The following is a 72,089-nucleotide window of genomic DNA, read 5'->3' as shown; positions in this document are numbered from 1 at the left end:
ATATAGGAGCATTTATATTTTAGAAACATATTCTAGTGAGAACATTTTGGGAATTAATTGTTTAACTGTGGAAAATATGCACTATATGTATGTATATGTATATAGTTTTACTTTAAGTTTAAGACAGCATTTCATGATGCAGATCAACCTGGCTTTGACCTTGTGATCATCCTACTTCTGTCTCCCAAACACTAAGATTACAGATTGGACCACCATAATTTAGTCATTCTTCATCCTTTTCCGTGACATTGATACTCCCAATATATGATACAAGCACTTCAGAAACTCTTCACCTCTGGAGGATGTGATAGTTAATATTGGCAACTTGATAGGATCTGAAATTAACTAAGAGGCACACCTCTGAGCAGATTTGTCAGAGTGGTTTATAGAAGGATACACTGAAAGGGGAAGACCTTTGCTTGGAGTACCTTCAGGCTGTGGCCTAGATAAGGGAGGTCTGAGGGAGAAGTAGGGTTGCTTTGACTGCTTGCCTTTGCCCCTTGATGGCGAATGGATCTACTCTGTTGCTGCTTCCATTCTCTACAAACATTGGAAATCAGTTCTTTGGCCTTCCAGTGTAGGTCAGAGACCAGTGACTCTCCAGGAGTCCAGGCCTTTGGCAACATACTCTGCCTACTAAGGCATTCAGCTTCATGAACCTGACAACTTCCTGGTTTTCAGCTCTCCTGTGTGCTCACAACCATTTTTGGGGTACACAAACGGTGTCAATTAAGTCAAACTAGTAATTCCTCCTTTTAGTATCTATTCTTTCTATTGGTTCTAATTCTTCACAGAACTCTGACAAATACAAATAACTAATCACCTTATCATGTCCTCTTGCTTCTGGTTTTCAGTGAAAGAGGGAGACTATAACCTGAGTGTGGCAGGACACGGCAAAGCTTAGGAGTCAGCCTCAATGCAGGGAGAAAAGAGAACATAAGGAAATGCATAATGACTCTGAAGGGGTACCTTTTGATCAGATTAATCAATTACTTGGAAAGTACCTTTATGTTTTATGCCTGAAGGACAGAGTTAATGTATATTGTCCTCCATGGAACACAGTTCTTTTGGGTTCCATGACAATATGCCCAGTAACTCCACTTCTTTCTGTTTAGTCTGTCAAGAAAAGCACAGATAGCCCAAGATCTAAATTCTCAGAAAGGCAAGAGGCACATGACTCATCTTCTATTAGAATCTACAGTTCCTTGGAGACACAGGATAGGAAGCTACTGATTCAAGGAAGACCAAAAGATAAAGCACATGACTCATTCACTTTTCCTGTATGGATTCTCTCCAATATGATAATATAGAACGTTACAGATTCTAGGAGGTCCAAATGATATACATCTGGAGATCTGGGGTCATAACTATAGAACCTATCCCTGATCATGACAAATTTAGGTGACTTGTCAACATTTAAAATAAGGACCCCAAAATGTCTAAATCTTGTCAGCTAGAATCTTTAAAAAATTTTAAGGTGAAGCCAAAAGTTGGTTATTTGAAAATATTAACTAGCTAAGAAAGAAGACCCAAATTAATAAAATCATAGATGAATAGATACTGAGGAAACTCAGAGAATCATATGGACATATATTTACTTTTAAATCTATACTCCACTGAACTGGAAAACCTAAAACAACCTCCAAAATGAAACAGCCTAGGTCCAGATGAAGGCATCAAAAGATTCTACTAGACCTTCAAAGAATTAACAGCAAAACTCTTCAAATCATACTATCAAATAGGAAAGTAAGGAACAATTCCAAGCTATTTTTATGAAGCTGGGATTACCATCACAAATGTCCAACAAAATGAAAGATCCAGCAGAAATGAAAATTAGTGGTCTATCATAGATACAAAAATTCTTAATAAAATACTTGCAAATGGAACTCAAGAACCCATAAAAAGGATTATTTACCATGATCAATTTGGCTTAACCCCAGAGATATAGCAATGGTTTAATATATATAAATCAGTTAACATAATCTACCACATAAACAGATTCAAGGTCAGAAACTACATGATCATCTCATTGAATGAAGAAAGGCTGTTAGACAAAATCCAATATCCGTTTATGACAAAAATATACAACAAGTGGCCTTATTAGAGGAAGTGTGTCATTGTGGGTGTGGACTTTGAGGTCTCATATATGCTCAAGCTACACCCAGTGTCTTAGTTCACTTTCTATTGCTTTTGGATCAGGATGTAGAATACTCAGCTCCTTCTCCAGTACCCTGTCTGCCTGCATGCCACCATACTCTTAGCTGCCATGTTCCCCACCATGATAATAATGGACTAATCCTCTGAAATGGTAAACTGCCACCTCAATTAAATATTTTCCTTTATAAGAATTTCCATGGTCATGGTGTCTCTTCACAGCAGTAGAAACTCCAACTAAAATAGAAATCAAGAACCAAGAAAGGATGCCCACTCTTATTTACCATTTCTGTTCAATATAGTGCTTGAAGTCTTAGCTGGAGCAACAAGAAAAGTGAAAGAAATAAAGGAAACAGGGAAAGAAGAATCAAATTACCTTTATTTGCAAATTATATGATTCTAAGCATAAAAGATTCTAAAGATTCCACAGAAATTCTTACATCCAATAAATAAATCCACCATGTAGCAGGATACAAGATTAACAAACACAGATCAATAGTTTTCCTACATACAAATAACAAACATACCAAAAAAAAAAAAAAAAAAGAAAGAAATCAGGAAAACAATCTCATTCACAGCAGCCTCAAAAGTCTAAATAAGGAAGTGAAAGACATTCATTCATTCATTCTTAGAGATGAAGCAGAGATAGAGTCATGAAGTGCTCCAGTGAAATGGAATCTATGAGAATGAAGGACAAATTTGTAATATTTTAACTGAAAAGTTAGCATCATAATCTATGTTGTTTGTAAAAATTGATTTGGTATTTCAAATTGAAGACATTTTGAGGGAAACACTTCATGGTGTATCCCAAAAATGAAGTATACATTTATCGGCACATAATTTGTTAATCCCATTCATTTAAACAATACATGTGTTGAAGATAGATCATTTGAAAAAAAAATGCTATTGTTTTCTTGGATTCATGGCTGGGGAGGGGAAATTATGATCAGAATATTGTTTGAAATTGTTTTCAATGAAAAAGAATAGTTCATGGTATAATTTGTTACACTTGAAGGAGCCTGTGATATATTTTGAGAACAACATAAATTGTTGATTATATGTAAATACAAAGACACATTATACAGAGGCATATGTGTATCTATGTTGATGCATAATAATTGGCATTAGAATCTTCATATACATGCACATAAGAAACTAAACACATAAATCTAAATTCATATATCCTTATGTAATAGCTATCCATATGACATTTTTATGAATATTTACGCTATTATGGAAAGGGAGGACTTTCTATATATCTTTCTGGCACATAGTAATGAATACTTTTAAAACCAGTAATTATTCAACTATTAATAAAACACTAAACTATTACAAAATCTATTTTTCACTTGTTTATAACATTTGTTTTGGTGGGGAAATGGCAAGAAACTTCTGAAGAAATCCTCAGAAAAATCACACTCAGCATATGATTTTATCATACTTTATCAACCACTTTGAAATCAGCAGCAGAAAGGCTTTTTTTTTTTTAAAGCCCGTGTGACTTTAGATACGTTCTTCTCCATCAAGACATTTCCCATTGGATGAAGCTAGCCTGTCAGCAAAGTCCCCTGAGGACTACTGAGAAGAGACCTGTTCTGTCTGTCTCCATCTGTGGCTTTCAGAAAACTATTTAACACCTCATCTTCTCACTCTGGTACTTCCTATCTTACCAGTGACCTCCAACCAGAAACTCCAAATGGATCCAGTATCCTTTCATGGCATGAGATTTTCCTCATAAAAGAACAAAAAAAGTTGTTCATGGGTATTTATTCTTCTTCAGTTGCAAAATATTTTCCTCTAGCATTTGGAAGCAAGCAATGTTACATTTCTCTTGGAGGCTGAAGAATCTGTGTTCTTGGCCAGGTATTAAATGCTGTTTAGGGGATTTAGGTATGCATTATTTTTCTTTAATGATGCTGTCTTTGGCTGATTGCTATCAGTAAAGTTACAGTTCTTAGGAACTTGTATGAATCTGTTTATGCCAAGTCTATCATCACACGTGAAGGACACCTCTAGTTCTTAAATATATATATAAAGGTCTGTGTGTGCTGGATCTTGTCTAGTTATGTTCTGACAAAAGCTGAGCACACAGGTGGACTATATCTTATTATGGAGTTACATGATGTTGGATTGTTTGGTGTATCTGAATCTCAGTACAAACTGGAATTCTATTAATTGAAGCAATATTCTCCTGTAGAAACAGAACACCTTCCATCTTCTAAAAAGCCCCTTCTCACTCTAACAATGTATTTATTAATGTAAAGTTGTGGTAGTTTGCTGGAAATTTTGTTAAATCATGTGTAACTCTCCCCATCTTTAAGATATGTCTTCTATATTAAATGGATGTGGCAGAGAACTGATCTCACGTGTCAGATGATCTCACTTAATTGGAGCAGTTTATCATCAAATGAATGGTGCTGGATGTCAATGATATGTGTTCCTTCTATAATTTTTACCAAAAAATGTGTGTGTTGTGATGTATTTAATAGCTAATATTATTTTAAGACTTTTAAAATTCAATTTTTTTTGTTTTGTTTTTTGGTTTTTTTTTTGTTTTTGGATTTTCAAGACAAGGTTTCTCCGTCTTACAGTTCTGGCATCCTGGAACTCACTTTGTAGACCAGGCTGGCCTTGAACTCACAGAGATCTGCCTGCCTTTGCTTCCTGAGTGCTGGAATTAAAGGTTTGTGCTACCACCGTCCGGCTTGGTTTTCTTTAAAACATTATGAAATTATAGGTTAAATTAAGCAATGTGGTGAACAATCTAGGAGCTTCTCTGCTCTACTTAGACAAGTTCTTTGTTCCACCCTCACATTGAAGAACTGTTCCTGTTGAAATCGGACAGGAATTTAAGAAGGGAAAGACAAAGTGGTCATGATTCCTCAGCATCACTTCAGTAGCACAGGAAGAAAGACTGCTTTCCACAACACTGAGAGGGCTGGTTGAATTTATTCCCCATGAGCTATAATCCAACACTGTTTCTCTAAGTTCTGGAATACAAATCGAAAGCAATTTGCTGACTCAGTGATCATCTCACACCTCCTAAACCAAGCACAAAATGTTCTCAGAATCAGGTTTCCTGTTGGAATATGAAGCAAATTTCACAGGAAAGGGAACCATGGAATAGTGCAAGTACAAAGCATCTTCTGTAATACATTTATGTATCTAAGTACTCATTTGGCACATTTTACACCATAAGAAGTAACTAAATGTTGGTCTTGAGAACTAGATTGGTTCACAAAGAAAAAAAAATTAGAAAGGAAGGGTTGGGGAAGGTTTTGAGGGAGGAAGAGGAAGGGAGAAATGCAATTATCTAAAAAAATATTTTAAAAGGTTAAAAACTATTTGAGAGTCACAGATAAAACACATTTAAACATAGGCACCCTGATTCTCTGCACAATGAAGTGTTCTTTATTTTCACCCTCACATCACAGTCAAGGACAGGGATGGTTGGGGAACTGGGAGTTGTAAGGACAGAGATGAGTGGGGACCTGGGGGTATAAGGACAGGGACAAATGGGGACTTAGGGGTGTAAGGACAGGGATGATTGGGGACCTGGAGGTTTTTTTGTAACAAAATGGCAGCTTTTGCAGATCCTCTCATTTTGAGCCCAGGATCTTTCCTTATTATCAGAGGGGGGAACACTTACATATTTCTCAATAGTTTTACAAACTGTTGCCAATACTTTGTATGGCATAATATAATCACATATTGTTTTCTTATTTAATTTCAAATTTGCAAAATGTTATATGCCTTGGCTGAAAACCCCTGGTATATAATTAACTGTAAACTTAATGTATAAATAGTGAGTCAACAATAGGATGGGTCTAGTACAAAAACAGAGAAGTAATATTCTTCCTGTACTCAATACTAGAAAAAAAATATAACAAATCTATCAGTAACTCTGACTGCTTCCTTAGATCAATCTAATTTAAGTGAAACATTGAAACTCAGAGTCCAAAGAGAAAAATCCAGGTCAAAGAATTAATTTACATTGTGACCAGGAAAGGAAATCAATTCACCTAATTTCCAATTTTGTCTTACTGTATGTGTACTATGTCACCCCACAGGCACATTTCTGAATGAAAGTACAGAACCATTATAGGTGTTTTCTGACTGTTTTCATGTGTACTAAATCATTACAAAGGGATACAATCTGTGACCAGCAGAATTTAACAAGTACAGTTTGGCTTGTGATCTTTCCTCCTAACAAGTATGCAGATGATAATAAACATGTCTGGACAGTTTATTTAGCCTATTAATTCACAGCAAAGAGCTTCTCTTTGACATAAGCACTCTTTCCTGTGCAGACAGAAGGAGAGGGCTGGCACCTGTGATGAGGAATGGTTTTCAGATTTAGTCTTCACTGTGCTGTGACATGAAGACCAGCTAACTACTGAAAAATGCTGGACAGCAGAAAATTTTAAAGATCTGTTTAGGAGTGAGTTTGAAGGGTAGAGATAAGTGTTTAAATATGAGGAACAACATATGGCTATCCTTATGGGTCAGAAGATCTCATAGACTCAAAGTTATGGAGCATGCAAACAGTTAGAATGTGAATAGTGTAGGCTATTCTATAACTTATCAGCATTTTTCTGTACTTACATATCTTAATGAACTATATTAAATAAATTAGAAAGGTAAAATAAGTAGGACTATCATAAGTAATAATTAAATCTTATATAGTAATAGAGTAAGTTATTAAATCTGGTACCAGACATTTTGAAATCAGAAAAATAAAATAAGTATAGTAACCTTGAATGCTTAAGATGAAGCTCTAACAATTTATAGTATTGCCCCATTGTAAACGATTTTCATCAGTCGAGTTAATGCTTACACATATCTAAAATAAGCAGATCCATATATTTGACACGTATGTGATAGCAAATGCCAAGCTGCTGCTCTGGGAGATGGTGCGAACACAGAACGAACTGAGACTCCTCCTGTTTGGGGGTCCCTCAGACAGGCTGCCAGACAGGCACAGCTTCCAGTCCTGGGGAATGGGTTTCACCAGTCTCACTCTTGATCTAGGAAAGGCAATCGGGACACATAGCACCTGCAACTATGCTCTCCACTATGTCTTCACCATCGTTTTCTTGCAATCACTCAGGTGCTCACAGCTTTAGAGTGTTTGGTGGAGCAACACATTAGAATGAACTCACAGGCAGTTTGGGGAAAGGTCTCCTGTAACCTTATCCATAAAGCACATAAAAGATCATCCTTGACTTTCACATACATTGCAGTGCTGATGTTTTCCCTTGCTCATATCTGAGATTATGTGACACAGTCACTGAGTTTTTTGTTAATTATGAACAGTACAAAAATTCAAATTTCTGTTGGCAGTGGTGGCACAGATCTTTAATTCTAGCACCCAGGAGGCAAAGGCAGGCAGATATCTATGAGTTCAAAGCCAGCCTGGTCTACAGAGATCATTCCAGGACAGCCAGGGTTACACAGAGAAACCCTATCTCAAAAAAAATTCTTTCAAAAAAAAGTGTGTTGTGGCTCAATATCTAATATACACTTTATGTATTTCTTGTGCTCTTAACTCTGAATCCTAATTGCTAATCTCACTCACTAATGCTTATGCTAATCATAATAATAACTCCATTTCCTCATCATTCTAAGATAAAATTTTGTTCTTAAAAGTAAGAATGATTTTCAGACCCTTTGATGTCTGAGTTTGCAAGAGCACTCTGCTTTCCCAGTGCATTTTCCCTTACACACTTCATTGTTACATGTGTGAACAGAAGCAAACATGCTCTCATAATATAATGTAGTGCTAATGTTAGATTACATGCACTCAGGGCTAAATGGTAGAGAAACAATGCACAGCCAGGGTCAGGAATGTTTTGATGATGGCAGTTATGCTGGCCCTTGCTTAGATACCTTTTGTTTTTTCTTAAAAAACAATACCAAGAAAGTTTCACCTAAGGTAAGATGAGTGGTACCCAACTTTACACACACTAGACTATGGTATAATACATATGTTTAGGTAAAATATGAGTGTGACTATGGTACAGTAACATCTACTGACATCTTGCTCAATGTACTTAAGGAATTATTAATTAATAATGATAAATTGTGTTTAAAACTTGTAGATATTAATATTCTTATATGAGTCAGTTATTGTGTATCAATTTAAAAATACCAAGAAAACTAGTTCTGAATGTTTTCTTTTACTGAATCCATAGGTTATAATTTGAATTCTCTGGAAGCATCACCATTTTGTTGGGAAAGGTTTACATCCTATCAGCAACATCATAGGATCAATGGAAGGGTACAACACATCATCTACAGACTTCACTTTCATGGGGCTATTTAACACAGAGGAAACCTCAGGTCTGGTGTTTGCCACCATCTCTGTCGTCTTCCTCACTGCTCTGGTAGCCAATGGGATTATGATCTTTCTGATCCGAACGGACAGTCACCTCCACACCCCTATGTACTTTCTCCTTAGTCACCTGTCCTTCATTGACATGATGTACATCTCAACCATTGTGCCCAAGATGCTAATTGACTATCTGCTAGGGCAAAGGACCATTTCCTTTGTGGGATGCACAGCTCAACACTTTCTCTACCTCACCCTTGTGGGAGCCGAGTTTTTTCTTCTGGGCCTCATGGCCTATGATCGCTATGTGGCCATCTGCAATCCTCTAAGGTATCCTGTCCTCATGAGCCGCCGAATCTGTTGGACTATCATAGCAGGCTCCTGGTTTGGCGGGTCTTTGGATGGCTTCCTTCTCACCCCAATCACCATGAGTTTTCCTTTCTGTAGTTCTCGAGAGATTAATCACTTCTTCTGTGAGGCGCCTGCTGTGCTGAAGTTGGCGTGTGCAGACACAGCCCTCTATGAGACAGTGATGTATGTGTGCTGTGTTCTGATGCTGCTGATTCCGTTCTCTGTAGTTATCTGTTCCTATGCCCGGATTCTGACCACTGTCTACCATATGAGCTCTGTGGAAGGGAGGAAGAAAGCATTTGCTACCTGTTCATCTCACATGACTGTGGTAACCTTGTTCTATGGGGCTGCCATCTACACCTACATGGTGCCACATTCTTACCATTCCCCATCCCAAGACAAGATTTTTTCTGTGTTCTATACCATCCTCACACCCATGCTGAACCCCCTCATCTACAGCCTAAGGAACAAAGATGTGACTGGAGCTCTGAGAAGGGCGCTGGGGAAGCTCAGAAGTTCTCACAGAGTGTCGGGAAACTTCTGACTGTTAATTCATTCTCACATGAATGGGAAATTGTAAGTGCAGCTGGGCCTGAGCTGAAGGATTTCAGTACAAGAAAGGACTGAGCAAGCAGGAGGAAAGCCAGCACAAAATGTGACATCTTTCCTTGTTTCCTCTATTTCCCACCCCCAACACACCTTTTTTTTTTTTCTTCTGAGTTTTGAGACAAAACTTTATCATATAACACTGGCTGAATTTTTTATTTGCTATGTAGCCCAGGCTCTCTTGAACTCATGACAGTCCTGTGGCTTCAGCCTTCTGAGTGCTAGGATTACAGCATGCACTACAGTACCTGATTCCTCTTTCCTTTCTTACATCTTACTGTGTTCATATGACTTCAAATAAGTATACAGTGGCTTCTCAGAATACAAACTGGAGAATTTTCCCTCAGAACTACCTTTTGGAGTTGAATAAGGCTACAAATAGTAAATGGCAAGAGTGACATCAAGGAGAGAAGGAATAAGATGGTGTTAAGTACTTGTTAGGATGCTGTGTAAGTGACAGTTCTCGACAAAGGGTAGAGAAATGTTGCCCTTTCTGAGCTGACAGAAGCTGGTGCAAGCACCACTGTATTCCCATTCTTCAATTAGTAGTAAGATCCACTGAACACCATTTTCTCAAAGAGGAACTGTTTTCACTAAAATCACTAAGTAGTTATTACTTTCAGAAAAAAAAAAATCAGTATCTAACTTTTGCTTGTTTGCAACACATCTACAGAAACTATTTTTGGAGGAAGAACAGCTGATAGATGAGATCAAGGATGGTTGCCAGCAAAGACCACATTAAAATGCATGAAAGGCTCCAAGACACTGAAGAAACATACAGATCGTTGAATATAGTGAAACTGTTTTCAGATGTAGTAAATGGTAACAAAGTAAAGACTAATACAATGATGTAGTGGAGTTAAGCTCACTGTTTAACTCAACACGGTCTGTAACTGAACAAAGAAAAATGTGGCAAAGCATTTTAAGTGTCCACTTCATAATATAAGTAAGTTACTCAGAACAAAGGCTATCTACCACTCAGCTTCTAACTGATCATGTGCAAACTGCATTGTTTTGAGAAGAACAGCAAACAGCAGGAGCCCTAAGGACTACATAACAGTATGCTGTTATTACTAATGTTGCTCTGCTTATTGCCTTGGAGGTCACCATGTCCCTCATAGTCATATACACATACAGAGTTATATGAAAGCTCGAAGGGAGTTTTGAACCTCTCACTGGGCAGTGTTACTGGTACTTATAAGAACAGTGATTGACTTTTTCCAAGCATTGCTGCTAGGGCAGATTAATGATTCAACCACCAACCTTAGAAAGAATTTAGACATGTAGATTGTTAGTAAAGTTAGGGTAAGAGGGTTTTGTCAATGGCTTTGATGTAGAAAATCTTGTGGGGGGGATTTAAAGTTTAGAAAGGCACACTTAATAGTTGAGTGAGGGACATGGAGGTCAGGGAACAGGAAGAATGGAAGCCCTGCTATTGCTAGATGATGGATGTAGCCAGAAGTTTCTCTGGTCCTCATCCCACAGAAGATGTACCTATCTTGCTAGGATTGGTTGGTGATAAAGGGTAATGATTAGTTCCTTGTATCCATTTCTTCCCTCAGCTTCCTGATATGATTTAATAAAAAACTGTTGATGAGTGAGTATACACCCTGAGGATTTTAAAGTAGAGCTGTTTTTCATATATAAAAGTTTAAATTTGTGATTCTTTTAAGATATTTTAAAGATTACATTTTGAGATAAATAATGAAATGATTGTAACTGCACAATACAGACTTCCAGTAAAAGAATTGGCTGAGAAAAACACCTTGCTTGCTTACATTTTGCTAACCCATAACAAGTTGCTTAGACATGAATATATGTGGGTCCTTGGAAATAATTTGTTTTCACCTTTAATATGTAAAATGTTTATCATGTATGGGAAATGGGAAACATGCTGTTTTTTACTTGTATGCATTGTAATCATTCACTTAAAAAATAGAATGTAACCACATTGTAATTTTTATATTGCTTGAAAGATTTTGCTGGTGTATATAAGCTGTAAGGGAAAAAGAATTAAAGAATACAGGAGGTAAACATCAGGAGAGATGTAAAGGGAAAAACCATGTTAAGGGTGTGTGTGTGTGTGTGTGTGAGTGTTTCCATTTTTCACCAGCCCTAGAGAATTAACTTTTGCCCTGCTCACCAGCCCCAGAGAAATTTTACCCATTCAGATAAAAAAGTAATTGTGTGAGTGGTTAGTTCGCCGACTCCTGAACTGCAGCTGGTTTTACTGCAGCAAAACTTAATTGTGGCCACAGTCAATGTCATATTGGCAATTTCTCTAGAAATGTACATGCCTTGTGCTGCCTTGTTTTTAGGACACTTGACACAATCTAGTGTGATTGAGGAAGAGGAAACACCAGTTGAGAAAATGTCCCTACCACATTGGCTTATGGTTTCTTCACTTATGAGTGATGTATGATTGACCATCTCACAATGGGTGGTGCCACCCTGGACTGGTAGTAGTGGATATTATAAGAAAGCAAGTTAAGCAAGCCATGAGAAACAAGCCAGTAAGCAGCACAGTATGTAGTCTTAATATCAAAGATTAATCTTATAAACATTAATAACATGGATTAATCTCCCACGGCTTCTGGTTCAGTGCCTGCCTCCAGGTACCTGCCTTGCTTGAGTTCTTGCTTTGACTCCCCGCCCTACCCCCAGTGGTAACCGTTACCTGATTGTTTCCAATTTCTGGCTACTATGAATAGAGCAGCAATGAGCAAGGTTGAGCAAGTGTCCTTGTGGTAGGATGAAGCGTCCTTTGGATATATCCAAGAGTAGTCTACTTGGATCTTGAGGTAGGCTGATTCCAATGTTTCTGAGAGACCACCATATTGATTTCCATAGTGGCTATACAAGTTTGCCTCACACCAGTAGTGGAGGAGTGTTCACCTTGCTCCACATCTTCACCAGCATGAGCAATCAAATGTGTTTTTGATCTTAGCCATTCTGACAGGAGTGAAGATGGAATCTCAAAGTAGTTTTGATTTGCATGTTTTTGGATGGCTAAAGTTAAACCTTTTTTAAGTGTTTCTCAGCCAGTTGAGTTTCCTATAGAATTCTCCGACTAGATCTGTACCCCATTTTAAACTGGGTTATTTGGGTTTTGGATATCTAGATTCTTGAGTACTTTATATGTTTTTGTATGTTAGTGCTCCATTGGATGTGGAATTAGTGAAAATCTTTCTCATTCTGTAGTGTGCTGTTTGTCCAAATGACAGTATCCTTTGCCTTACAGAAGCTTTTTAGTTTCATGACGTGTCATTTGTTAATTTTTGATCTTAGTGCCTGCACTATCTGTGTTCTGTTCAGAAAGTCTTTTCCTGTAGCTCAAAGGCTATTTCCCACCTTTCTCTTCTATCAGATTCAATGTATCTGGTCTTACGCTGAGTCTTTGATCCACTTGGACTTGAGTTTGGTGCAGGGTGATAAGTATGACTCTATTGCATTCTTCTACATGTAGGCAACTAGTTTGACCATCACCATTTGTTGAAGATGCTGTCTTTTTTTTTCCAGTATAAATTTCTGACTTCTTTATCTAAAATCATGTGCCCATAGCTGTGTCAGTTTATGTCTGGGTCTTCACTTTGATTCCATTGATCAATGTGTCTGTTTATATACTATGCTGTTATTATTACTATAACTTTATATATAACTTGAAATTGGAAATGTTGATACCTATGGAAATTCTTTTATTTTTCAGGATTGTTTCAGCTATCCTGGATTTTTGTATTTCTGTATGAAGTTGAGTATTGTCCTTTCAAAATCTGTGAAGAAGTGTGTTGGAATTTTGATGCATCGAATCTGTAGATTGTTTTTGTTAGGGCAGCCATTTTTACTATGACAGTCCCACCAGTCCTTAAGAATGGGAGATCTTTCCGTCTTCTGATAGCTTCTTCAAATTCTTTCTTCAGAGATTTAACAGTTTTATAATACAAGTCTTTTCACTTGCTTGGCTAAAGTTACCCCAAGATACTTTACATTATTTGAGGCTATTGTGAAAGGTGTTGTTTCCCTAAATTCTTTCTCAGCCAGTTTGTCATTTGAATATAGGAGGGCCACTGATTTTTGTGAGTTAATTTTGTATACAGATACTTTGTTGAAAGTGTTTATCAGCTGTAGGAGTTCCTTGATGGAATTTTTAGGGTCACTTATGTCCTTTACCATATCATTTGCAAATAAAGATACTTTGACACCTTCCTTTCCAATTTGTATCCCTTGATCTTGTTTTTGTTGTCTTTTTGCTCTATATAAGACTTCAAATACTTTACTGAATAGGTTTGGAGAGAGAAGCCAACCTTGTCTCATTCTTGGTTTTAGTGGAATTGCTTTGAGTTCTTTCCATTTAGGTTGATGTTTGGTATGGGCTTGCTGTAAACTACCTTTATATGTTGATGTATGTTCTTTATATTCCTGATCTCTCCAGGACTTTATCATAAAGGGCTGTTGGATTTTGTCAAAGAACTTTTCTGCATCTAATGAGATGATCATGTGTGTTTTTTCTTTCATTTTGTTTATAGGGTGGATTACACTGACAGATTTTCATATATTGAACCATCTCTCTATCTCTAGATTAAAGCTTACTTTATCATGGTGGATGATGTTTTTGATGTGTTCCTGGATTCATTTTGAGAGTATTTTGTTAAATATTTTTGCATCTAAGTCCATAAGGTCAATTGGTCTGTCATTCTTTTTCTTTATTGAATCTTTATGTGATTTAGGTATCAGGGTGACTGTGGCCTCAAAATGAATTGGGCAATGTCCCTCTGTTTCTATTATTTAGAATAATTTATTTTATTTTATTTTTTTATTATAATTGTGTTTTAATTTTACATATCAGCCATGTCCTCCCCCATCATGCCCCCACCCCCACCTTCCCTTCCCTCCATTCCCATCTCCTCCAGGGCCAAGACTCCCTTGGGGATTCACCTCAACCTGGTAGATTCAGTACAGGCAGGTCTAGTCCCCTCCTCCCAGGCTGAGCAAAGTGTCCCTGTGTAAGCCCAAGGTTCCAAACAGCCAGCTCATGCACTAAGGACAGGTCCCGGTCCCACTGCCTGGGTGCCTCCCAAACAGTTCAAGCTATTCAGCTGTCTCACTTATTTAGAGGGCCTGATCCAGTTGGGGGCTCCACAGCTTTTGGTTCATAATTCATGTGTTTCCATTAGTTTGGCTATTTGTCCCTGTGCTTTTCCAATCTTGGTCTCAACAATTCACACTCTTACAGTCCCTCCTCTTTCTCGAAAATTGGACTTCTGGAGATCCACCTGGGGCCTGGCCAAGGATCTCTGACTCCACTTCCATCAGTTATTGGATGAGAGTTCCAGCACAACAGTTGGGGTATTTTGCCATCTGATCACCAGACTAGGTCAGATCAGGCTTTCTCTCGACCATTGCCAATAGTCTACAGTGGATGTATCATTGTGGAATTCTGGGGACCTCTCTAGCACTTTGCTTCTTCCTGTTCTTATGTGGTCTTCATTTATCATGGCATGTTATTCCTTGTTCTCCCTTTCTGTTCTTGATCCACCTGGGATCTCCTGCTCCCCTAAGCTCTCATTCCCTCAAAACTTACCATTCATTACTCCCACTGTCGTCCAGTTTGTTCATGTAGATCTCATCCATTTCTCTGTCATTGGGCATTCCCTGTGTCTTTCTTAGGGTCCTGTTTTTTAGGTAGCCTCACTAGAGTTGTGAGTAGCAGTATAGTCATCTTTGTTTTACATCTAGTATCCTACTATGAGTGAGTATATACCATGTTTGTCTTTCTGAGTCTGGGTTACCTCTCTCAGGATGATTTTTTCTAGATCCATCCATTTGCCTGCAAACCTCATGATGTCATTGTTTTTCTCTGCTGAGTAGTACTCCATTGTGTATATGTACCATAGTTTCTTTATCCATTCTTCAGTTGAAGGGCATCTAGGTTGTTTCCAGATTCTGGCTATTACAAACAATGCTGATATGAACATAGCTGAGCAAATGCACTTGTGGTATAATTGAGCATTCTTTGGGTATATGCCCAAGAGTGCTATAGCTGTGTCTTGGGAGAGATGGATTCCCAATTTTCTAAGGAAGTGCCATATTGATTCCAAAAGTGGCTGTACAAGCTTGCATTCCCACCAGCAGTAGAGGAGAGTTCCCCTTGCTCCACATCCTCTCCAGCATAAGCTGTCTTCTGTGTTTTTGATCTTAGCCATTCTGACAGGTGTAAGGTGGTATCTCAGAGTCATTTTGATTTGCATTTCCTGGATAATTAGGGATTTTGAGCAATTCCTTAAATGTCTTTCAACCATCTGAGCTTCCTCTGTTGAGAATTCTCTGTTTAGTTCTGTAGCCCATTTCTTAATTGAACTCGGGCATTTTGATGTCTAATTTCTTGAGTTCTTTATATATGGTCGATATCTGCCCTCTGTCAGATGTGGGGTTGGTAAAGACCTTTTCCCATTCTGTAGGCTGTTGCTTTGCCTTGTTGACCATGTCCTTTGCTCTACAAAAGCTTCTCAGTTTCAACAGGTCCCATTGATTGATTGTTTCTCTCAGTGTCTGTGCTACTGGTGTTATATTTAGAAAGTGATCTTCAGTGCCAATGCATTCAAGACTACTTCCTACTTTCTCTTCTATCAGGTTCAGAGTAACTGGATTTATGTTGAGGTCTTTGATCCACTTGGACTTAAGTTTTGTGCACGGTGACAGATATGGATCTATTTGTAGCCTTCTACACATTGACATCCAGTTATGTCAACACCATTTGTTGAAGATGCTTTCTTTTTTCCATTGTACAGGTTTGGCTTCTTTGTCAAAAATTTTATGTTCATAGATGTATGAGTTAATGTCAGTGTCTTCAATTTTTTATGTCAGTACCAAGCTGTTTTTATTATGGTAGCTCTATAGTAGAGCTTGAGGTCGGGAATTGTGATGCCTCCAGAGGTTGTTTTATTGTACAGGATTCTTTTGGCTATCCTGGGTTTTTTGTTTTTCCATATGAAGTTGAATATGTTCTTTCCAGGTCTGTGAAGAATTGTGTTGGTAATTTTATGGGGATTGCATCTGTAGATTGCTTTTGGTAATGTCGCCATTTTTGATATGTTAATCCTGCCTATCCACGAGCATTGGAGATCTTTCCATTTTCTAACATCTTCAATTTCTTTTTTTCAGGGACTTAAAGTTCTTGTTATATAGGTCCTTTACATGCTTAGTTAGGGTAACCCCGAGGCATTTTATATCATTTGTGGCTATTGTAAAGGGTGATGTATCTCTGATATTCTTCTCAGCCTGTTTGTCAATTGTATATAGGAGCGCTACTGATTTTTTTAGTTGATCTTATATCCTGCTATGTTGCTGAAGGTGTTTATAAGCTGTATCAGTTCCTTGGTTGAATTTTTGGGGTCACTCATGTATACTAACATGTCATCTGCAAATAGGGAAAGCTTGACTTCTTCCTTTCAAATTTGTATCCCCTAAATCTCCTTTTGTTGTCTTATTGCTCTGGCTAGAACTTCAAGTACTATATTGAATAAGTATGGGAGGAGGGGACAGCCTTGCCTTGTTCCTGATTTTAATGGTATTGCTTTGAGTTTCTCTCCATTTAATTTGATGTTGGCTGTTGGCTTGCTATAAATTGCCTTTATTATGTTTAGGTATGTTCCCTGTATTCCTGATCGCTCCAAGACCTTTATCATGAAGGGGTGTTGGATTTTGTCAAATGCCTTTTCTGCATCTAGTGAGATGATCATGTGGTTTTTTTTCTTTGAGTTTGTTTATATGGTGTATTACATTGATGGACTTTTGTAAGTTGAACCACCCTTGCATCCCTGGGATGAAGCCTACTTGATGATGGTGGATAATTGTTTTGATGTGTTCTTGGAGTCTGTTTGCCAATATTTTATTGAGTATTTTTGCATCAATGTTCATGAGGGAGATCAGTCTGTAGTTCTCTTTCTTTGTTGCATCTTTGTTTGGTTTAGGAATCAGGGTAATTGTAGCCTCATAGAAGGAGCTTGGTAATATTCCTTCTGCTTCTATTGTGTGGAACAATTTAAAGAGTATTGGTATTAAGTCTTCTTTGAAGATCTGGTAGAATTTTGCACTGAAACCACATGGTCCTGGGCTTTTTTGGTTGGGAGACTTTTAATGAATGATTCTATTCCCTTAGGTGTTATTGGTCTATTTAAATGATTTATCTGGTCTTGATTTAACTTAGGTATGTGGTACCTACCCAGAAAAGTATCCATTTCTTTTAGATTTTCCAGTTTTGTGAAGTAGAGGTTTTTGAAGTATGACCTGATGATTCTCTGAATTTCCTCATTGTCTGTTGTTACATCCCCCTTTTCATTTCTGATTTTGTTAATTTGGATGCTCTCTCTCTGTCTTTTGGTTAGTTTGGATAAGGGCTTGTCTATCTTGTTGATTTTCTCAAAGAACCAACTCTTTGCTTCATTAATTTTTTTTTGTATTTTTCTCTTTGTTTCTATTTTATTGATTTCAGCTCTCAATTTGATAATTTCCTGGCATCTGTTCCTCATGGGAGACTTTGCTTCTTCTTGTTCTAGAGCTTTCAGATGTGCTGTTAAGTCACTAGTGTGAGATTTCTCCAACTTCTTTATTTGGGCATTTAGTGCTATGAATTTCCCTCTTAACACTGCTTTCATAGTGTCCCATAAGTTTGGGTATGTGGTGTATTCATTTTCATTGATCTCTAGGAAGTCTTTAATTTCTTTCTTCATTTCTTCCTTAACCCATTGGTGATTCAGTTGAGCATTATTCAGTTTCCATGAGATTGTAGGTTTTCTGTAGTTTTTGTTGTTGTTGAAATCTAACTTTAAACCATGGTGGTCTGATAGAACACAGGAGGTTATTCCAATTGTTTTGTATCTGTTGAGATTTGCTTTGTGGCCAAGTATGTGGTTGATTTTAGAGAAAGTTCCATGGGGTGCTGAGAAGAAGGTATATTCTTTTTTGTTTGGGTGGAATGTTCTGTAGATATTGATTAAGTCCATTTGAATCATAACATCAGTTAAGTCCATTATTTCTCTGTTAAGTTTCAATTTTGCAGATCTGTCCAGAGGTGAAAGTGGGGTGTTGAAGTCTCCCACTATTAATGTGTGGGGTTCTATATGTGATTTAAGCTTTAGTAATGTGTGGGTGCCCTTGTATCTGGGGCATAAATGTTCAGAATTGAAACTTCATCTTGGTGGATCTTTCCTGTGATGAGTATGTAATGTCCTTCATCATCTCTTTTGATTGATTTTAATTTGAAGTCTATTTTGCTGGATATTAGGATGGCTACACCAGCTTGCTTCTTAAGACCATTTGATTGGAAAGTCTTTTCCCAGCCTTTTATTCTTAGGAGGTGTCTGTCTTTGAATTTGAGGTGTGTTTCTTGTATGCAGCAGAAAGATGGCTCCTGTTTTCGTATCCATTCTGTTAGCCTGTGTCTTTTTATAGGTGAATTAAGTCCATTGATATTAAGGGATATTAATGACCAGTGATTGTTTATTCCTGAACAATTATTATTTTTATTTTTTGGTGATAGTGTGTCTATACTTCTCTTCTTTGGAGTTTACTGCTGTGGTGTTATCTATTGCCTTTGTTTTCGAGGGTGTATCTGCCTTCCTTAGTTTGGAATTTTCCTTCTAGTACTTTCTGTAGGGCTGGGTTTGTGGATAGGTATTGTTTAAATCTGGCTTTGTCTTGGAATGTCTTGTTCACTCCGTCTATGATGATTGAAAGTTTTGCTGGGTATATTAGTAAGTGCTGGCATCCATGGTCTCTTAGTATCTGCATTATGTCTATCCAGGTCCTTCTGGCTTTCAAAGTCTCCATTGAGAAATTGGGTGTTATTTTGATGGGTTTGCCTTTATAAGTCACTTGACCTTTTTCCTTTGCTGCTCTTAATATTCTTTCTCTATTCTGTACATTTAGTTGTTTAATTATTATGTGGCGAGGGGACTTTTTCAAAGGGTCTAGTCTGTTTGGTGTTCTATAGGCTTCTTGTATTTTCATAGGCATTTCATTCTTTAAGTCAGGAAAGTTTTCTTCTATGATCTTATTAAATATATTTTCTGTGCCTTTGAGTTGGTATTCTTCTTCCTCTATCCCTATTATTTGTAGGTTTGGTCTTTTCATGGTGTCCCAAATTTCTTGAACATTTTGGGTCATGACTTTGTTGGCTTTAGTGTTTTCTTTGACTGATGAATCTATTTCTTCTAACGTAGAGGTCCTCTCTTCCATCTCTTGCATTCTGTTGGTTATACTTGCATCTGAAGTTCCTGTTCATTTACTCAGATTTTCTATTTCCAGCATTCCTTCTGCTAGTATCTTCTTCATTTTTTTTCTATTTCCCTTTTCAGATCTTGGACTATTTCCATCATCTGTTTCATTGCTTTTTCATGATTTTCTTTCAGAGACTTACTGTTTTCTTCTGCTTTATTTGACCTTTCCTCAAGGTTTTTGTTTGTTTGTTTGTTTTTGTTTTTTTTAATAGCGTTCTTCCCATTTTTTGTTTGTCTGCTCCTCCACTTTATTTTTTATTTCTTCTATATAAGGCTCTAGCCTCTTCATGATGTTATTTATAAGCTTGTTCTCTTCTGCTTCTTCCATTCTGTGATGTTCAGGTCTAGCTGTTGGAGGAGGGCTAGGTTCTGGTGATGCTGTATTGCTCTTTATTTTGTTGTATGTACTTCTGCCTTGATGTAAGCCCATCTCCTTGAGGATTTGCTTTTGCTCTTATCAGTGCATTTGGTCCAGTCAGAGTTGACAGATTTAGGGAGCCTCTCTCTGGTCCAGATGGAAGCTCTGGTCCAGATGGGAATTCCGATGGATGGGAGCTGGGGGCTGGTCTCTGAGTCTCAGGAAGTGGCTGGGGTCTTGGGCAGATGGGTGTGGGGGCAGGGTATGGAGATTTCAGGGTCTGCCTGCAGTCTTGGAAAAAGGGGTACCTTCCTGCCAGGCCCGTTTCTATTATAATTTGAGTAGTACTGGTATTAGCTTTTCTTTGAAAGTCTGCTAGAATTCTGCACTAAAACCATCTGACCGTGCCTGGGTCTTTTTTGCTTGGGAGACTTTTAATGACTGCTTCTATTTCACTGGGAATTATAGTTCACTTAAATTGCTTATCTGGTCTTGCTTTAACTTTGGCAAGCAGAATCTATTGAGAAAATTATCCACTTCTTTTCAATTTTCCAGTTGGGTAGAGTACATGGTTTTAAACTATGTCCTTGTGTTTCTCTGGATTTCCTAGGTATCTGTTGTTATGCCCACCTTTTCATTTCTGAGTTTGTTAATTTGGCTATTTTCTCACTGTCTTTTAGTTAATTTGGATAAAGGTTTGTTGATTCTATTGATTTTCTCAAATAATTCTCTGTTTTATTGATTCTTTGGGTTATTCTCTTTGTCTCTATTTTATTAATCTCAGCCCTGACTTTGATGGTTTCTAAGTGTCTACTCATATTGAGTACAACATTTTCAGGTGTGCTGTTAAATTCCTAGTAAGAGATCCCTTTAGTTTTTTAAAGTAGGCACTTACTGCTATGAACTTGCCTCTTAGCACAACTTTCATTGTTGTCTCTTAAGTTTGGGTAATTGTATATTAATTTTCATTAAATTACAGAAAGTCTTTAATTTCTTTCTTGACCCATTTTTTTTTTTTTTATTCAATAGGGAGTTGTTGAGTTTCCATGAGTTTGTAAGCTTTCCATTGTTTCTGTTGTTCATATCCAACTTTAACCTTTGGTGGTCAGATAGGTTAAAGGGAATTATTTCAATTTTCTTGTATATGTGATACTTGCTTTATGTCTGATATGTGGTCAGTTTTGGAGAAAGTTCCATGAGGTGCAGAGAAAAAGGTATATTCTTTTTTTTGGGTGAAATATTCTGTAGATATATGTTACTCCATTTGCTTTATAATATCTATTGACACCAGCATTTCTCTGTTTAGTTTTTGTCTGGATGACCCATTTATTGGTGAGAAGAGGGTACTATCAGTGTGTGAGGGTAAATGTATAATTTAAGCTGTAGTAATATTTCTCTTACAGGCTCATGTGCCCTTGGAATTGGGGTATAGATCTTAAGAATTGAAATGTCAGGGCTGGAGAGATGGCTGAGCAGTTAAGAGCACTGGCTGTTCTTCCAGAGGTTCTGAGTTCAATTACCAGCAATCACATGTTGGCTCACAACCATCCATAATGAGATCTGGTGCCCTCTTCTGGCCTGCAGGTATACCTGCAGGCAGAACACTATAATAAACAAACAAACAAACAAATAAATAAATAAATATTTTTTATAATTTAATTTAATTTACAATCAGCCATGGGTTCCCTTGTCCTCCCTCCTCCCGCCCCACCTTCCCCCCAGCCCACCCCCCATTCCCATCTCCTCCAGGGCAAAGACTCCCCTGGGGATTCAGCTCAACCTGGTAGATTCAGTACAGGCAGGTCCAGTCCCCTCTTTCCAGGCTGAGCAAAGTGTCCCTGCATAAACCCCAGGTTCCAAACAGCCAGCTCATGCACTAAGGGCAGGTCTGGGTCCCACTGCCTCCCAAACAGTTCAAGCTAATCAACTGTCTCACTTATCCAGAAGGCCTGATCCAGTTGGGGGCTCCACAGTTTTTGGTTCATAGTTCATGTGTTTCCATTAGTTTGGCTATTTGTCCCTGTGCTTTTTCCAATCTTGGTCTCAACAATTCTTGCTCTTACAATCCCTCCTCTTTCTCGACAATTGGACTCCTGGAGCTCCACCTAGGGCCTGGCTGAGGATCTCTGCATCCACTTCCATCAGTTATTAGATGAGATTTCTAGCAAAGAATAGAAATGTCATTTTGGTGGATTTTTCCTTTAATGGATATGTAGTGTCCTTCCATATTTCTTTGGAGTAGTTTTGATTTAAAGTGTGTTTTGTTTAAGATTAAAATGGCTATACCAGCTTGCTTCTTAGGTCATTTGCTTAGAATATCTTTTTCCAACCCTTTATCCTGAGGTAATATTTATCCTTGATGTTGAGGTATGTTTCTTAGATACAGCAGAAGGATGGATCCTGTTTTTGCATCTATTCTGTTAGTCTGTGTCTTTTTTTTTAAAATTAGGGAATAGAGAGTATTTATATTGAGACACATCAATGACCAATGACTGCTGATTCTTGCTATTTTGTTGGTGGTGTTTTTGGTGGTGGTTGTGATAGTGGTGTGTGTGTGTGAGAGAGAGAGAGGGGGGGGCAGGGGAGGGAGAGGATGTGTGTGTACTTTCCTTCTTTTGCCATTGCTGGTCTATGATTACTTATTCCCTGTGTTTTCATGGATGTATTTAACCTCCTTAGCTTGGAGTTTTCCTTCTATCACCTTCTGTGGGGCTGAATTTGTAAGTAAAATTGTTTAAATTTGATTTTATCATGGTATATCTTCTTTTCTCTATCTATGGTGATTGAAGGTTTTGCTGGGTATAGTAGTCTGTGGTGGCAACTGTGGACTCTTGGAGTCTGTTGTACATCTGTCCAAGCCCTTCTGGCTTTTAGAGTCTCTACTGAGATGTCAGATGTAATTCTAATAGGTCTGCTGTTATGTTACTTGGTCTTTTTCTCTTGCAAGCTTTTAATATTCTTTCTTTGTTCTATACATTTACTGTTTAGATTATGTGCTAAGGAAACTTTTCTGGTCCATTCTATTTGGTGCTATGTATCTTTCTAGGCATCTTCTATTATTGTATTAGGAAAATTTTTCTTTTATGATTTTTTTATTATGTGTTTTAATTTTACACATCAGCCATGGGTTCCCCATCCTCCCCCCTCCCGCTCCCACTCCTACCTTCCCCCCAGCCCTTCCCTCCATTCTCATGTCCTCCAGGACCAAGACTCCCCTGAGGATTCATTTAAACCTGGTGGATTCAGTACAGGCAGGTCCTGTTCCCTCCTTCCAGGCTGAGCATGGGTCCCTGTGTAATTCTTTTATGATTTTATTGAAAATATTTTTGGGCCTTTGAACTGGGTTTCTTCTTACTCTATTTCTCTTCCTTTTCTTCTTCTTTGATTATGAATATTTTTATTTATTGACTGATTTTACCTCCTGACCACAGTGTCCCTTCCCTCCTCTCCTTCTAGTCCCTTCCCCACCCTCCTTTCTCCCCCCATAATCCATTTCTTCTCCATTTCTGTTCAGAAAGGGGCAGGTCTCCCATGGATATCAACAAAACATGGTGTACCAAGTTGCAGTAAGACTAAGCACCTTCCCATGAATTAAGGCTGGACAAGGTGACCCAGTGTGAGGAATAGCATCCCAAAATCCAGGAAAAGAGTTAGAGACAGCCCCTGTTCCTGCTGTTAGGAGTGCTACAGGAAGATGAAGCTACACAACTGTAACATATATGTAGAATGCCTAGGTCAGTCCCATGCAGGCTCCCTGGTTGTTGGTTCAGTCTCTGTGAGGCCCCTGGAGCCCAGGTTAGGTATTTTTTTTGTGGTGTCCTTGACCCCTCTGAATTGTACAAACCTTTTTTTCCCTCTTCTTCAGGATTCTCCAAGCTCCATCTAATGTTTGGCTGTGGGTCTGTATCTGTTTCCATTGTTGCAAGATGAAGACTCTCTGATGACATCTGTGCTAGGCAGAATATCGTTACATTGACTTTTTTTCTCCAGTCATGTTTGGTTCTATTCTAGGTCTCTGGGTCATCCAGCCTGCAGTGTCAAGGGTAGGGTTACTCTTCTGGCATGGGTTTTAGGCTAAACCAATCACTAGTTGGCCACTCCTTCAATCTAAGGTCACCCTAATCCTAGCACATCCCATAGGCAGGATTATAAACTGAAGGGTTTGTGCCTGGGTTGATGACCCACTCCCTCAGCTTAAGTCTCACCTGGTCACAGGAGATGGCTAGTTCAGGCTACATATCTATTGCTAGAAGTCTTAATTGGGGTCATCCTTGTAGATTCCCTCATGCTATGTTTCTACATGACCCTGATATGCCCCCCTTTCCAGTAGACTCTTTCAGTATTCTCTCCCCCACCCACACACACACACAACCTAATCCCTCATGTTCCCATCCCCATCTGCCTGCAGTCTATTCATGAAATATCTTCTATTTCCTCTTCCCAAGGATACTGGGCATTCCTTTCCACCCTTCACCCTCAATCCCTTGAACCATCCTTGTTACCTAGTTTTTCTGGGTCTGGGGATTGTAGTGTAATTATCCTTTATTTTACAGCTAATGTCCACTTATGTATAAGTACATGCCATGTTTGTCTTTCTGGGTCTGGGTTATCTACTCAAGATTTTTTTCTAGTTCTATCCATTTGCCTACAAATTTCTTGTTGTCATTATTTTTAACAACTGAGTAATACTCCATTGTGCAAATATACCATATTTTCTTTATCCATTCCTCAGTTGAGGGATAGCTAGTCCGTTTCCAGTTTCTGGCTATTACAAATAATGCTTCTATGATCACAGTTGAGCAAGTGTTCTGATGGAATGATGGAGCATCCTTAGGTATATGCCCAAGAGTGGTATAGGTGGGTCTTATGGTAGACTGAATCCAAGTTTTCTGAGAAACCAATATATTAATTTCCAAAGTGGCTATATAAATTTGCATTCTAATCAGCAATGGGTGAGTGTTCCCATGACTCCACATCCTCTCCAGCATGAGCTTATTTGTATTTTTGATCTTAGCCATTCTGACAGGTGCAAGATGGAATCTCAGAGTCATTTTGATTTGCATTTCCCTGGTGGCTAAGGATACTGAACATTTCTTAAATGTTCCTTGGCCATTTGAGTTTGTTTTTTAGTTGTGAATTCTCTGTTTAGCTATGTACCCCATTTTTAATTGGATTATTTGGGTTTTTTTTGATGGCTAGTTTTTTGAGTTCTTTATATGTTTTGGAAATTAGCCCTCTGTCAGATGTAGGGTTGGTGAAAATCTTTTCCCATTCTGTAGGCTGATATTTTATCCTAATGATGATGTCCTTTGCCTTACAGAAGCCTTTCAATTTCATGGGGTCCCATTTATTAATTATTGATCTTAATAACTGCTATTGGTGTCTTGTTCAGCAAGTTGTCTCCTGTGCCAATATGTTCAAGGCTGTTTCCCACTTTCACTTCTCTAAGGTTCAGTATATCTGGATTCATGTTGAGGTCTGTTATCCAAATGGACTTGAGTTTTGTGTAGGTGATAGATAGAGACTTATTTGCATTCTTCTCCATGCTGATATTCAGTTAGGTCAGCAGCATTTGTTGAAGATGCTTTCTTTTCTCCACTGTATAATTTTGGTGTCTTTGTTAATAATCAGGTGTCCTTAGGTGTGAAGATTTACATCTGGGTCTTTGATTCAATTCCAGCAATCTACTTGTCTGTTTTTATGCCAATACCATGTGGTTTTTATTACTATAGCTCTGTAGTAGAGCTTGAAATCAGGGTTGATGATACCTCTGTAAGTTCTTTTATTGTACAGGATTGTTTTAACTATTGTGGGTTATTTGTTTATTTTTCCATATGAAGTTTGGTATTGCTCTTTCAAGATTTGTAAAGAAATGTGGGGTTTTAATGGAGTGTGTATATTGATTTTGGTAAGAAGACCATTTTTACTGTGTTAATCATACTGATCCATAAGCATGGGGGATCTTTCCATCTTCTGATATCTTCTTCAATGTTTTGCTTCAAAGACTTGAAGTTCTTGTCATACAGGTCTTTCTCTTGCCTGATTAGTTACCCTAGGGTATTTTATATTATTTGAAGCTATTGTGAAGGGTGTTGATTCCTTGATTTTTTTCTCAGCCTCTTTATAATTTGTATATAGGAGGGCTATTAATTTTTTTTAGTTAATCTTGTATCCAGCCACTTCACTAACGGTGTTTATCAGCTGTAGGAGTTCCTAGGTAGAATTTTTGGAGTTCCTTATGTATACTCTCATATCATCTGTGAATAGTGATACTTTGACTTCTTCCTTTCCAATTTGTATACCTTTGATTTTCTTTAGTTGTCTTATTGTTCTAGATAGAACTTCGATTACTTTATTGACTAGATATGGAAAGACTGGACAACCTTATCTTGTTTCTCATTTTAGTGAAATTGCTTTGAGTTTCTCTCCATTTAATTTGATGTTGGCTGTCAGCTTGTTGTATATTGCTTTTATTATGTTTAGATATGTTCCTTGCATCCCTGATTTCTCCAACACTTACCATGAAGAGGTGTTAGATTTTGTCAAAAGCTTGTCATCTAATGAGATGATCATATGATTTTTTTTCTTTCAGTTTGTTTATATGGTGGATTATGTTGACAGATCATATGTTGAACCATCTCTGCATCTCTGGATGATCTTTTTTATTTAAAAGGTTTTTTTTTTTCCATTTTACATACTAACTACAATTCCCCTCCCACTCCCCCCACAACTCCCCACTACTTTTCTCCATCCCATCCCCCATCCAGTCCTCAGAGATGGTAAGGCCTTCCATGGAGAGTGAACAAAGTCTGGTACATCAAGTTGAGGCAGGACCAAGCCCCTCCCCCTGCATCAGGGCTGAACAAGGTATCTCTTCACAGGGAATGGGCTCCATATCATCCACCAAGTTCAAGTGGTTTTATCCTAGTGGTGATGACTTTTTGATGTGTTCTTGGATTTAGTTTGGGAGTATTTTATTGAGTATTTTTGCATCAATGTTCATGAGAGAAATTGGTCTGTAATTCTCTTTCTTTGTTGAGTCTTTTTGTGGTTTTAGTATCAGGGTGACTGTGGCCTCACAGAAAGAATTTGGTAATGTTCCTTCAGTTTCTATGCTTTGAAATAATTTGAGGAGTATTGATATTATCTCTTTTTTTGAAAGTCTGGTAGAATTCTGTGTTATAACCTTCTGGCTCTGGGCTTTTTTATTTGTTGGTTTGTTTGTTTGGGAAATTTTAAATGACTACTTCTATTTCCTTAGGGGTTAAAGTCTATTAAAATTGTTATCTGATCTTTATTTAACTTTGGCAAGTGGTGTCTATCATGAAATTTGCCCGTATCTTTTAGATTTTCCAATTTTGTGGAGCAGAGGTTTTTGATTATGACTTAATGATTCTCTGGATTCCCTCAGTGTCTGTTGTTATGTCCCCCTTTTCAGTTCTGATTTTGTTAATTTGGATATATTCTCTTCATTTTAGTTAGTTTGGTAAGAGTTTATTTTGTTAATTTCTTAGAAGAACCACCTCTTTGTTTAATTGATTCTTTGCATTGTTCTTTTTGTTTCTATTTTATAAATTTCAGCCTCAGTTTGATTATTTCCTGCCATCTACTCTTCGTGTGTGTGTGTGTGTGTGTGTGTGTGTGTGTGTGTGTGTGTGTGTTTCTAGAGCATTCAGATGTGCTGTTTAGTTGCCAGTAAAAGATTTCTCCAATTTCTTTATGAAGGCATTTAATGATATGAACTTTCCTCTTAGCACTGCTTTCATAGTATCTCATAAGTTTGGCTATGTTGTGCATTTATTTTCATTGAATTCTAGGAAGTCTTTAATTTCTTTCTTATTTCTTCCTTGATCCAGTGGCAACTCAGTAGAGTTGTTCAGTTTCCATGAGTTTGTAGACTTTCTGTTGTTGTTGAAATTAAACTTTAATCCATGTGGTCTGATAAAATACAGGGGGTTATTTCAATTTTTTTTGCAACTGTTGAGACTTGCTTTGTGGATGAGTATATGGTCAGTTTTGGAGAAGATTTCATCAGGTCCTGAGAAGGAATATTCTTTTGTGTTTGGGTGAAATGTTTTGTAGATATCTGTAGGTTCATGTGAGTTGTAATGCCTGTTAGGTCAGTTATTTCTCTATTTAGTTTCTGCCTAGATGCCCTGTCTATTGGTGAGAGTGGGTTGCTAAAGTCTCCCACTATTAATGTATGGGATTTGATGTGTGATTTAAGCTTCAGTAATGTTTCTTTTACAAATGTGGTGCCCTTGCATTTGGGGCATAGATGTTCAGAACTGAGACATCACCTTGGTGGATTTTTCCTTTGATGAGTATGAAATGCCCTTCTCCACCTCATTTGATTAATTTTGGTTTGAAGTCTATTTTGTTAGATATTAGGATAGCTACACAAGCTTGCTTCTTAAGTCCACTTGATTGGAAAATCTCTTTCCACCTTTTTATTCTGAAGTAATGTCCATCTTTAATGTTGAGGTGTGCTTCTTGTATGTAGAAGAAGGATGGACCCTGTAATTGTATCCATTCTTTTAGCCTGTGTCTTTTTATTGGCAAATGGAGTCCATTCATACTGAGGGATATTAATGTCCATTGATTGTTGTGTTAGTTTTTAACAACAGCCTTGTGTAAAATGAATTATTAAATAGTCTTATTAATAAAAAACCTGGAGCCAGATATTGGGGTAAAAACTAAGAGATTAGGGGAGCAGAAAGAAACCAGCCACATTCTTACCACTGGAAATCCTCAGCCAAAAAGAGGTCTACTTCCTGTATACTCATGCCTTTATCTTTTCTGTCTCTGCCCTCTCACTTCTTCTCTCCACCCAGCTACATCACTTCCTGTCTGTCTATACAGACCTCTAGACCTCCATGGTTAGTGCTGGGATTAAAGGTGTGTGCCACCACATCTGGCTCTGTTCCCAGTATAGCCTTGAACTCACAGAGATCCTGGGGTGAATCTCTGCCTCCTAAATGCTAGGATTAAAGGTGTGTGCTACCACTGACTTCTATGTTTAATATAATGCCTAGTTTTTTCCTGTGAACCTGATAGGCTTTATATTGGGGTGTGCAAATTATCACCACATGGTAGTTTGAATGTAACTGACCCCATAATCTCAGAGAGTGACACTATTAGGAGGTGTGGCTTTGTTGGAGTGGGTATGGTCTTGTTGGAGGACATATGTCCCTATGGTGGTGGACTTAAAGGTTTCCTATGCTCAGGATTCCACCCAATGTCTCAGTTGACTCCTGCTGCCTGCAAGATATAGGAGTCTTAGCTACTCCTCCTGCACCACACCTGTCTGCATGCTGCCACACTCTCCAAGATGATGATAATGAACTGAACCTCTAAAGCTATAAGTGAGACCCCTCAATTAAATATTTTTCTTATAAGAGTTACTGTAAGGATTCTGTATATGCACAACTTGGAGGTCTTGTCTAGTGCCTTATTACATCATTAGCAGGCGACTGCATCCCAGCCTAAAAGCCGGATGTGCACTTCCGTGCTCTCTCTCTGCATCTCTGTCTCTCTCTCTGTGCCTCTCCCTGCCTCCCTCTGTCTCTCTCTGTCTCTCTGTCTCTGTCTGTCTCTCTGTCTCTGTCTCTCTCTCTCCTCCTAATAAAGCTCTAAAAGGTACCACCAGGTTCTGTCGTAACTGTGACCTTTCCACTGCCGGCCAAACCAGCACCCTATACTCTTTCATTGGTGCCATTTGGACACGGGGATCTCAGAGTTGCCCACCACCTGGTGACTGCCGCTGCCTCCTCCCTCCAGGGAAACCGTGAGCATGCGTGCCCGCCCTTGAGCCTCTGCTCCTGCTGAGGCTTCCAGCTGCTGGATCTGCACACCATTCCCACCACTTCTGCCCATGGCTCCTACTGCCACATCCTCCACCTGAGGATATTCTGCCAGCCAGAGCCCCCAGGGGTGGTCCTCAGCTGCGTACCACAACACATTCTATCTTTACGAAGGATAGAATGTCCTGTCCGGCCCCGGGGGGTCTTCTGGGTACGTTTGCCTCAGCCCTTCCCCATAACACAAGGGCAGTTTTGGGTAACCTGTACTGATTCGTAGATCCTTCCTCCTAGCCTCAGGCATGCTTGGGATAGGAGCTAGGATCCCGGTTTGCTATTTTAATTTTTTATTTTTCTCTCAGCTGCAGCCATAGAACAAAATTTGGAGTGAAGGGTGGTAGGCAGGATCACTGGGAAACAGGGATGAATATAAACAAATTATATGGCGTATGTATGAAAATGCTCTGCTAGCCTTAAAAAACTGATAGAAAAAAAACTTAGTTCTTTAAAAAAAATAAATTTAATAGCAGTTGTTATACTGTTCCACAATGCTGGGAAACTAGGAACCACACACACATGCACACACGTGCACACACACACAAACACACACACGCACGCACACGCACACACACACACACACACACACACACACACACGCGAGTTTGTTTGTTTGTTTGTTTAATTGTGAAAATCTCAGCCAATCTGTCTATGGAAAATAATGCCTCTTCATAGTGTATAATGACAGTATATGCAGCCAACACCAACATTAAAAATAATAATAAAAATGTTGTTTCAAGTAAAATTATTTCATGGTAGTTCAGGACTTCTAAGATTTGTCACCTTTTCAGAAGTTTTGCCTGTATAACTTCTCAAGACTTCTTTTTCTGTATTAGTTAATTTTCTCACTCCTGGGACAAAACATCACAACAAAAGCAGCTTAGGGAAGGACAGGTTTATTTGTCCTTCAGCTCTGGGTCCAGGTCACTGGGGCAGCAAAGTCACAGGGGCAGAAGGCCAAGGCAGCTGGTCACACTGAGTCACAGCCAGGAATCAGGGAGTGAGAATGCTGTCCTTGGTGTCTTCTCATTTCTCTTCAGTCCAAGACGCTGTCCCATGGAATGGTGCAGTGCAGTTATAGTGTGTCTTCCTGGGTCAATGCATTTAATGCAGCTGATCCTTGACAGGCATGCACAGAGACGATCCTAAGTGTGTCTCCTAGGTGATTTTAGATCCTGTCAAGTTCATAAGCCAGAATCAACAATCACACCCCCAAGAGAATATTTATCCATGTTTCTACATAATCCTGATTTATAGTCTTTTAATAAGGAACTCTGCACAAGTTAATTCACTTCAAGAACAGAAAGCATAAATTTTTACCACTTTCCTATAATCTACCTTCCTGATCTTCTCACCAATGTGTTTGGTAAATGCATTGATTTACAACTTTTGTTGTGTAATCATAAAAGTTTATATATGCACATCCATGGTGGAATGTGTCATTTGGGAGGCAATCTGCTCTGTGGCCAAGGTCCCTCATAGTTGGCCAAGAACTAATTCTATTTGTCTTAGAGTTAAAGCTGTGTTTAGTATCAACAATCTAAATGTAGCAAATTACTTAGCTTATTCTTTTTGAATTGAGAATACTATAAACATCCAATTTTCAAAAAATTGCCCCCATATAAGTCAGGTTGTGGGTCTTTTCAACTCCAGCTGGATTACCTTCTACCTTTTTAAAAGTAGGCCATTTTGAAATGACCATGAAGTTCAAGATACTGAAGCAAAACATATACAAAGAAAGTGAGCAGAGCCAAGCACAAGGGCTGAGGCTTCCAGCCAGAGCAAAGTGTGAATGCCAACAGACTTAAGGGAAGAGAGGAGAGCTCCTTCCCTTAAACTAATTCAATGTTTGGGCCACTTCAATTGTTTCAGTGTATTCTTTAAGAGCTTCTAATACTGAATGTTTCCTGGTGGAAGGACAAACTGTGAGAAGGACTTTCTGATTGTGTGCCAGGGAGAAAGCTAAGTGATAGACCTAAAATGGTGCATATTTTTTAAGAATGCCTTGTTTTAGGTGTGATTTTTCCTTTATCCCTTGAGGAGAAAGATAAAGATTTAAATATAAAAGAAGAAATATAGATGTAACAGTCTTATTAAGAAACACAGAGCCAAATGCAGAGTTAAAAGCCCAAGAGGTCAGAGTAGTAGCTAAGAACTGAGACTAAAACCGCCTTCTTACCCCTCACTGATGCTGCCGTCCTTCCCCTCAGAAAGAAACTTACTTTCTATGTGTCTGTCTTTTTATTGACTTTCTGTTCTGCCTTCTCATTGGTTGTAAACCCAACCACATGACCTCCTTGTCACTGCCTGTCTATACAGACCTCCAGGCCTCTATGGTTGATATTGAAATTAAAGGCATGTGTCTCCAAACTGGCTATGTCCTTGAACACACAGAGATCTGCCTGTCATGTGATTGGGATTAAGGGCATGTGCTACCACTGCCAGACTTCTGCTATGGCTTGCTATTAGCTCTGACCTCCAGGCACTTTTATTTATTAACATACAAATAAAATCACATTTCAGCACAAATAAAATATCACCATAAAGAAATGACCAAAGTATGAATGTTGTAACAAGGAAGTCCTCATCAGCTCAAGTCTTCCTGAGAAGGTGAACATGACCTTGGTTGGGTTTTTAGATGAATGATGAACCACTGGCTTTATGGAGAAATACTCTTCTAATGACTTCCTAAATGATGCTATTTAGGAAATGTATTTTATTGTAAAAAGGGTCATATTTTTAAAAGTTTAGGTGTTATTATTAAATTCTATAGCAAGCATGGTAACAAGTATCCTGTTATCAACAATTTTGCCTAACATTTTATTGATCAGCTTCTAAAGCCCAATAACCTGCTATCTTTGCCATCTTCTGTATCCCATCCCCAGAGAATTAACCGTACAATATTGTATACTATAAGCCAATGCAGAAGCCCTGTTCATGCCACCCAAACGAAGAACAGCTCAGAGAGGGCATACCTAGCCAGAGGAATATTTTTGAGTACACACTGTGTATCTACATGGAAAAGTGAAATACATACTCTTGAGTATATAAAATTTATACACAACAGTTTAAAATTATGTACAAGACTAATTAGTAGGATATATGGCTAGTATATGCAAGGCCCTCACTCTGTTATACCACATGACAACAAGGAAAGCAAGCAAGGGGAAGGAGAAGGGAGAAATATATACATATCTATATGGTATCTATATTATAATAATATATATAGTAACCTAGAGTATTCCTGCTGATTTCTTATTTTCTATATGTTCTTTAATGTTATATTCCTTTATACATGTTTAAATATAGGACACAAGTTAGGAGCAGCAACAGAATAAAAGCAAGAGGTTATTAAGATCTAGGGAATCCAAGAGTCCCTCAAATACCCTTTTCCCTTTGTAAGGAACTGTGAGAGCTTTCTGAGGTCTTATTAGCAAATTGCACTATCTGGGATATTTGCAACCTAGCTGACCTTATTGGGAGATGCTTTCGTGTGTGTTTCTCTCTTTAGTCCTTATCATTCCCCGAGGATAAGTGAAAACCACTGTGCTTGGTCTCTACTGGCCATTTATTATCCTCTGGCTTAAGTGAGATAATGAACACAGCCCCTAAGGAGCTTGTTATGACTAAAAGGCTGGATTGAGTGGACATTTCTCTACTCTCCTGCTTGTGGGCTGCTGTTGAATATTGACTAGGTTTCCCCAGTGGGAAAAAATGCAAGAATAGACAAAGGGCACCCAGTGGGAAAGCAGCCAGTGAGAAGGTTGGGCAGAGTCTGGCAATATGTTAAGGCCAAGAAAGCTGAACAGTGAGCACAATTAGGTCTGCTTGGTAAAGGTCTGCCTGAGAATTCCTTTCCTTGGTGACTCCATTCATCATGGAATCATATCAAATGTGCAGTGCAGCTTGGTGTAAATTTCTAATGTATCAGGTAGTGGTAGTTTTTTCCCTGTTAAAACTTACATATTTTGAGCAATGAATTGTTTTGGGAGAAGAAGAAGAGCAGCTGAAGCTTTAGTTGTCAAGCTGCTGCCGACAAGGTACGTATCTCCTAGGAGCGGTGATGTGTTTCTGTGATGCCCATTGCAGTAAAGGAAATGTGCCCTACCATCCATTCAGTGACATCTCACTCTGCCAGCTGACCATGACAAAGATAATTCTGGTTAAATTTCAAATATTGTTTCAGCATCTCATTACTTCACTTATAGAAACACTTAATTCTAGTAAGCCATTATTACTTGTTGGGAAAAATAGTTTTTACTGTATGAAATATTTCCTCTGCTGAACTTTGCCAACATAACTACATTCAAAATTTGGAGATCAGTGCCTTGAAATTGTCTTTATTTTTTCCTGCTAAATCAATAAGAAATTATCTGGGTATGAAAATATATGGTCTTGGCAAACATGGGAAGCTTTTACATTTTATATCCCTTGTTACTATAACATAATTACATAATTGGATACAAACCAAATAAGATTTTTAATTATACCATTTTTGGCATACAATTTTCTGGATGACAATAATATATTTTATTTTTGAACTCTTCAATTTCTCATTGGTTTATGATGATGTGGCATCACTTCAGCATCCAATCTATCTTCATTCTGAAGTAAGTATCACATGGCACAACCAGTTTTAATGATGCGGGATTAACAGGAGACACAAAGAGACGAATTCCAAATTATCTATCTTTTCTGGTACTGGACACTGAACCTAATGCCTTGGGCATGCTACCTGCTCTACTTGATTGATATATATAATCTCAAATAGCACAGAATTCCCTCAGTAGTCAGGTTCTATAGGTTCTACACTAAGAAATATGGATATAATTTTGTTTCTAAATCTAGGAAGGTGTTTAACGATTTTCTTCAAGCTAACACACTCTAATCTGCATGCAAGCTTACTAAGGCTCAGGGTGTTCTAATAAGGGCTCCTTAAAATTTAGTAAGTAAACAACTCAAAATACTCCTGAAGTCCCTGAAACTTACAAGATACACTGGGCCCCCTCCCTGAGGCATTTCTGCTCCTGTAAGTAACCTCTTACCCATACTCCTGTAAGTAACCCTAATAAAAATCATTGGTTCACCAAGTTGTTCTTTGGTGGTGTCCTTACTTTGGTCTGCTGTTGATTCCCTATCACGGATGAGCAGATGGTCATTCATGTCTCCCCAGAAATAGAATCACACAACAGCAAGGACCAGATTCCCAACTTGTGACTGTATGTTCTCTTTGTCTGGTGTGCCTGCTGCTCTCCCTGGTGTCTCACAGCACAATCTGAAGAGAAGAAAGGAAAGATTATTTTCTTCATTTAATTGTTTATAAAAATATTAGAATTGGTCATGTAATTTCTGCACATGAAGTAAATGTTATAAAGCTATATGTATTGAAACAAAGTCACATCATTTAAACTTAGCATCTGCAAATAATGGAGTCTGATGTGCTCAGAGATGACTGGATTATACCAAAGCATTTATTCCACAGGTGAAAAAATGTCTATTCCTAAGAATATCCACATGCAAGGATACACAGAAAGTGGCATAACTGTGGATGCAGTTCAAATAAACCTACCCCAAGTAAAAGCCTTTTCGGCATTCCCTCTGAGCCTTTAGATGCCATTTATTGGCAGCCTGGAAGATGATACACAAGTGCCCATCCCAGCCCCTGTAGGCCAGGGTAGCAGGTGCCACTCTGACAAACAAATATATAGTGGAGAGATGGGAAAGATGGAGAGATGAGAGAGAAAGAGAAGTGGAACTGGAGGTGCAGTGGCAGTGAGAAACAGGTTGATATGATGAACCTGCACTGCCACAGGAAACCATGTTGGTGTCCCGGGACCATGCTGATCTGAGTGGCCTGTGCTGTTACCTGAGGCCATAGGGATGTGTTGTGGAATATTATTTTATGGTGTGTTACATTTGTTTATGCTCTGGAACATTTGCTTTAATGATGCAAAGATGTGTTGCATTCCTATATATTGTATTGGTTTAACTCTGTGAAACTGTGTTACTTTGCCTGTCTAAAACACCTGATGGTCTAGTAAAGCACTGAATGGCCAATAGTGAAGCAGGAGAAAGGATAGGTGGGGCTGGCAGGCAGAGAGAATAAATAGAAGGAGAAATCTGGATGGAAAAGAGAAAGTAGAAAGATCAAGGAATGAAAGAGGAAAGAGAACTTTGGGGGCCAGCCACACAGTTACTCAGCTACACAGCCAGACATGGAGTAAGAAGGAAAGAAAAGGTATACAGAAATAGAGAAAGATAAAAGCCCTGAGGCCAAAGATAGATGGATGATTTAAGAAAACCTGGCAAGAAACAAGCCAAGCTAAGGCTGGGCATTTATAATAAGGATAAGCCTCCATGTGTGGTTTATTTGGGAGCTGGGTGGCAGAGCCCCCTAAAGGGCAAAAACATACAATAGGAATGTATGGGTCTGGGCTTCCACTGAAGGCCATGTCTGGGTCCATGGCCCTGCCACAGCCAGCGTCTGTGTTGATGTCCATGTCTACTGCCAACTGAAGCCATGGTGATGTCCAGGCCAGGGCTGCCACAAAGGGTCACGACAGGGTCAGTGGTCCTACTGCAGCTGGGGTCTGTATTGATTTTCATGGCCTTGTTACCACCAAAGGCCAACTGTATGTTCCTGTCTGAGCTGCTGCCTGAAGCAACATTGATATCCACACGCCATGCTCAGCTATCCCTTCTCCTCACTGACCCCAGGAGAGCTGACTCCACCCCTCACCTGGGCAGCATAGGAGAAATAGCTGCTAGGGTGAGAGCTGGCTCTGCCCCTCCCCTCACCAACTACATACACAGCAGAGCAGATCCTGAGAGTGGGAGAGCTAGCCTGATGGCATAAGCATGGGAGAGCTGGTCCCACCCCTTGACAACTGTCACAGGCAGGAGAGCTGGCCCCACCCCTGGGCAAAACGGGAGAGGTGGCTGTGGTGGCATGGTTGCAGGAGAGCAGGCGGGCTCACCAGCTCAGCTAGCACCCAGGCCCAGTTCCAGGCCTTTGAGTTGGTCTATTCCAACATCTGTTCCATTCATGAACTTCTGGAACGTGTGAATCTTGTAGAATCAAAGTTGTAGGATCTCGTGACATAGGGCAGCAGTAAGATATCTAAGAGGGGTCCTGGTGAGGATCCAGTGTTGATAATGGAGCAGAAGCCAGAGGCCTTGAACCAGTTCAATGACTCATTGCAATGAACATTTGCAAGTAAAGTTGTTTTGGCAAAACAGTACACTTTAGTGTGACACACCACAGCTTTCATGGTGAGATTTTGTTTGCTTCTTTTCTTTTTGGGGGAAGGTTGCAAGGGTAGAGGGCAAATATGGAGGGGTGGAAAGATAAGTGGGATTGTGTGCATGATGAGAAATTCACAAAGCATCAAAAAGTTTTTTAAAAAGTTGTTTATCAACAGATACAGTCACATGATGTGGTTTCTATGTAACTACTTGAAGACATTCCGTGAATTCTTGTCCTGCCTCTCTGACTAATCTCATGGTTTCCTTTTGCCACAGACCAGTTGACAGGTGCCCCTTTCTTTCAAAGTCACAAGCAGAAATGTATGAAAAATCTTTCTTAAATTTTATCATGATACACAGCAGGATTGGTTTTCAATTTCATATTTGAATTGTGTGAGTAGATAAAATTATTTCCAATCAAACCAAACACTGATAATTCAAACACCCAGTTTTCAAAATTACTTTCAAATTGTAGGGGCTCAGTCTATTTCTACTTCCATACAAATGTCACTTCTGGAAAAGGAAAGGTGGAAAAGAACAAGAAAAGAAGAATGAGCAAGAAACGTGAACAAGATTGTGGCACTGTAAATTGCTCTCGTAGTGTATCAAAAACTTGGGCTGTTATACTTTTATATAAAAATTAAGTTAAACACTAGACAAAAAATTTCTGACATGTGATTTAGAAACATACACCAATCTACAGCATGTTCATTGGTCTGTGGGTTTGTTTTTGTTTTTGTTTTTTTAACAAACTTGTTGGTAATAATAGAAGAAGCCTGATTTAATTGCTCCAGCAGTACTTCTCAACCATTTCAAGATATGATGATTTAGCCATTTGGGGCACTGTGATACATGGAAGTGACTGTTGACCACACTTGAACCCTTTGGTGGCTATAGTCAGCACAAGTATGGCCAGGACGATTTAAGAATGCAGAACTGAGAGGACAAATATCCAGGTGTAAACCCTCTGCAGCTCTTTGAAGAGAAACAACACACTGGACAATGTCTATTCAAGTCAATCCATCATCTCCTAGAAGGATTTGTGCATTTCTGGACGACTTCTGAAATAGTTGTTAGAAAGAATTAGGGACCAAGTAAGACTGTGAGTGGAAACTTAGGGTTAGGGTTTCTCCTTTGCTTTCCCCTCATCTATGTAGTGTAGGAAGTAACAGTTATAAAGCTTGTATCTAAGGTATCAGCACTGAGTAGAAGTCACATAAATAATACATCCATTACCATTACAGGCTTTTCCTATTATTTTCAACAAGTTTGTTAAAGAAAAACCACATTGCCAGATTGAGTGAGTAAAAAGCATTCAACTATGGTGTTCATTGTTTTCATTAAGCCAGAGAGACGTCAATATTAGAAAATAACTTCTATGATGAAATATCAAGAATTAATGCCAGCTCTCACTTGGGGAAAGAACAACCTGGCATGAAGAGCAAAGCATCCTCCAAAGCACAAGGCACCTAGCTGATTAATGACCCAGAGCTTCCTCATGGGGCTTGAGCAATCCACTCTTGATGAAACTTTGTTTTGACTTAGGCTCAATTTTGGGACCAGGTATTTAAGAAGCCTGCTTCCCACCCCTGTCTCACTAAGTCCTGGACTCACCAGCTTGAGGTAGGATGGTGGACTATTGTGGAAAATTAAGAGAGCATGACTGAAGTACTGAGATTCTTTCTTTGGGTGTCACCAAAACTATTAGAAGGCTACTCTGAAGTCACCATGTAGGATGCAAGCCAAAGTCTTTTCATGACTGAGGGGAGTGAGTGTATGTATTTATTCTTTGGCAAGAAGACTATTAAATAGCAATATTTAGCTTGAAAGCATGGGTAGGAAGAAATTGAGAATAATGGCAGAAATGCATTTCTAAAGAAAATGGGATGTAAGGGATGTAAGGAGCTGTAAAGATGTCTCAGCAGTAAAAGAATACTTGGTGCTTTCCCAGAAAATCCAAGTTTTGTTCTCAGCATCCATGTCAGGAAGCTCATGACTGCCTGTAACTCCAATTCCAGGAGGTCCAGCCCCTATTCCTGGCCTCGACTGGGAACCCCACAAATATGGCACACACTCACATAAACACATAAATAAAAATAATTTTAGAAACTGAGTTTTTATAGAGATAATGCTTAAAAGAGTACAGCTAGTATGCATCACTGGAAGTTGTTCATGGTCCTGCTTAACTGTCAAGAGAGGAACGAGACAAGTGGCCTCTTAAACAATCTTAGCTGGAAGACTGTTCTATTAGTATGTAGCTAGCTATGGAGAAGGACTCTGTGTGTTTGGGAGATAGTGAAGAAGTTGAATGCTGTCTCTTTCCAGTTGGTTACTTTTTAAATGTTTTATTTTCTTTCTTTGTGACATACATATGTACTTTAATATTAAATGCTTTTGTTATAAATAGATGACATTCACCAAGTAAACCCTGAGGAGGCATATATGTCATTTGGAAGTCTACTTGACTGAGTAATGCAGTATTACAGGGTGATGGCTACATGCTGGAAGCTTAGATTGCAGGGTGCAGTGGTGACCCTGTGTGTATCCGGAGGTCTCCACTCTGCTCCTCACCCTTTTGTTCCTGCTCCTGTGAATCTCTCCCTTCCTCTGACCTCCTGTCTTCCTTGCTGTGGAATTAGTGGGGTAGGCTAGTGGGTGCATATGTCACAGGTATTCTTTGATTTCTACTTGTCACCTTCTATGGTGTTGGCTCATATGCTGACACCTCTGCTTAGACATTTATATCTGTTTAGTGAAATAGTGGTCCTTGAGGGCATTGATATGTTTAGGTCAATTAGCATCTGAAACAGAAGTACACAATCCTACCCAGTTCCTGGCCAGTTCAGTGTCATGTAAGCGTTACCCAGTTGTCACCATTTTGCTACCTTTTAGAGGTGAGACAAGTCTCTCCTGACACTTTCATGCTTAACTTTGACAAGTTCTAAATTGACAGTGAGGGTTATGACACAAAGATGAGATGGCTAGACACCCCGCAGACAGAATAAATAACTGAGGTGAGATGGCTAGACACCACAGATAGAATAACTGGCCACAGCAACAGGAATAGCGGCTGAGAGGAGGAGATTTGTGGAGAATGATGATCAAAATTGGTTCTTCATCTATAAATACAGTCAAAGCAATACATACAAAGGAGCAAAAGTAAGAGTAGAACACTGATGTAAATACAATGAAAATAAATTAATCATTAAAATTATGTTATAATAAAGAAAGTGTGGCAGGTACAATGGACCACCAGTTTTCCTCCACATGAAGGGCACTAGCAGTTACTTCTCAGTGTTCCAGAGGTCCTGGGTTCCTGAGGAAGCCTGTCAGAGGAGTTAGTCTAAACTGCACCTGAATATATGTTGACAGGCATAGCTCATGTGGCTATAAAACATTTAATATTAGTACTTAGTATCTATGACTTTAAGACCACAAAGGATCAAATACATCTTCCTTAAATAACCATTTTATTGCTGTTTTCTACTGGAATAACACACATTCATACTCCATTTCTACGTATTTTGAGACAGTCTCTCAGCCTTTACTCTGGTTTCTCTTCCCCACACCCTATACCTGAAGGTTCCTTATCAGCTGCTTTTGAACTAACCCAACCCATCCATCCCCACATGCCTGCCAGAGCCTGTGGCAGGCATCTTCTGATGTGACACTAGCTGTGAAGTGTTTCTCTCTCTTTAAAATTTCACAGTTTAGTCCAGGCCTGTTTCCACCTGTGCCCTGACACAGCTTGCCCTGGCTGAGCTGGCTGCTGTCTTCTCTTGGCTCCTAAGGTTTCTGTTCCAAGCAGTCATCTCCCAATTCTGATCAAATGTCTCCTAATTCTAAGATATCTTCATCTGTAGTCCTAGGTTTGGCCCTTCAGATAAAGTCTCTAAGAGATATGGCTGGTAATGAGTAGCATTCTCACATTTTCTATGACATAAATATGTAAAGCTTCTAGCGTGTTTGCACATACCATCTCTGGTTTAGTGAATATTCTACTACAACTCTCCATTTCTCCTGTGTCTCTTTGGAACTTTATATCTTTAACATCTTTGCCTTTTTCTTTTTTCTTTTTTCCTTTCTTTTTGTAAATTTTATCCAAAGTGCATGTATACATGAATACCAAATACAAACCTTGGTCAAATTTTCCTCACTCAGAAATTAATAATCTATATTTAAAGCAATGAGGTACAATTTAATCCTTTTCCTGAAAAAAATATGAGTTCCAGAGACATATGCCTATCATGTTATCCCTGGGTTAATTTTACAGCTCAATATAGCACAGCTATATGACCAGCTACTGCCATGTATTTTCTTTTCTCAGAACATATTAACAAAATATATTCTCTCAAAATTCCCATTAGATTTTTATTTTGGTGTAGTAGGTATCATTGGTATAAATTGCATTTCTTAAAATGTATCAAATTCTCCTTATGGAAACTGTTATGGCTATGGGTCTTTATAAACAACCAGTGCTAGATACAGTGCCTCAGACATAGAACATGTTTGCACCCAGGGCATTCCACCTCTGAGAATGTTCTGGGAACCTTTGAAAGTGTGGCAAGAGTCAGGGCTGGAGAGATGGCTCAGCAGCTAAGAGCACTAACTACTGTTCCAAAGGACCTACGTTCAATTCCTAGCACCCATAGGGTAGCTCACAACTGTCTGTAATTCTAGTTCCAGGGGATCTGATACCCTCACACAGATATACATGCAGGAAGAACACCAATGTGAATATAATAAAAATAAATAAATCATTAAAAATTATGCTATAAAAAAAGAAAGTGTGACAGGAACAATGGACCAGACAAGCACATCTCCACCAGCTTTCCTGCAAATGAAGAGCACTAGCAGTTACTTCTCAGTATTCCAGAGGTCCTGGGTTCCTGAGGAAGCCGGTCAGAGGAGTTAGTCTAAACTCTACCTGAAGTCATACCATCTTAACTCACTTGAAGGGTACTACTTTAAGGTATAGTGAAGGTCCCTGACCTTGATTGGACTTCCATGACACCTCCAAGCATGCTGTCCTGAACCTTTTGGCCTTTCAGAGAGACATTCCTTATTCTCACAACCCCTTCTCTTCATGGAGAAGTCCACAGGTATTAAGATACCTCTCACCAAGTTCTGCTATTCTTTTCAACTACAAACCCAACCATCTAGACAGATGCTGAGAATCCAGCCACAGCATCCTCCACATTTGGCTTGCTTCTTCCAATTTACCCAGTATTGTTTGGATAGGTGACTATGTGGTGATACTGGGAAATGTTACAACTCAAGATGGTCTAACCACCTCCCAAACAGCAGAAAGGCCTGACTGTGACATCATGCAGATGAAAAATCCTCATTCATTACCTTTTGTTGTTCTTTCCTCTTCTCTCTCTTTCCTTTCTTTCATTTTTCTAGTTTTTAGAAGATTGTAATTGGTGAGGAAAAGTCAGGCCTTGAGCAATGAAAAACAATCAACAATGCAAGGTTACCTGCCTAGGAATGAAGAGCATAGTCTTAGAGAATAAATAAGAAAGACAACATTAAACAAATGTGCCACCTCTGGTTTTGAATAGGACTCTGGGAACTTATGTAAACAGAACTAACTCACAGAATACTTTGCTCATAATTCAGACACCAATTTAATAACTACCTGTTGTCCTGAGCAAGCTGTATTAGTAAAACAGTCAAGTTTCTGTCTTTTTACAATGCCAAGTTTTATTAAATAGCAATAAATTTACCAGCTACATAAATTCTATTAATTTTAACTCACCACTCTTTTGCTTTCTTTATTCATTGTACATACCAACCACAGATTCCCCTCTCTTTCTTCCTACCACCCCTATAACCTCCCCCTACAACCCACCCACAATTCCCTCCTCCAACAAGGTATGGCCTTCCATGGGGAGCCAGCAGAGCCTGGTACATTCAGTTTAGGCAGGTCCAAGCCTCTACCTTTGCCTCAAGACTGTGTGAGGTGTCCTGTCATAGGTAGTGGGGTCCAATAAACCAGCTCATCATGTACTGGGGTGGATCCTGAACCTACTGCCAGGGGCCCCTTAAGCAGATCAAGCTATAGAACTGTTTTGCTTATGCAGAGGGCCTAGTCCAGTCCCATGGAGACTCCACAGCTGTTGGTCTAAAGTTCATGACATGAGTTCCCACTAGTTTGGTTTGGTTGTCTCTGTAGGTTTCCCCATCATGATCTTGATGTCCATTGCTCATAGAATCCCTCTTCCATCTCTTTGACTGCATTCCTGAAGCTAGGCCTGGTGGTTGGCTGTGGATCTCTGTGTCTACTTCCATCAGTTACTGGATGAAGGCTAAATGATAACAGTTAGGGTATTCACCAATCTGGAAGTAGATTGCTGGAGTAGTCCAGTTCAGGTACCATCTCCACTATTGCTAGTACTCTAAGCTGGGATTATCCTTGTGGATTACTGGGAACTTCCCCTAGCACCCAATTCTCCCTATCCCCATAATCTCTTCCTCTATCATGGCATCTCTTTCATTGTTCTTCCACTCCATCCCTGTTCCAGTTTAACCATCCCATTCCTTTATGTTCTCATCCCCCTACCACCCATTGCTCCTGCTACCCCCAGTTTATCCATGGAGATGTCATCTATTTCCCCTTCCAAGGTGATCCATGAATCCCTCTTAGGGTCCTCCTTGTTAGCTAGCTTCTCTGGAGCTGTGGGTTGTAGTCTGGCTATCCTTTGCTTTACATCTAGCATCCTCCTATGAGTGAGTACATATCATGTTTGTCCTTCTGAGTCTGGGTTACCTCACTCAGGATGATATTTTCTAGTTCCATCCATTTGTCTGCAAATTTCATAATGTCATTGTTTTTCTCTGCTGAACAGTACTCCATTGTGTATATGTACCACATTTTCTTTATCCATTCTTCAGTTGAAGGGCATCTAGGTTGTATCCAGGTTCTGGCTATTACAAACAATGCTGCGATGAACATAGTTGAGCATGTGTCCTTGTGGTATAATTGAGCATTCCTTGGGTATATTCTCAAGATTGGTATAGCTGGATCTTGAGGAAGATAAATTTCCAATTTTCTGAGGAACTGCCATACTGATTTCCAAAGTGTCTGTACAAGTTTACATTCCCACCAAAAGTGGAGGAATGTTCCCCTTGTTCCATATCCTCTCCAACATAAGTTGTCTTCAGTGTTTTTGATCTTAGCCATTCTGACAGGTGTAAGATGGTATCTCAGAGTAGTTTTGATTTGCATTTCCCTGATGACTAAGGATGTTGAACAATTCCTTAAATGTCTTTCAGCCTTTTGAGAGTCCTCTGTTGATAATTCTCTAGCTCTCTAGTCTATTTTGTTTTAATGGATTGTTTGGTATTTTGATGTCTAGTATATTAAATTCTTTATATATTTTGGATATCAGCTCTCTGTCAGTGATGGGATTGGTGAAGATCTTTTCCCATTCTGTAGGCTGTCATTTTGTCTTATTGACTGTGTCTTCTCAGAAGCTTCTCAGTTACAGGAGATCCCATTTATTAATTGTTGCTCTCAGTGTCTGTGCTACTCGTGTTATATTTAGGGAGCAGTCTTATGTGCGAATGCATTCAAGACTACTTCCTACTTTCTCTTCTATCAGGTTCAGTGTAACTGGATTTATGTCAAAGTCTTTGATCCACTTGGACTTAGGTTTGGGCATGGTGACAGATATGGATTTATTTGCAATCTTTTACATGTTAACATCCAGTTATGCCAGCACCATTTGTTGAAGATGCTTTCTTTTTTCCATTGTACAGTTTTGGCTTCTTTATAGAAAATCATATGTTCATAGGTGTGCGGATTAGTGTCAGGGTCTTAAATTCAATTCCATTGGTCCACATGTCAGTTTTTATGTGAGTATCAAACTGTTTTTATTACTATGGCTCTATAGTAGAGCTTGAAGTCAGGGATAGTGATGCTTCCAGAGGTTGCTTTATTGTACAGGATTCTTTTGGCTATCCTGGGTTTTTTGTTTTTCCATGTGAAGTTGAGTATTATTCTTTCCACATCTGTGAACAATTGTGTTGGGATTTTGATGGGGATTGCATTGAATCTGTAGATTGCTTTTGGTAAGATTGCCATTTTTACAATGTTGGTTCTACCTATCCATAAGCATGGGAGATCTTTCAATTTTCTGATATTTTCTTCAAATTCTTCCTTCAGAGACTTAAAGTTCTTATCATACAGGTCTTTCACTTGCTTACTTAGTGTTACCCCAAGGTATTTTATATTATTTGTGGCTCTTGTAAAGTGTGATGTTTCTCTGATTTCTTTCTCAGCCCATTTATCATTTGTATATAGGAGACCTACTGATGTTTTTTAGTTAATCTTACTGAAGGTGTTTATCAGCTGTAGGAGTTCTGTGGTGGAATTTTGGGGGTCACTTATATATACTATTATATCATCTGCAAAAAGCGAAAGTTTGACTTCTTTCTTTCCAATTTGTATCATCTTGATCTCCTTTTGTTGTCTTATTGCTCTAGCTAGAACTTCAAGTACTATATTGAATAGATATGGGAAGAGTGGACAGCCTTGTCTTGTTCCTGATTTTAGTGGAATTGCTTTGAGTTTCTCTCTGTTTAATTTGATAGTGGCTGTTGGCTTGCTATAAATTGCCTTTATTATGTTTAGGAATATTCCTTGTATTCCTGATCTCTCTGTGACCTTTATCATGAAGGGGTGTTGGATTTTGTCAAAGGCTTTTTCAGCATCTAATGAGATGATCATGTGATTTTTTTCTTTCAGTTTGTTTATATGATGGATTACATCAACAGATTTTTGTATGTTGAACTAGCTTTGCATTTCTGAGATGAAGCCTACTTGGTCATGGTGAATAATTTTTTTGATGTGTTCTTGGATTTGGTTTGCCAGTATTTTATTGAGCATTTTTGCATCAGTCTTCATGAGGGAGATTGGTCTGTAATTTTTTTCTTTGTTGTATCTTTTTGTGGTTTGGGTATCAGGGTAACTGTAGCCTCATAAAAAGAGTTTGGTAATGTTCCTTCTGTTTCTACTGTGTGGAACAATTTCAAGAGCATTGGAATTAGCTCTTCTTGAAATTCTTGTAGAATTCTTTACCGAAACCATCTGGTCCTGGTCTTCTTTTTGTTGGAAGATTTTTACTGGGTGTCTCTATTTCTTTAGAGGTTACAGATTTGTTTAAATTGTTTATCTGGTCTTGATTTAATTTGGGTATGGGGTACCTATCCAGAAAATTGTTCATTTCCTTTAGATTTTTCAATTTTGTGGAGTACAGGTTTTTGAAATAAGACCTGATGATTCTCTGGATTTCCTCATTGTCTGTTGTTATGTCTCTCTTTTCATTTCTGATTTTGTTAACTTGGATGTTTTTTCTCTCTCTGCCTTTTGATTAGTTTGGATAAGGGCTTGACTATCTTGGTTATTTTCTGAAAGAACCAACTCTGTTTCATTGATTCTTTGTATTGTTCTCTGTGTTTCTATTTTATTGATTTCAATCCTCAAGTTGATTGTTTCACGGCATCTATTCCTCCTGGGTGAGTTTGCTTCCTTTTGTTCTAGAACTTTAAGGTATGCTGTTAAGTCACTAGTATGAGATTTCTCCAACTTCTTTATGTGGGCATTTAGTGCTATGGATTTTCCTCTTAGTGCTGGTTTCATGGTGTCCCATAGGTTTGGGTATGTTGTACTTTCACTGAATTCTAGGAAATCTTTAATGTCTTTCTTTATTTCTTTCTTGAAATATGGAAATATTTGAAAAATAGAGTATGTGATCAATTTTACAGAAGGTTCTATGGGGTGCTGAGAAGAAGATATGTTCTTTTTTGTTAGGATGGAATGTTCTGTACATATCTATTAAATCTATTTGAGTCATAACATCTGTTAGATCCCTTATTTCTCTGTTAAGTTTCTGTCTGGCAGACCTGGTGAGAGTGGTGTGTTGAAGTCTCCTACTACTAGTGTATGGGGTTTGATGTGTGATTTAAGCTTTAGTAATAGTTCTTTTATATATGTAGGTTCCCTTTATTTGGGGCATAAGTGTTCAGAATTAAGACTTTATCCTGGTGGATTTTTCCCATGATGAATATATAATGTTCTTCCTGATCTCCTTTGATTAATTTTAGTTTAAAGTCTATTTTGTTAGATATTAGGATAGCTACATCAGCTTGCTTCTTAAGTCCATTTGATTGGGAAGTCTTTTCCCAGCCTTTTACTCTGAAGTAGTATCTATCTTTGAAGATGAGGTGTGTTTCTTATATGCAGCAGAAGGATGGATCCTGTTTTCATATCCATTCTAATAGCTTGTGTCTTTTTATAGGTGACTTGAACCCATTGATATTGATATTAATGACCAGTGATTGTTGATTCCTGTTGTCTTTTGGTGGTAGTTTGTGTGCATTTCCCTACCTTGGGATTTGCTGCTGTGGGGTTATCTATTGCCTGTGTTTTATGAGTGCATCTAACTTCCTTAGGTTAGAGCTTTCCTTCTAGTGCTTTCTGTAGGGCTAGATCTATGGATAGGTATTGTTTTTGTCTTGGAATGTCTTGTTTACTCCATCTATGGTGATTGAAAGTTTTGCTGGGTATAGTAGTCTAGGCTGGCATCCATGGTCTCTTAGTGTCTGCATTATGTCTGTCTAGGACCTTCTGGCTTTCAAAGTCTTCATTGAGAAATTGGGTGTTTTTCTGATGGGTTTGCCTTTATAAGTCACTTGGCCTTTTTTCTTTACTGCTCTTAATATTCTTTCTTTATTCTGTACATTTAGTTGTTTAATTATTATGTGGCAAGGGAGATCTAGTCTATTTGGTGTTCTATAGGCCTCTTATGTCTTCATAGGTATTTCCTTCTTTAAGTTGGGAAAGTTTTCTTCTATGATTTTGTTAAATATATTTTCTCTGCCTTTGATTTGGTATTCTTTCTCCTTCTTCTATCCCTATTAATCTTAGGTTTGGCCTTTTCATGTTGTCTCATATTTCCTGGACATTTTGTGTTATGATTTTTTTGGCATTAGTGTTTTCTTTGACTGATGAATCTATTTCCTCTATTGTATCCTCTAAATACAGAGGAAGAGATCCTCTCTTTCATCTCTTGTATTCTGTTGGTTATGCTTGTATCTGTGTTTCCTGTTTGTTTACTCAGATTTTCTATTTCCGGCATTCCCTCAGTTTGTTTCTTCTTCATTGCTTCTATTTCAATTTTCAGGTCTTGAATTGTTTCCTTCACCTGTTTAGTTGCTTGTTCTTGGTTTTTTTTGGCTTTCTTTTAGAGGTTTATTGATTTCTTCCAATTTTTTTGTTTGTCTTTTTCTCAATTTTAAGGGAATTTTTCATTTTCTCTTTAAAAGCCACTACCATCTTCACAAAGTTACTTTTTAAGGTCACTTTCTTCTGCTTCTTCTATGTTGTGATATTCAGAACTGCTAGGTTCTGGTGGTGCCATATTGCTCTTTATGCTGTTGTACGTATTTTTGCACTGGCATCTACCCATCTCTTCCTTCAATAGGTGCAAGAGGTGCCTGTGTCTGAGCAAGCTGCTCTTGGTCCAATCTGTGCTTTCTGTTTTTGTATCTCAGAGGACCACTCTTGGTCCAATCATAGCTCTTGGTCTAATTTGAGCTGGCAGATTCTATGTCTCAGGGAGCTGCTCTTGGTCTAATCTGAGCTGCCAGATTCTGTGTCTCAGGAAGCTGCTGGGAGCACAGAGGGATGAATGGGTTTGGAGTAGGAAGTGGGTCTTATAGATTGTAGGGTCTGATGGAGGGTGTTGGTGGGTAGCCTGCCCACAGCAGTCTTTCCTGCTGGCTGGCAACTGGGGCAGCAATGGGTGGGGGTTCCTGGCCATGGGTTATATCCTAGGACCTAGGTCTTAGAGCACCAAATAGTCTTAATTAAACTTGGCATTCATGATCATTGGCAATCATGGGTTCTTTTATTCCATTTCTGTCTGATTAATTAATTTTAGACCCTATACCATAGTTCACATAACTATAGGTTACAGAACAAGTATGGGAGGGAAAAAAACCTCAAGGATCTAAGGAGGCATACTGAAGGTAACACAGACATAAACAGATGTGTGCAGATGCCTAGATGAGTCAGTAACATCCCACTCACAAAACTGCTGAGGCCAAAGCCTGCCAAAGCACAAGGCTGGTTTTAGGTGCAGTTGGCAGGCCAGGGGCTGAACCACTGGAAATTCAAGTAACATGTCAGCCAAGGTAACTATGCTGAGCTAAAGCTCTGGACAGTGACTCAGCTCTGCAAGCCATACCCAGATGGCTTGGTGATATGGCCTTATGGAAAGTGTTTGGATACCACTGTCCCCGAGTGTTGGGTATCTAGAAGCATCCTGAATCTTTTTAATACAGTGTGTGGTATGATCTGAATTTTTACATGAAACAAAACTCCCTAACTGGTGTGCTTATTCAAAAGCAAATTATTTTTTCCTGGATTATTTTGAACTTGAATTTGTTGTCATATGCTTGCTATCTCAGTTCTCTTCAGAATATATTTTTAAAGGGAGAAGTAGAAGATGATATGTCAATATCAGTAATTAACATATAAAAATCTGTATTTTTGCCAAACCAAAAAAAAGGGATTTTTGGTCAAAATAATATTGCCTGCCTGTGTGAGTATTTTTGTTTTCAACCAGTCATGACAGAAGCCCTATAAGTAGAATTTCAGTTTGTAATGCTTTTAAATATGGTTTCTTTATGAGTAGCTCAGAACTAGATTTGCATGTTAAAGGATACAAAATGGCTGGTTTTATCAACCTTGTCATGAATTAATATTTAATTCTTAGGATTTTTCCCTTCCTTGACTGATAATATATGACAAATATATATTTTAGCACAAATTAACAGAAATTGTTTTCTATTTTTCTCCCTTTATATTTTGACTCTTCTATTTGGCTTATTAACAAGAGCAAAGAGCTGTCTTAAAGAAAAGCTAAGAAAAATTATTTCTCTGTTGCTTTTATTATTTAATTTTTGCTTCAGTGCAAATAAATTTTATTTTATTTTAGTGCTTCAGAAACTATTTGACTATTGTGAACTAGAAAATACAGGTACACCTAAAGAATTTGTTATTTTACATAAATATGTTTCTTTAGAAATTCTGTCATGAAATGGCATGCCATGATCTAGAAATAAAAGTTAACAATATATCCCTTGATATCATTGGACATATTGAAGAAAAGTACATTTGTATTCCTGGATAGAAAAACATGAGAATCCATTCAAATTATTCAAAGAGTTTATAAACATTGAAGATCAATATAGAGCAGAAAATAAAGTATGGGGGAAAACAATGGATTTTGAACAGATCATATTTGAATAGGCTTGGAACACTCTGTCAAGGAAATCTGCTTAACTTTGGACTGAACAGAAATTTAAGAGAAGAATATGTTATTGAATTCATTGGTGCAGGATTTATCAAGAATTACTACTGCTTTCATGGTGTCAGAAAGACCTCCACATTGAAGAACCTCGAGTACTGCTTTCTAAGTAGAGACTCTAGAGACTCTAATCTGGGAACTCTAATCCCAAACTGTCTTGCAAGAACAAACAAAAATGAATCATTGAAGTATTTACACCTAAGACAAGAATCTTCTCTGGGGTACAAAGTTTGTATGGTAGGGCAGGGCAGAGCTAACCCTCACAGGAAGTTGTCTTCAACAGCTTATTAATCTGATCTCCCAAACTTATTCATAGATGTGTAGTAAACCCAGTAGCCAAAAAAAAAATTTATCCAAAAACTTGGACATATGATCATATCATAAGAATTTCTTTAGTCACAAATAACATCTGTATGAAACATTAAACTATAATTATCTTATCAGGAGAGAAAAACATAAATTAATGAAGTTAATTTAATGAAGTAATGAAATACACTGGTTGCAAGATAATAGTGCAGATATAGTGTAGTAATCAATGTCACAGAAAATTCAATGTGAAGTGATACTTTTTTGTATTTTGGGTTTTTTTTTTTTTTGAGACAGCATTTCTCTGTGTAGCTTTGTTCCTTTCCTGGTACTCACTTTGGAGACCAGGCTGGCCTCAAACTCACAGAGATCTGCCTGGCTCTTCCTCCAGAGTGCTGGGATTAAAGGCGTGCACCACCACCACCTGGCTGTGAAGTGATACTTTTGTAAGAATTAGGGAGAAGGTAGTTCAAAATATAAGGAAAAAAACTAAAAGAAGTGCTATTATTGATGCTCACATTTACTTCTTTCATCTAATTTAGAGAATTTAGATTCATGATGATCCATCAAAATAGATAAACTTGAGTTTAAATTTTGACTTGTATAATGTCTTACTGCTAATACTCAAGACAGAAGTCAAGAGGATTATAGGTGAGCATTCTTTCCTTTAACCTATATTGCTTTGCACATGGCTAACAGCAAGTGCTTTACAAATGCAAGAAAGGTAATTAGTTGATTCACCAACTTTCTTCCTCTACAACCAACAGAGCTGCCATGCACTTTGGAAATGGAGGCTATTTACCAGAACTCCACTGACTTCATCCTCCTGGGCCTCATCACCCACCCAGCATTCCCTGGGCTGATCTTTGCCATGGTCTTTTCTATCTTTGTGGTGGCTGTAACAGCTAACTTGGTCATGATTATACTCATTCATGTGGACTCTCATCTTCACACACCTATGTACTTTTTGCTCAGCCAGTTGTCCATCATGGATACTGTCTACATCTGTATCACTGTCCCCAAGATGCTCCAAGATCTCCTGTCCAAAGAAAAGACCATTTCCTTCCTGGGATGTGCACTGCAAATATTTCTCTACCTGACACTGATTGGGGGGGAGTTTTTCCTGCTGGGCCTCATGGCTTATGATCGATTTGTGGCTGTGTGCAATCCTCTACGGTACTCCATAATCATGAGTCCAAGGGTATGTTTGCTTATGGTGCTGGGTTCTTGGGCTGGTGGGTCTTTGGATGGATTCATGCTGACACCTGTTACTATGAGCTTTCCTTACTGTGGATCTCGAGAGATCAACCACTTTTTCTGTGAAATCCCAGCGGTGCTGAAGCTATCCTGCACAGACACATCACTCTATGAAACCTTGATGTATGCATGCTGTGTGCTGATGCTGCTCATCCCAATATCCTTTATCTCGGTCTCCTATACACGCATCCTCATCACTGTCTACCACATGAGCTCTGCTGAGGGCAGGCGTAAAGCCTTCACCACATGTTCCTCCCACATTATAGTAGTGAGCATTTTTTATGGGGCAGCCTTCTACACCAATGTACTGCCCCATTCCTACCACACACCTGAAAAAGACAAGATTGTATCAGCCTTCTACACCATTCTAACTCCCATGTTGAACCCACTCATTTACAGTTTGAGGAATAGAGATGTGGCTGCAGCTCTAAGAAAAGTCCTAAGGAAACATGCCTTTTCTCAGAGATTACAAGTGGGACATGCATCTGGGAAATACTAGAAGGATGGGGCCAATATTTCTGTTTGGATGCTATAATCTTAATAAAAAATACACTCTTTGTTCTTCTCAGCATCATTGTAATAATTTAAAATTATCATCCAGTTAAGTCACTCTGTTGTAGTCATTACTTAAGAATGCGATATGAAATTAAAGGCAGAGTTCTCAGCATTACTAGATTTCTTGTCTGAATTCAGCAGGAAAATATATCAGCATTTCAGCCAAACTGAGCTATGAATATTCCCAGGCAAGATGAACATTCCTCTGAAATGCTCTGTACTGGTATCTTTATGTGCAGGATTTGGCCATATGTCCTTTGTATCTGTATTAATTATGAACAACTCTACCCATGCTAATTTATATTCTACATCTGAATAATACTAATCATCCTTGCAATGCCAGGAGTACTTTCCAAGTCCTCAAAGACTTAATTTAATACAACATCAAACATTAAATATAAATTAAAGATTTTTCTAATGATGACCATGTAATTTTATTTTAAGAATCAGAAAACAAGATGTCTGATTTGAGATTTGTTGCAAACATGAAATCTCAACAATATGTTTGCCTGAACAAGACCTGCATAATGACCACACCAGGTAACATGCCAGGGTGGATGTGGGGAGGTCCTACTCCTAGAGTAAGAGATACAGGCAACCAATGGCTACTGAGGGAGGGGAAATTAGTTATCTTCTGGGACAAGCCTCAGATATACAGTCCCATGAGGTCATCCCTAAACACATGTACATACAAGGAACTCTAAATTTTGACTCTGCAGAATATATATATTATATATATATTCTGCAGAGTCAAAATTTATATATATATAAACACCAAGAGAAGAGATCATAAATTTAAGAGGCAGTAAGGGCACATGGATTACTTAGTTACTTAGTGGGGAGATAGGGGTAGAGATTTTATAAATTGTATAAACATAGTGTAGTCATATATGACATTATCAATAGATTTTAAAATTAAAAGGCAAAAGAAAGCCCACCAATAACCATATGTTTTCTCCTCCAAGAAACACACATCACTACCAAAGATGCATACCACTTTATGGTGAAAGGATGAAAATGGTATTCCAAGAAAATGAAACTAATAACAAGCAGGTGTATCTACTATAATATATGATAATAATAGACTTCGAACTAAAAATATAAAAGACAACCAAGCTCTCTTTATGTTCATAAAGGGAACAACACCTATCATGTTGATGCTATAATTCTGAACATACATGTACCAAACACAGGCTAATTCATAAAGAGCACTCCATGTAAGATACAGTTTAATCATAACATAGTGATAGTGAGTGATCTGTGCCCTATTCTTACCAATAAATAGGTCATCCAGACAAAAAATTGAGAGAGAAACATTGAAGTTAAATGACACGAGTCAAATTGGTTAATATACATCTACAGAACATTCTACCCTAACACTAAAGAATACACATTAAAAGACACAAGAAAAAGAAACTACAAGCCAATATCCCTCACAAACATAGATGCAAGGATTCTTAATAAAATACTTGCAAATCAAATACAATCATATACCAAATAGATAATCCTCTATAAACAAGTTAGCTTTATCCCAGAGATAAAGGTGTGGTTTAAAATCATATCAATGGACTTAAAAACAAAAATCATATCTCAATGATACAGTGAAGAGTTTTGACACTATCCAATATGACTTTATAATAAAAGTCTTAGAAAGAATAGAACTAGATTACACCCAACATAGTAAAGGCTATAGGACAAATCCACAGCCAACATTGTCTTAAGTGGAAAGAAATTTGAAGCAATCTTAGTGAAATTAGAAATAAGATAGGACTGTCTTCTATCCCTACTCCTTTTTAATATAGTATTTGAAGCACTCACTGGAGCCCAAGAAAAGTAAATTACATGAACTAAAATGGGAAAAGAACTCAAATTGTTCCTATTTGAAGATTAAAATTTTATATATAAGAGACCCCAAAAGTCTACTAGAAAACCTCTAGAAATGGCCAACACTTTCAACAAAGTAGAGGGATACATATCAATTTACAAAGACTACTAGACTTTCCATGTACCAATAACAAGTTTGCCGAGAAAGAGATCATGGACATATTGCCATCAATAATAGCCTCAACAAAATAAAATGTTTACAAATAAACCTAACTAGAAAGTGAACAGCTTCTACAGAAAATTGAAAACAAAAAGGCCCAATTTAAATCTTTGAAGAAAGATACCAAGGAAGAAAGTAGATGTAATCACATATTTATGGATTGATCAAATTAGTATTATAAAAAGGACTATCCTAAAAAAACATTAGAGATTTGGTGCAATTCTAACCAAAATCCATGCAACATTCTTCACAGAAAGAGAAACCACCTGTTATATAAAATTCATATAGAAGCATAAAAGATCAGTGTAGTTAGAGATTTCTTCAGTCCCACTAGGGCTTGCAGCCACTCAGATCCAAGTAAACACACAGAGACTTATAGTACTTATAAACTCTATGTCCATGGCAGGCTTCTTGCTATCTAGTTCTTATATCTTAAATTAACCTGTTTCTATTAATGTATAAGTTGCCACATGGCTTATGGCTTACTGGTACTTTACATCTTACAACTCATAGTGGTGGTGGATGGCAGCATCTCCTCACTCAGCCTTCCACTTCCCAGCATTCTCCTCTATGCTTATCCTGCCTATACTATACTTCCAGATGGCTACTGATCAGTGTTTTATTTATCAACCAATCAGAGCAACACATTCACAGCATACAAAAAGACCTCCCCAGCACTTCCTCTTTTCTTTTTTTCAAAAAGGAAGGTTTTAACTTTAACATAGTAAAATTACATATAACAAAACAATTATCAAGCTAGAATTATAGTTATAGTATCTAGTCTATCTGCATTTGGCAAAATTTAGAACATATCCTATCTATCCTATATTTGTGAGTCTAAGATTTCATATCTAACTTATCTTTTATCATAACTAAGGAAATTAAAACTATCTAGTTTTCAACTACATCAAAGACTTCAGAAGGATATAATACTACATGAGAAATGGGAGAAGGATGCAAGCAACTTTTGGGAGTCTTGTGAGACGAGACAGAGACAGCTGGCAGCCTGGACAGTCATCCAAAGTTCCTCTGTATAGTTGGATTATCTGTTTTTAGCCCACAGGCCTAGAGTCTCCCAGTCACTTTTCTCTGTGTTCTGTAGAATGTCTGGCAATTTCCTCTGTAAAGCAGGAACCTGAAGGACCATTTTGTCTTGCAAAGTTTATTGATCACTTTCTTATGGGTCTTGCATGTCCATTCAATCAAGCAGTCCAGGAAAGAACAGTGACTTGCCCAAATGGCTATTTTTGCCAAGAAGAAGATAAGCTCCATATAGAGTGTCATCAATGCCCATCCTCCTCTCTGAAGTTAAATTGGTGCTGCCAGGAGCAGACATGTCTCACTGTCCAGAAAGTCTGAAATTTTAAAACATTTTAAATACCATATTCTGTAGGTCTTTGAAGTGTTTGAAGATTACCTACCTAATTGAAATATATATAATTTAATATGACTATAAGTTTGACTATCATAGAAGACTAATTATTAATCTGTATTTCTTAACTAACCATTATAATCTAAATGGGGTTATGTAAACATAATACCTTAAACAAGAGTAGAAATATATATATAGTAGAACAAAACCAACTCTAAATTTGTATTAATAAACTAAAATCTATACCATTATAAAACATTTTAAACAAGTTGCTCTTTAAAAGTAGGTTCAATAATATACCCTTATATCATTATCTATTCTGTCCCCTTTTCTTCTTTAGAAAGCGATTGTATTTATAATCAACCCACTTTAAATAAAAATATTGGTTTTTCTCTGTCCCACACCAGCGGCATCTTCTGATACGGGACACAATAATCTCTCAACCTCTTTTTTTTCTTTAGGAATATGCTTGGGTTTAGAGAAGGAGTGAGCCAATTCCATTTCCAAAGCCAGCTTGGTATATTTGGGAATTTGGGTGTAGTTTCTTATACTTCTTCCTGCTGGATGAGGGCACTGAATCTTATGGGGACACAAAGAAAATTTTAGGATTATGGGATAGTCCGTGAGGCTGTATTGTCTGAGCCAGTTACCTTGAAACCATTCTGGATGTTGGATAATCTGGGCCATGGTGTCATTGGAGAACTTTCAGGGGGTCTTGGCTGGTCAAACCTGATATATCTTAATCTGCAATAAATCTATAGCCTCCTGCTTTCTATGGAAACAAAAGCAGAGCCTCTTTTCTAAAGCAACATATACATACATACATATTTTGAAGTCAAAGTACCTTTAAAATAAACATATTGATTTAACTGAGCAGTCTTTACAATCAAATGTCTTTCTGCAGTTAAAAATCCCAAAGACAACATAATCCAGATTCTCTGTGTGATATCCATCTTTATGTGGCTTATTTTTTATATTACTTTTACTTTCTCTTTAAAGACTTTATTTTTGTTTAAATTACTATTTCTTCATATAACTGCATATATTACTTTTTTTCTCTTCCAAGCCTATGTACATTTGCCCCATTTTGGGCACCAGATGTAGCAAGAATCTTAAAAAGTCTTATTAAAAAAAACAAAACCTGGAGCCAGGTATTAGGGCTAAAGCTGGAAGATCAAAGAAGCAGAACAAGCCACAGCCATTTCACCTTGCCAATTCTTCAGCTGATCCTGTTTCCTCAGACTGGAAGCCTCTGAGTCCTCATCCAAATGGATCTCAGCTAAATTGCTGCTTAAAAGCTTAACAAGTTCTAGTTTTTTGGTCCTTATGCCTTATATACCTTTCTGCTTCCTGCCATCACTTCCTGAGATTAAAGGCATGTGTCATCATGCCTGGCTATTTCCAGTATGATATTGAACTCACAGAGACCCACACAGATCTCTGCCTTTGGAATGTTAGGATTAAAGGCGTGTGTGCCACCATTTTCTGCCCTTTATATGGGTGGCTGTTCTGTTCTCTGACCCTAGATAAGTTTATTAGAGTGCACAATATATTGGAGAACACAATAGACCAGAATAGCCAAACAAATTCTAAGTAAAAAGAAAAAGGCTGGAGGTGGGTTACCATACCAGATTTCAAGCTGTGTTACAGAGGTATAGTAATGAAAACAGCATGGAGCTACCACAGGAGCAGATATGTAGATCAATGGAACAAAATGGAAAGCCTAAACATAAGAGCATGCAACTGTGTCCATCTGATATTGACAAAGATGCCAAAAATACACACTGCAGAGAACATAGCATCTTCAACAAATGATACTTGGAAAATTGGATAAAAGAATAAAATTAGACCCATATCCATCACCTTGAACACACACACACACACACACACACACACACACACACACACACACACACACACACAGGTGTGCACAAAAACAAACCACAAGAAAAGCAAAACAAACAAACAAAAAACCTGCCAATATATCAAAGAGCTCACTGAAACCTGAAACACTGGAAGTGCTCTAAGAAAACATTGGCAGTGCCCTACAGAATACTATATATATAGTAAATTAGCTGAGCAGTGGTCATGCAAGCCTTTAATCTTAGCACTCTGGAGGCAGATCTCTGAGTTCATGGCCAGCCTGGTCTACAGAGAGAGTTCCAGGATGACGAAGGCTACATAGAGAGACTATGTCTCAAAAACAAATACAAAAACAAAAATCTGAGGTAAACTGAAATCTCAAAGTAGTTTTGATTTTCATTTCCCTTGTGGCTAATGATGTTGAACACTTTTAAAGATATTTCTTGCCCATCTTTATTCCCAGTTTGTTATTTTTTAAGCAATATTCTGGATATTAGTCCTTTCTCAGATGTACAGCTGGCAAAGATTCTCTCCCACTACCAGGACTTCTTCACTGGACTAATTGTTTACTTTGCTGTGCATAAGCCTTTTAGTTTTATGAGTATATTAGGGTTCTCTACAGGAACAGAACTTCTAGAATGATGACTAATATTCAGAATACCAAAAAAGGACTAAATAGAAATAAAAATGGATTAGAAGTATCTTTAAAAGTGTTCAAAATTCTTAGCCATCAGAAAAATGAGATTCAAAACGACTTTGAGATTTCAGTTTAAATCAGTCAGAACGACAAGGAAACAACTGGCAATGAATGTGGGCAGGGATGTGGGAAGGGCTCACTGTCGGTGGGACTGCAAACTGGTGCAGGCACTGTTGGCAATGAATGTGGGCAGGGATGTGGGAAGGGCTCACTGTCGGTGGGACTGCAAACTGGTGCAGGCACTGTGAAAGCCAGTGCTGAGACTTCTCAAAGAGCTAAACACATATCTACGGCATGACCCAGCTGTGACACTCCTGGGTATGTGCCCAAAGGACTGATGTGCTATTCCCCAGACACGTGCTTAGCCATGCTCATCACTACTCTATCAAGAGCAGCTAGGAAATGAAACTACCTCATGTCCTCCAACTGGCAAATGAACAACAAAAATGTGGTAATGTACACAATGGAATACTTTCCAACTCTAAAGAAAAGTGAAATTTGCAAGCAAATAGATGGAACTGGAATATATCATTCTGAATGAGGTAACCCAGGAATAGAAATACTGCATGTTCTCTATCCTTTGTGGATCCTAGCTCTGAATCTTTAGTTAGTGTATTGCCTGGAGTGACCACAGAAACCAGGAGAGTGAAAGGTACAAAGGGGACCAGGGTGGGGGGTGGGTGGGCAGGGGCTGTAAGCAGCTCTGCAGAAGAGATGAGTAGGACACAGATGTTATCAAGGGGGAAATGTGAAAGTGAGAAGGACTTTTGGATGGGAGGGGAGGAGAATACAAAATGAAGGGAGACAGGGGACAAATAACACTAAAGATGTTTTTTTAAGCCATAGGGAAACATGTGGTTTTATGTTTACTTTAAAATATGTGAATACGCCTGGCAGAGATCCATTGAGGCCCAGGTGCATGGAGGACAGCCACAGCTCTACCCTGGGACATTCTCCCTGGCCTGGAAGAGACCAACCATGAGCCTGTCTGGCACATGTGGTGCTGAGCAGTAGGACACCACTATGTGAGTGAGTATATGGTAGGGAAATGAACGATGGGAGAGAAACAAAGGCAGAAAGGTTCATGTGTTGGGGAAAGAGCTGGATCTGAATAGTCAGAGCAGTTAAGAACCAGCTGGTGTGAGAGGCCTGCTTGCCACCCAGGTCCATGGTAATATCAGGACCCAGGCTGCTGCTAGGGACCATGCATGGGCCCATGGCCCTGATGCAGCCTCAATGGTCTGTGTTGATGTCCATGGCTCCTTTTACCACTGAGGGTCTTGTAGACATCCAAAGGTTGGGCTGCCACCTGTGACCATGTTGGTATCCAAGGAATGTGCCCCAACAGGGGCCATGCTGTTCTAAGAGGGCTGCACTGCCACCCAGGTCCATGGTGATGTCCAGGCCCAAACTGCTGCTGAGGGCCATGTCTGGGTCTATGGCCCTGCTGCAACCCAGGTCTGTGCTGATGATGTCATTGGCTCCTGTTGCCGCAGAGGGCTGTGCAGAGGCCTGTAGTCTGGGCTGACACCTAAGGCCATGTTGGTGTTTCAGGGTCATGTCATCAGGGCCATACAGAACTGGGTGGCCTGTACTGCCACCTGAGACCATAGAGATGTCTGGATCTGAATTGTGGCCAAGGGCCATGTCTAGGTCTATGGCCTTATCACAGCCAGGGTCTGCATTGATGTCTGTGGCTCCTGTTACCATTGAAGTCCAAGAGGATGCCCAGGGGCTGGGCTGTTACATGGGGACATGTTGGTGCTTGGGTGCCATGCTGCCACTGGACCCACACAGATCTGGGTGACTTGCTCTGCCAGCTAGGACCATAATAACATCAGGGCCTGAACTGTTGCCAGGGACCATGTCTGAGTCCATGGTCCTACTGCAGCCTGTGTTGATGTCCATGGTCTGTGTTGCCACTAAAGGCCGTATGGATGCCCAGGATCTGGGCTGCTGTGTCCCCCTGAATGATATGTGCTGCTAACTGCGGCCATGGTGTTGTACATGCCCAGCCTGTGGCCAGAGCCATGTTTCAGTATATGGCCCAGCTGCAGCCAGGGTCTGAGTTGATGGCCATGGCTCCTGTAGCCATTGAGGGCCATGAGGATGCCCAGGATTGAGGCTGCCATCTGAGGCCATGTTGCTGTTCAAGGACCACACAGTCACTGGGTCTATGCCAATCTGAGTGATCTGCAATGCCAACCAGGGCCATGGTAACTTTCTGGCCCAGGCTGATGACAAGGACCATGGCTGGGTCTGTAGTCCAACCACAGTCAAGGTCTGTATTGATATCTATGGCCTGTGTTGCCATCAAGGGCCACATGGATGACTGGGGTCTGGGCCACCACCTAGGACTATGTTAGTTTCCAAGGGCCATAGAGAGCTGAGTGGCCTGCACTGCCATCCAATGCCATGACATCATCCAGGCCTGGGCTGCCACGCAGGGTCATTTCTGGGTCTGTGGCTCTGCCACAGCCACAGTCTGTGTTGATGTCTGTGGCTCCTGTTACCACTGAAGACAGTGAGGATAGGGCTGCACAGAGTTGGCCCCATACCTCACTGGCTGCAGCACTATGAGGAAGAACTGGTCCTGCCCCCTACCAACTGCAGCACCAGGAAGAGTGAGCACTGTACCTTGCCTGGGCAACACAGTAGAGCTGATCCTATTGGCTGGGGTGGTGCAGGTAGCTAGCCCTGAAGGCATGAGAGTGGGAGAGCTAGCACCACTGTCTGCCTGTCATATGGTAACATGGGTGAGGGAGAGGTGCACCTCTCTCCCCTTGGTACCTTCTGAAGGCAGGAAAGCTGGTCGGTCCTGGGGTCATGAGAGTGGGATAACTGACCCTGCCCTTCATCAGCGGCAGTACTTGGGAGAGTGGAACTTGCACCACATCTGGGCAGAACAATAGAGCTGACCCTGTTAACAGGTGCACTGGTGATCTGGTCCTGTGAATGTGCATGAGAGATCTGGCCCCACCCTTCATCTGCTATATGGTGGGGTGGATAAGGGAGAGATGCCCTCCCGTGCACCGACACTTGATGCGATGGCAGGTGAAAGAGCCCACATTGAAGCTGTAAGAATGGGAGAGCTCATCCTGCCCCTCACAGGCTGTAATGTTTGGGAGAAAGGGCCCTGCACCTCACCCAGACAACACAGTAGCGCTGACCCTGCCCCTGCCCCCCATCTGCCATGTGGTGGCATGGGTGAGGGAAAGATGTCCTCTCCCCTTGCCTAATGTGGCAGGCAGGAGATCTGGCCTTGGGGGCATGAGAGTGGGAGAACTGGCCTTGTACCTTATCAAATGCAGCACTGGGGAGAGTGGGCTCCGCATCTCCCCTGGACAAAACAGTAGAGCTGGCCTGATGGTGTTGGTGCAGGTGAGTCGGTGAACTGGCTCCACTCCTTGCTAACTGCTGTAGTGAATTTGCTAGCCATGGCAGTGCTAAAGACCTTGACCTCACCAGGTCTTTGATGAGGGAAAGCAGACAGGCTTTAATTTATGGTTTAATTTTCCTATTTGTCTTTCTGGCCCTATACAATTGACCCATCTTACATTTTGTTTTACCTGAGATAAAGTTTCAAATCCCTAAAAGCTGAATAAATATTGTCCTAAAGAAGCCAATCTCGATGCCAAGATTTTGGTGAAGTTATTATTACATCCACTCTTCTGTCTATTAAACCTTCTATTTCAATGTCATTTATTTTTATTTTTAGCTTTGATTTCTGATCATTTGCCAAAATACTTGTTTTCTGGTCTCTCCTGAATTTTTTGTTTTATCTACTGAAGCTATTCTGTCCTTGATTACATCCAGAACAGTGTTGTTTTTAACAATAGGCAGTAAATCTTTAATTGCTTTGTGGATGAGTTTCTCAGATGTTGACAGGGAATGACTGAATCAAATTTGATATTGTGGCCTGCAGGAGACCCCTTAGGGCATTTCCTGATGGCAGAGGGCTATCTTGCCTATCCCTTGTTGATCTGCATTCATTAGTCCAATGCCAGCATTTACCATACCTTCTGTATACTCCAGAAGACTGGGGCCTTTGTTTCTAAGAATGCCTTGCCTACAATCCCTTTTCAAAATGACATTGCTTACTACAATTAAAACATCTGGCATTTTTATTTTTTCTTAAAACTTTTAGAAATCACTTCTATTATCAAAGCAGCAGCATAAGCATGAAATACAATATTCATTCATCTATTGGTGCTGATCTTGCCTTTAAAGGCCTAATCACCCTTTTGCATTCTGAACTAGCATTTTCAAGAGCAAAAGATGTGATTAACAATTGTCTGATTTCTGGATCTGATACTATTCTATTTACAACTGAAGTAATTCTTTGGAAAAAAAAAACCCTGAAGGCTTCTTTTGCGCCTTGTATAATTTTAGTAAATGACTCAGACCTCTTTTCTGATTTTTCAATATTGTCCCAAGCATTTAAAGCTGCTAATGACATAGCACTAATGTGTGATCATCAAATCTGCCTTTGTAACTCAGCATATTGACCTTCACCTAGATACTGGTTTTGGTAAGTACTCATTCCTCTGCCCTATTTTGTTGTTCCATAGCCCTAGCTTCCTTTTTCTACCATGTTCTCCATTGTAATTGAGGACCAGCTTCCAATACTGATGTTGCCAAATCCTTCCAGTCTTGGAGGATAATTCTGTTCTGAGTTGCCCATGAATTTAATTATTGCTTCACATGGCAAGAAGGTATATAATATTAAAGGACCACTTCCTTAAATTTCCTCAAATCTAACATTTCTATATATTCCATTAACTTCCTGATAATCTTGGTGGTTTCTATTGTCTTCTGGAAGTTCTTATATAACAATATAAACTGAGGGTGGTTTTCTAATGACCTTGGGCCACCCTTCTTCAATTTCATCATGTGGTGGTACATTAAGTTCTTGTCTAAATTGCTCTGTCTGAGTCTGAGTATTTTTCTTATTTTCACTTATAGGTCTTTCTAATGTTTGTGTTTTATCAATCCACTTTTCACATTTGACACAAAAGACTACTATAAAATACAGTTGTTGGGGATTTAGCTCAGTGATAGAGCTAAAGGGAAAAGCCCTGGTTTCAATCCTCAGCTCCAGAAAAAAAATAATAAAATACAAATTATCAGACTGATGTAATTATAATCAGTATTATATCAATCTCAGTGAAGTCATTTATCTTTTTATTTTCTGCTTCTATTTTCAAGTCATATAAAGTAGCATTATGTAGGGTCTTAATGCCCTCTATTATATTTCCCATCCTTAATGTAGGAAAGAACTTTCCTTTTAATATTACTTAACTCTCTCTTTGAGGACTTCCCAGGTGTGTTAGCAAATCTGATGGCTTCTCAGCTTGTCCACAGCTGGCGTGATTTCTCTGTCTGTGTAGTCATGCCACATGCTGGAGCACCAAATATTGTTTTAAACTAAATCTCAGCTGTTTGATTGTAACAATAAAGATTCAGGAGCCAGATGCTAGGGTGAAAGCTGCCAACTCAGAGAGGCAGAGAAAGAACCCAGCTGACCTTTCTCTTCTGCTGATGTCACAGAAAAAGTGACTTTTCCCTATACCTTCTCAAACAAAATTCCTCAAACTCAATGTTCTTCCTTGTACTTCCTGTGCATCTCCCTATCCATCCTCCTGGCTCCCGCTTACTCTCTGAGGTTATTTCCTGTCAACTGGTTGCTAACTTTGCCTTTTGACCTATGGTTGACTTTATTTAATTCTGTTTACAATAAAAAGAAAATTCTTGCATTAAAGGTGTGTGCTAAGGCTGAGCTACACACTAGAAACAGGTTTTTCTAGTGGACAATGCAATCTCTGGGTTCATGATGTGATCAAATATCCTGCAACACAAGCACTAACTAACCTTAACCCTAACATTGATCTTAATGCTAAATATATCCATAATCCTGAAAATAAATCCCATTCTTACACTAACCTAAACAGTACCCTGGCCCAAACCATAATTCTCACTCAACCCCTAACCATAAAACTAACATTAATCCTACTCCTAATACTAACAGTAACCCTAGATTATTCCTAGCATAAACTTGGCTTAAATATAATATCATTCATTTATGTAACTCTAATCATAGTGCTAAATATCAACCTGACACTAAATCTAACCCTAATTTTGGAACTAGACTTAACTCTAACCAATAATTATAACCCTTGTCCCTAACCCTTTACCCTACAACATTTCCCTAAAAAATAACCTTAATCCTAATACTTACCTCTTGATTAAATCTACCCTAAGATGTAACCCTAAACATTAATCTTAAGTTTAACCTCTAAGCATAGCTCCTAAAATGAAATCTAACCCTCATCCTAAACCCTAACCCTAACCTTAAACCTAATCCATAACTCTCATCTCCATTCTTGAATATCAATGAGGCTGTATCTAGAACAACAAAATTGTAAGCTTCTAGGCACTCTCATGAGGGACTTTCATGATCAGATTATTTGAAGGAGGAAGGTACACACTAAATTAAAGTGACTCTTTGTGGTGGCAGCCCATATTAGAGGACATAGAATCAGAAAACTTCATTTTGCCTCCTTGCATTCACTCTTACTGGGGAGTTCATGTATATTGTTGCTCAGCATTCCTTCACTATTATTACAACCATCTTATTTGAACTTCCAACATAAGGTGAAGATCAGCAGCTCTCCAGTAATCCTCATGCCTTCAGCACCTGATTGAAACTGCTGAGACATCTAGCCTCCTGAAATGAGGAACTAGTGGATTTTCCATCTCTCCAATGTGACAGAGCAATTTTTGGATTACTGGGACCATAGCCTATAAAGCAGCCTAAAAAAAATCCAAAGCATATGTATTCTGTAAGTTGTCTTCCTTCAGAAAGCACTTACTAATACAATCTCAAACTCAAACATACCAGAAACAAAACCTTAACTTTAAGCCAAAGTACTAAGCCAAACCCTAGCCCAAACAAGCTTAAACCTGTTGCAGGCTTTCTTAGACCTCCAGCCCCCAAAATAATGACACAGAGACTTATTATGAATGCTCAGGCTTATCTAAGCTTATTTCTAGCTTGTTTTTTATGTTAACTTAAATTAACCCATTTTGATTAATCTACATGCTGCCCCGAGGCTCATTTACCTCATCTATGTACTGTTGATCCAGCTTCCCTGCTTCCTCTGTGTCTGGCTTAGCTGGCTCCCAGATGGCTGGCCCCCAGCTGGATGGCTGGCTCCCCTTTTCTCTCTGACTCGCCTATCCATCCTGTGCCTAGCTATTGTCTGTTCAGTTTTTTATTAGACCAATCAGGTGCCTTAGGCAAACAAGATGAAACAGCAACACATCTTTATATAGTTTAACAATTTTTCTGCAACACAAACAAATGCAGCATATTTTTACATAGTTAAACAAATATTCTATTCCACAACACTCCCCCCTTTTTATCTAAATAAAAAGAAATGTTTTAACTGTAACATAGTAAAAATATATACAATAAGAATAGTTATCAAGTAAGAATTACATTTATAATATCCAGTCCATTTGTATTTGGCAAATTCAGAGAAAATAATCCATTATTTATCCTATCTTGGTGAGTCCAAAGTTTGTACCTAATTTACCTTTTATTATATCTAAGGGAAATTGTATCCACTATCTAGTCTTCTACTCAATCAAAGACCCCAGAAGGATATAATATTAGCTGGATAAACAGGAAGTACAGTGCAAGTCACCTCCAAAACTATAGAAATGACAGAGACATCTGGTTTCCTGGACAGTCACCCAAGTTTCCTCTGCAACATTGGGGCATCCATCTTCAACCTACAGGCCTAGAATATATGATAGACTTTTCTATGCAGCAGGAATTTTGAAAGACTATCCAGCTTTGTCTTGGCTAAATTTGGCAGTTGCTTTCCTTTGTGTCCTGCTTGTCCAGTTTGGATGGACAAAGTTTAAGCCAAAGTACTAAGCCAAACCCTAGCCCAAACAAGCCTAAACCTGTTGCAGGCTTTCTTAGACCTCCAGCCCCCAAAATCATGACACAGAGACTTATTATGAATGCTCAGCCTTAACTAAGCTTGTTTCTAGCTTATTTTTTATATTAACTTAAATTAACCCATTTTGATTAATCTATAATCTATAATTATAACCCTTGTCCCTAACTCTTTACCCTACAACATTTCCCTCAAAAATAACCTTAATCCTAATACTTACCTCTTGATTTAATTCTACCCTAAGACATAATCCTAAACATTAATTTTAAATTTAACCTCTAAGAATGGCTCCTAAAATGAAATCTAACCCTCATCCTAAACCCTAACCCTATAACCCTAACCTTAAACCTAATCAGTCAAGACAAGGACAGCCCAAATGACTAGCTTTGCCACAATGAGAGCAAACTCCATACGGAAGTTCTTCAATGCACATCATTCTTTTATGAATCAAATTGGTGTTGCCAGGAGCAAACACATCTCACTGTCATGAAAACCTTAGGTTATTAAACATCTGAAATGCCATATTCTGTAGGTCTCTGAAATGTTTGAAGATTACCTATCTAAAATATATCTGCTTAACCTTGAAAACATGCCTAATATGACTACAAGTTTTATTATTATAGGTAACTACTAATCTCTATTTTTCAATATACATTACATTTTTAAATGAGTTACATAAGCAAAATACCCCAAATAAAAGTAGAAACATACATACAGTATAACGAAAAATAACTTTAAATCAGTATACCAAAATCTATACCAATGAAAATATTTGAGGTTAATAGTTGTCTTTTTATCTTATAATCTTATATCCTGTGCCCCTAAATGACCAAAAACACCATAACCCACCAAAAGACCAAAAACCACCTACCCTGGCTCTTGGGAATGTAGGCATTGTGTCTCTAGACTGCTTCCTACTGTCTGCGGGTGACAACATTTGGGGAATCCTGAGAAAATTGAGATAATGGTCAAGTCCTGAGAAAACTAGTTGTAATATTTGTTGTCTGGTCTCAGAATTGTTCCCATGCAGAAGGATCAGTATATATGTCTCCTGACTTGTAGTTTTTCTTGGTTTGTTTCTTTATGTCTGTAGCCAAGATTTTCAGGAGGTCTCCCCAATCAATCTTTATCTCTATTAACCATGAAAGAATCCTTAGCCTTCTGTTTTCTGTGGAACAAAAACATAAACTTCCCCCCAATGCTATTTATTTCCTGAATTCCATTCAGGAAAGTTAATATATCCCTAAAATATCTAGACTGGTTTAATTCAACAGTCTCTTTTACAACCCAATGTCTCTCAGCAGTTTTCATTCACATATCAGCATTCAAAATATTCAGAGTCAACACAACATCATACAGGATCCAGATTACCTGTGCATTTTCCACCTTTACATGGACTTTTCTCTTCATATTACTTTATTCTCTCTTTAAAACTTTATTTTTTTAAACTATTTATTTTGTCCTATGACTGCCTATACCCATTTTATTTTCTTTCTTAAGCACTTATATGAATTTTTAAACACACTGTAACATGTTTAGAGGGTTTTTGGTCTGGACCTGCTTTACTGTGCACCTGTAGCATTCTCTGATCATGCGAGCCAAACCGTAAACTTGCCGTGTTGCTTTGTGCTGGCAGCTGGCTCTGCCCTGCTTGGGTTCATGATAGCTGAGTTTTATGCTCCTTGGGCCTGGCTGAGAGTTTTATTTAACTGTGAGTTGTGTTTAACTGGGAGCTGCATTTAACTGTCCCAATTCTGGGAAGTTGGTGCCCACACTGTGGCAGGTGTTTTTACTTAGCTTGTTGTTTCTACTTAATGTACCAGCCACTCAAGTGCTTGTTGAGCTGAACCTCTGTACACTAGAAGTACTGGGCTACTAGGAGGCTATGTTGTTTTGTTTTTCTTTCTTTTTCTTTTTAACACCAGTTTTCTGAAGCCCTACTTAGAACTATGTGCCCCACATAGGGCATCATAACCTCAATTCCCAACCCTTAGTCTTGACCCACTAACCACAACCCTAAATCCTAATACTTTAACTCTATACCCTAAATCAAACTGCTAACCCAAACCTAGCCTTCTAACTACTGACCCTAAACTCTACCACTAACTTTAAGCAATCACAGCCCTAACCCTAACCTTAAATAAGTTAACCCTAACACCTACCTCTCAAATTATCTAACAGCACCCTAGCTATACCCTAAAATTAAACCCTAACAATAGTACCTAAACATAAATGTAAACTCTATACCTAAACCTTACTCTAATCCTGTGAGTAACCATAAGAAACTCATTAATTCATCAAGTGAGTCTTCCATGTGATCATTATTTTGGTGCCAAATTTGGGGCCAACATATTTGGCATTTCCACAAAGAAAACCCACATACACTTGGTGCCTGAACAGGGACCAACAGAACCAAAGATGATTTGTGGGAAATCAGTTACATCATCCTAGTACCTTTCTGCTTCTTGCAGCTTAGACAGGACAAATGGTAAAGGAATACAAATTAACTCTGTGCAAAAGTGTCCTCCCTAGACTCCCAAAACTAGCAGAATCTGGCTATAGTCAGAGTGAAGAATAGAACTTGGTAAAGGTGATAGGACATACTATTCAGACCCAACTTTTATTTGAGCAAAAAGGAAATTCTGATCCAGCATACAGACAAGAGCCTTAAAACTGAACCAATACAACAGAATCTGATAATCATGGATATTCAGCATCTGGGATGCTTGAGTTGGAAATATTTTTCAATAAGCAATGATATAAACTATTACAACTTAGTTTGTGATATAAGGGAAGATAGGATCAGTGTGAACACTGTAGAGGCAGAAAAACAGTAAAATATCTATCTGTTCCTCCTTAGGAGAAAGGCTGTGTAACCTGAGTCAGTACAGTGGAAAGCAGTCACTGGTAGACTGCTCATACAAGTCAGTAGGAATACTTGGTTAACATGGCTGAAGTCCCCAAAAATATCAGGGTTAGAAAACATTAGAGGAAGAACAGGCATTGAAGGAACTAGAAATAAAGCAGATAGTATGTGAGTCTCAGTGCGTGGGGCCAAACACACTATATTCAGAGGACAGTCTTTTGTTTGTTTTCAAGTTGATTTAACAGGAACTTTGAGACTGGTATTGGGTTTTAGTGACTTTCCTGAGTCCCATAGTGTGGCATGATATTTATAAGTAGGAGAGTCTTTGACAGACCTAAACTACCTAGACTGGTGCTGGGGGATGTCTTTCTGTATACTGTGAATATACGTTATTTCCATTGGTTAATAAATAAGCTGCTTTGGCCTATGGTGGAGAAGCTTAGAGGCAGGCAGGAAATACAAGGAGAGAGACAGGAAAGAAAAAAGCAGAGTCAAGAGAGACACCAGCCACCACTGAAGGAGCAGCAAGATGCCAGCATACCAGTAATGCCATGGCCACATGGCAACTTATAGATTAATAGAAATGGATTAATTTATAAGAACTAGCTAGCAAAAAGCCTGTCATAGGCCAACCAATTGGTAATTAATAAAAGCCTCTGAATGATTATTTTACAAGTGGCCATGGGATGGCAGGGCCAGGTGGGACCAGAGAAAACTTTCAACTAAAGAATGGCATTTAAATTGAGTTCATAAGGTTCTAAAACACTCAGAAGATAAGAGAGAAAACAGAGAATGGGTCCTGTCTGAAATACTCAAAATCCTTGTGGTTCATCTGGAGTCCCCAGGGGAAAATAATTAAAAGCCTAATGCTGTGTTTGTAAGTCTTGAGAAGGCTTTAGGGCCTGATCTGAAGGAATGGAGGAAACAAAAGACAAGAAGGTGCAACTGACACCATCATACCTTCTGCTATGGAAGGAGATGTTCTAGGGTGGAAACCACCCAAGCTTCTCCTCTGACAGGTTGACCAAGGTTGCATGTAAGTAGAAGGCCACAAATATTGTATTGAATTACAGATTCATCAACATGCTATTAAGATCCAAAATACTGGAGCTTTGGTATACACTGGAGCCTAGGTTACCTTAATTCATGGATACCCCAAGAAGCACCAGGAGCAAGGGAAACAGCAAACAGACAGAAACAAAATCATACAGAAAAAAAGACCAACATTATCTTAGGATTGGGCAATTATCTCATCCAAGAGTCTACAGGATGCATTTTCCACTGTAAGAGAACATTCCAGGAATGGATATATTGCTGAGGCAAACTCTATATATCACCATTTGGAAGTTGTGCCTCAGGATACAAACTTTGTGGGTGCTCAAAATGAGAACCTGTAAAGTTTTCAGTAAGATGGGGAATATCAAGAGACTTCATTCATGTGTAGAAAAGTAAACTCCCTGAGGCCATAAAGGTAGTTAAATAAAAATCCCAGTGCAAAGAATAAGATACCTCCCATGACCTGTCAGCCAGGGAGGCCCTTTAGACCACAAACCATAAGGAAAATAAAGCTGGATTGAAATAGACCCTCCCTCATTATTAGCTGGCTTTTATTGTGCCAAACAATGCTATGTGGGTTGCTGGAGAATTGTCATCAACAGCCTGTTCAACTATGGACCCTGCATCTTATACTACCAAACATTCTGCGATTCCTGATGCAATAGTGACTTGACTTTCCAATTGGACATAATACTCATTCCACAAGAAGGATTCACATCTGGTACTGTATTCTAGTACAAAACTCTGTGCTTGGGGTTATCATGGGCCTCATTAGAAGTCACTGCTATCGTTTCATTAAATTGTGTAATATGTCTGTCAAATTGGAAACTGCCATGTAAATATTTACGCTTATGCACACAGGTCCCTATTGCAGGCACTCTTAGTCATGCAAGAAAATTTCCTCTTGCAATATATGATGTACCTGAAAATACAGGTGACCATTAATTTTTCTGAAAACTGAAACTGAGATATGGTTACTACTGCTGTGATGAAACACCATGATCAAAACAAGTTGGAGTGTTAAGGGTTATTTCACTCACAGTTCCATATAACAGTTCACCATCAAAAGCAGTGAGGGTAAGCACTCAAGCAGGGCAGGAACCTGGATACAGGAGCTTAAGCAAAGGCCATAAGGGATGCTACTTACTGGCTTGCTTTCCTTGGCTTGCTATGCTGTCTTTCTTAAAGAACTCAGGACCACCAGTCCAAGGATGACACCACCCACAATAGTCTGGGTCCTTCTACATCAATCACCAATTAAGAAAATGTCCTACAGTCAGATCTTATGGAGGCATTTTCTCAACTGAGGTTGCCTCCTTTCAGATAATTCTAGCTTGTGTCAATTTGACATAAAACTATCCAGCTCAGTGGCCCAATACCTAGCCATAGATAAACATTTGATCATCCCCTTCAATGCTCAAAAACAAAACAAAACAAAACAAAACAAACAAAAACAAAAAACAACAACAAAAAAAACCCACCACTGGTGGAATGCGTGTATGAGCCAATACAAAGTTAACTGCACAAGATCAAGCCAATCAAAACTCC

At 38.8% G+C, this 72,089-nt stretch overlaps 2 protein-coding genes across 2 annotated transcripts; both read left to right on the top strand.

Annotated features, from left to right (window-relative positions):
- The first annotated feature begins 8,423 nt into the window (after positions 1–8,423).
- Positions 8,424–9,380, top strand: LOC118591476 (olfactory receptor 2T1). The gene has a single exon (XM_036199810.1). It carries the CDS (start codon positions 8,427–8,429, stop codon positions 9,378–9,380), a length of 954 nt encoding a protein of 317 aa, XP_036055703.1. The 5' UTR covers positions 8,424–8,426.
- Positions 9,381–51,648: 42,268 nt separating this feature from the next.
- LOC118591202 (olfactory receptor 2T2) lies at positions 51,649–52,617 on the top strand. The gene has a single exon (XM_036199329.1). The coding sequence runs from the start codon at positions 51,649–51,651 to the stop codon at positions 52,615–52,617; it is 969 nt and encodes a 322-aa protein (XP_036055222.1).
- The last annotated feature ends 19,472 nt before the right edge of the window (positions 52,618–72,089 follow it).

Source organism: Onychomys torridus, chromosome 9, assembly GCF_903995425.1.
Source record: "Onychomys torridus chromosome 9, mOncTor1.1, whole genome shotgun sequence".
Taxonomy (NCBI): Eukaryota; Metazoa; Chordata; class Mammalia; order Rodentia; family Cricetidae; genus Onychomys; species Onychomys torridus.
Note: the sequence above shows the minus strand (reverse complement) of the source record. Positions and strands in the feature narration are given on the sequence as shown.

Coding starts and splice junctions, on each gene's coding strand:
- LOC118591202 (XM_036199329.1), top strand. CDS start 51,649: ATGGAGGCTATTTACCAGAACTCCACTGACTTCATCCTCCTGGGCCTC.
- LOC118591476 (XM_036199810.1), top strand. CDS start 8,427: ATGGAAGGGTACAACACATCATCTACAGACTTCACTTTCATGGGGCTA.